This window comes from Malaclemys terrapin, chromosome 4, assembly GCF_027887155.1.
Source record: "Malaclemys terrapin pileata isolate rMalTer1 chromosome 4, rMalTer1.hap1, whole genome shotgun sequence".
Classification (NCBI taxonomy): Eukaryota; Metazoa; Chordata; order Testudines; family Emydidae; genus Malaclemys; species Malaclemys terrapin.
The window spans coordinates 20,844,567-20,914,871 of record NC_071508.1 but is presented as its reverse complement, the minus strand read 5'-3'; the positions used below and the strand labels follow the sequence as shown (position 1 = coordinate 20,914,871).

The 70,305-nt window shown below is 54.6% G+C and overlaps 1 protein-coding gene, 1 long non-coding RNA gene and 1 pseudogene across 2 annotated transcripts; 2 read left to right on the top strand and 1 right to left on the bottom strand.

The window, feature by feature from the left end:
* The first annotated feature begins 29,452 nt into the window (after positions 1 to 29,452).
* On the top strand, positions 29,453 to 30,094 carry LOC128835624 (transmembrane protein 217-like). The gene has a single exon (XM_054025196.1). The coding sequence runs from the start codon at positions 29,453 to 29,455 to the stop codon at positions 30,092 to 30,094; it is 642 nt and encodes a 213-aa protein (XP_053881171.1).
* Positions 30,095 to 34,758: 4,664 nt separating this feature from the next.
* LOC128835421 (serine/threonine-protein kinase pim-1-like) lies at positions 34,759 to 57,129 on the bottom strand (annotated as a pseudogene).
* LOC128835422 (uncharacterized) lies at positions 52,994 to 55,007 on the top strand. Its single transcript, XR_008444650.1, has 3 exons — positions 52,994 to 53,354; positions 54,015 to 54,071; positions 54,921 to 55,007. It is a non-coding gene; the product is annotated as an uncharacterized LOC128835422 (long non-coding RNA).
* Positions 57,130 to 70,305: the final 13,176 nt, after the last annotated feature.

The following is a 70,305-nucleotide window of genomic DNA, read 5'->3' as shown; positions in this document are numbered from 1 at the left end:
GACAGGGTAAGGGCCAGCCAGCAGGTGCCAGGGATGGGTGATGATGCCCGAGATCATAGTCATATTGTCATGGCCGCTTGGTGCCAAACGCTTGGGCAGGACCCAGCTCTGTGTGAGCACGTGAGTTGGCTGGGGGGCACAAAGCCACTAGCACGGGAGATGCCACTGTCTGTGGAGATGGACCTGATCACAGAGGAGAGTGTCAGTCACAGGAAACCTCGTCACCGACTGGCTAAGTGGGTCCTGGGTCACCGTCTCCTCTGTTCCCAGGCGTTAGGGTGGGCAAAGTTTTTGGCCCGAGGGCCACATCTGGGTATAGAATTGTATGGCAGGCCCTGAATGCTCACGAAATTGGGGTTGGGGTGCGGGACGAGGTGAGGGCTCTGGCTGGGGGTGCAGGCTCTGGGGTGGGGCCAGAAATGAGGAGTTCAGGGTGTGGGAAGGGGTCTGGGCTAGGTTGGGGGGGGTGCACGGGGCGTTGAGAGCTCCGGCTGGGGGTGTGGGCTCTGGGGTGGGGCTGGGAATGAGGGGTTTGGGATGTAGGAGGGTGCTCTGGGCTGGGACCGAGGGGTTCGGAGCGTGGAAGGGGTATCAGGGCTGGGGCAGGGGGTTGGGGCATGGAGGGGGGGCTTAGGGGTGCAGGCTCCAGGTGGCACTTACCTCAAGCGTCTCCCAGAAGCAGCGGCATGTCCCCACTCTGGCTCCTATGTCGAGGCACGACCAGCCCCATCCGCAGGCGCTGCCCCTGCAGCTCCCATTGGCCATGGTTCCCGACCAATGGGAGCTGCGGGGGCAGTGCTTGGGGCAGAAGCAGTGTGCAGAGCGGAGTCCCCTGGCTGCCCCTATGCATAGGAGCGGGGACATGCTGCTGCTTCCAGGAGCCGCGTGGAGCGGCCCCTGACCCTGCTCCCTGGCTGGAGCGGGGCAAGCCCCAGATCCCACTCCCCAGCGGGAACTTGAGGGCCGGATTAAAGTGGCTGGTGGGCCAGATCCGGCCTGCAGGCCATAGTTTGCCCACCCCTGTGTTAGGTGGAGCTGTGGGCTGGTGACCTGAGCTCAGGGATCTCTGGGTTCTAATCCCAGCACTGGTGTTATCTCCCTGGCTGTCCCTTCCCCTCCCCTGTACAATGGGGATAATGGTACTGACCCCCCCGGACTGCAGAGCGGGATATTAACCAGTTAACGTGATGGAAGAGTGCTCATTCCGGGGATGGACTGGCTAGTGTGTATTGGCACCTCTGTCAGGTGCACAACTATGTGTCACAGACCCAACACTGCTGACAGATTCCCTCTGCACTCGCTATGCTGGGAGCTTCCAATTGGCTGTGGTGTAATGATAACCATGGCAACCCAGGTTGCCAGCAGTCTGTGACAGTGTCCTGCCCAGTCTCACTCCTCAGGGAATCCCTCGCGTTCAGAGCTGCCTGTGAGTATGGGAGGGTTTAGCTGGTAGGAGAGGCAGTACTGCCTAGTGGATGGGCTGGGAGTGGGCTGCAACTCAGGAGACCTGGGTTCTATTCCCAGCTCTGCCATGGACCTACTGGGTAACCTAAGGCAAGTCACTTCCCTGCTCTGTGCCTCAGTTTCCCCCACTGTGAAGTGAGGAGCTGACCCCCCTATTTATAAAGTGCTTTGAGAACAGCTCTGTAAGAACTGGGACTGTTATTACTGCTCCCCTGCTGTGCATGATCTTAAATTCAGCCACCATGACTGGCCTTTGCTGGCTCACCATGGGTCCAAACCCATCCGGACCGTCGGGCAGCATGTGCCACAGGCAGGGAAGCCTCGAGAAGCGCCACTGTCAAGGCCCACTCTGACCTCTCCCCTCTTGGTTCCAGAGGACGGGTGGCTTGTTCGGTCATGTTGACTCCTTCATGGAGCGGAACAGGCCCCTGCAGCCCCACGTGACCAACCAGAGACCCCTGCAGTTCACCGAAGTGGGGAGTGAAGACTTGGACTCCCCTGTCTTCCTCGATGACTTCCCCCCAGACAGGAACACCAACACCAACAACAGCAACACAGCCACACGGTAATGCTTGGCGGTCGGAGACAGCCCCCCAGGGCACGTGGCGGCGGGGGGCCACAAGGCAATGTGCTGTCTGTATAAACGGCGCAGTCTCCATAAGAGAGGAACCCGACTGCGTGGCTGCTGTGACTTGGGGAGCAGGGGGAAGCTCGGCGCTCGGGGACTGTGAGCCCGGGTGCAGCCCTGGGTGCTTGTGCGTGCGTGCACATGTGAGTGTGCACCTGTGCATATGTTTACTCTTGTGTGGGTCAGGCCAGACACTGGCCACCTTACTCCCCTTTAACCATGGGAGGGTGCAGTTTCTGCCTTCAGGTCTCAGGCAAAAACAGATGCTTGCATTGCCCAGGTCTCATTTACACGCCTCCCCATGGCCAGGCAGCTTCACCCCTTCACCAGTGGTTCTCAACCTATTTATCATTGTGGCCCACAAAGTGTTACCTGGGTCACAGGCTAAGAACCCCATCTAACCCCCTCACAAACCCCTATGCTCAGTGCCCTCCACCCACAGACCCCTCCACAGAGTGGGGGCAGAAGTGGAGAATTGGATGTGGGGTGTGGGGCAGGGACCCCAACCGGGACGCTGCTGTGCAGGGACCCCTAACCCCGACCCCCACTGTGTGGGGCTGCGGGGCAGCCAGGACCCCACTGTACAGGGCCCAGCAGCAGCCGTCTGCCTGGACCCTGCCACGCGGTAGCTAGTTGCCTGGTCCCAGGGCCCGCCTTGAGGCCTCTATCACACAGCTGAGCGGGCCGCAGCTGTGTACTAATTGGGCCGCATGCGGCCCGCAGGCGTAGGGTGACCAGACAGCAAGTGTGAAAAATTGGGACGGGGGGTGAGGGGTAATAGGAGCCTATATAAGAAAGAGACCCAAAAATCGGGACTGTCCCTATAAAATCGGGACATCTGGTCACCCTACGCGGGCCATGGGTTCAGAACCGCTGTTCTACACTGTGCTTCCCATAGGGCACACGCGGGGTTAAGGACAATACAGCGCCTCTTAAAAAAAGTGGGAGCACAGTCAGGGCCGGCTCCAGGGTTTTGGCCGCCCCAAGCAGCCAAACAAAACAAAACAAAACAAAACAAAAAAAGCCGTGATTGCGATCGCGATCTGCGGTGGCAATTCGGCGGGAGGTCCTTCGCTCCGAGCAGGAGTGAGGGACTGTCCGCCGAATTGCCACCGAACAGCTGGACGTGCCACCCCTCTCCGAAGTGGCCCCCCCAAGCACCTGCTTGGTAAACTGGTGCCTGGAGCCGGCCCTGAGCACAGTGACTTTGAAAGCGACTATCCCAGTACAGCCGGCGCAGTTCCTGTTTACACCAGCAGATGTCAGACTAATCCCAGCAACAGGCACGGTGCGGCTGCCAGGCTGATTTACCCCAGAGGAAGATCTGGCCCCAGATTATTGGTGGGGCACTTTAGAGTCTCGAACAGAGCAGAGACCGATTTAGAGCAGCAGCGAGCAGAGCCGCTCTGACACCGGGGGCAGCTCAGCCCCCCTGCGAATCGGGCCGTGTGATTTCAGGCGCCCAGGCTAAAGCTCTGCTCACTGAGACTAGTTCTGTGCGCAGATGTGCAGCTTTTGTGAAGCCCCGGACAGCTGTAGGTGCAATGAATGGTGCCTGCTGGCAGACTGCCCCTCCAAGGCTGCCCCTGTGACTGTTATCCATATGGACGCTGCAAGGACCTTGGGCTGGCCCCAGGGCTGGCATAAGCAGCGTGACTCCTTTGGCCTGAGCCCAGTTGTGCCCATCTGCATGTGGCTTTCGGTTTCCCAAACACTTCTTGGCTCTCTCTGGCCCTGGCGGTGATGTTATGTAGTTAGACAGCTCCAGGGAGTGCAGAAAAGACACAGCCACCGCCCAGAGCGCTTGTAATTGAAGCATGACATGCCCCTGGCAGGGTCATCAGCAGGGGTTGGTTGAGGAGGCGAACCTCGGATCTGAACGCATCAGCTGCTACCGCTTTAAGGCCTGTAGCTCAGCAGCAGCAGAACCAGGAATATCTTTGCATGGTCCTGCCAGCAGGGGGCGATAGACTGCAGCATTGTGCTAGCCCGGGCCGGACACCTGAACAAAACAACACAGGAGGGACTGAAACAGGAGGGCGGCGAAATGGGGGGACAAGGGTTACCCCACAAACATAACTAGGTTGCCCTCATGAGCCCTTCCGCTATCGGTCCCGGTGGGTGCTCCACCCTAGGATGTGTGCACCCTGGACTGGAGCCTGCGACGTCGTGCTGGTGGGCCTGCGCCAGCTCCGAGCGACGGGATACAGGGAAGCGAGAGCCCGCCGCCACTCAGTTCCTTCTCAGCCGCCTGTGGCTCGAGACCGAGTTTTCGGCGGGTAGCTGTGTTCTGCTTCCCGCCTTTCTCTCACCTCAGGAAAGACTTTTCTCGCGTATTTTCGTTTCTCATTTGTTTTCTTGCCCTATATTTTATTTTCATTTGTATTTCATCTGGCACGTTTCTGTGCTCTGGGAGAGGGGGTTCCCCATCTACTCCTGCACCTTTCTTTGTGCCGATCAATCTGTTGTGCCTAACACCCCAGGGGCTAAGCCCTGCCAGACTTGCCACAGGTCTTTTCCCCGCAGTGACGGACATTGGCGTTGCCTACGGTGTTTGGGGAACTCCCCCATCCCCTCAAAGTGTGTGATCTGTCTGGGGTTTGAGGGCAGGCCCCAAAATGACAGGGAGACGAGACTAGTAGGGGTATGTCTACACTACAAAATTAGTTCGAATTTATAGAAGCCGGTTTTATTGAAATCGGTTGTATACAGCCGATTGTGTATGTCCACACAATAAAATGCTCTAGGTGCTCTAGTCGGCAGACCGCGTCCACAGTACGAGGCTAGCGTCGACTTCCGGAGCATTGCACTATGGGTAGCTATCCCACAGCTATCCCACAGTTCCCGCAGTCTCCGCCGCCCCTTGGAATTCTGGGTTGAGATCCCAATGCCCGGATGATGCAAAACAGTGTCGCGGGCGGTTCTGGGTACATGTCGTCAGGCTCCTCCCTCCCCCGTCACAGCAACGGCAGACAATAGATTCGCGCCTTTTTATCTGGGTTACCTGAGTTACCTGTGCAGACAACATGGAGCCCGCTCAGCACAGCTGAGCTCACCGTCACCATATGTCCTCTTGGTGCCGGCAGACGTGGGACTGCATTGCTACACAGCAGCAGCTGCTAACTGCCTTTTGGCGGTAGACGGTGCAGTAGACTGGTAGCCTTCATCGGCGATCTGGGTGCTGGCAGCCGTGGGGCTTGCCTTTTGGCAGTAAATGGTGTATTATGACTGTTAGCTGGCCTATTACAAGTCGGGTCATCGCACATTAGCAGAGTCTTCCCTGAGCAGCAGCTCGTGCAATAGGCCTGAAGACCATCGTCATACACCGCCCCGTATTTGCTGCCAAGCACCCAGAAAGATGCCGAGGGCTATCAGTCACGCTGCACCGTCGTCTTAAGATGTAAAAAAATAGATTTTCTCTGTATTCATTTGCTTCCCCCTCCCTCCGTCAAATCAACGGCCTGCTAAACCCAGGGTTTTCAGTTTAATCTTTGGGGGGGACCAGTCTGTGACAGTTGTTTGTGTCTCTCCCTGATGCACAGCCACCGTTCTTTATTTTAATTCCCTGTGCCTGTACGCCATGTCGTCACTCGGCCCCCCTCCCTCCTTCCCCTAGGCCGTCAGATACTACGTTTGCGCCACAGCTCGAGCCGAGAAGCGGTTCGCGCCTTTTCTTTGAATTCTGGGTTGAGATCCCAATGCCCGGATGATGCAAAACAGTGTCGCGGGCGGTTCTGGGTACATGTCGTCAGGCCCCTCCCCCCTCGTCACAGCAACGGCAGACAATAGATTCGCGCCTTTTTACCTGGGTTACCTGTGCAGACAACATACCACGGCAAGCATGGAGCCCGCTCAGCTCAGCTGAGCTCACCGTCACCATATGTCCTCTGGGTGCCGGCAGACATGGGACTGCATTGCTACACAGCAGCAGCTGCTAACTGCCTTTTGGCGGTAGACGGTGTAGCATGAGTGATAGCCGTGGGGCTGGCAGCCGTAGTGCTGCATTGCACCAGCCCCTTCCAGGCGATGGTATATTATGACTGGTACCCGTCGTCGTCATACTGGTATGGCTGTCAATCATGGCCACCTGGGCAGACATGCTACTGTTTTGATGATGACGGTTACCAGTCATAATATACTATTTTCTGCCAATTGCCCAATATTGTCTGCTAAGCACCCAGAAGAGGCCGAGGGTGATGCTGGGTGCTGGCGGACGTGGGGCTGGCAGACGTGGGGCTGCATTGCTACACAGCAGCAGCCCCTTGCCTTTTGGCAGATGATGGTATATTATGATTGGTACCCATCATCATCGTACTGGTATGGCTGTCACTCATGCTGCAGCGTCGGCTGCCACCTTAAGATGTAAAAAACAGATTTGTTCTGTGTTCATTTGCTTCCCCTTCCTCCGTGAAATCAACGGCCTGCTAAGCCCAGGGTTTCCAGTTTAATCTTTGGGGGGACCATTCTGTGTGACAGTTGTTTGTGTTTCTCCCTGTTCCTGTACCTGTACGCCATGTCGTCACTCGGCCCTCCCTCCCTCCCTCCCTCCCTCCCGCCCTCCTTCTCCTGGTCCATCAGATACTACTTTCGCGCCTTTTTTCTGACCAGGCGCCATAGCTAGCACTGGGATCATGGAGCCCGCTCAGATCACCGCGGCAATTATGAGCACTATGAACACCATGCGCATTGTCCTGGAGTATATGCAGAGCCAGAACATGCCAAGGCGAAACCCGGACCAGGCGAGGAGGCGATTGCAGCACGGCGACGAGAGTGATGAGGAAATTGACATGGCCATAGACCTCTCACAAGGCACAGGCCCCAGCAATGTGGAAATCATGGTGTCACTGGGGCAGGTTGATACCGTGGAACGCCGATTCTGGGCCCGGGAAACAAGCACAGACTGGTGGGACCGCATCGTGCTGCAGGTATGGGACGATTCCCAGTGGCTGCGAAACTTTCGCATGCGTAAGGGCACTTTCATGGAACTTTGTGACTTGCTTTCCCCTGCCCTGAAACGCCAGGATACCAAGATGAGAGCAGCCCTCACAGTTGAGAAGCGAGTGGCGATAGCCCTGTGGAAGCTTGCAACGCCAGACAGCTACCGGTCAGTCGGGAATCAATTTGGAGTGGGCAAATCTACTGTGGGGGCTGCTGTGATCCAATTTGCCAGGGCAATGAAAGACCTGGTGATAGCAAGGGTAGTGACTCTGGGCAACGTGCAGTCAATAGTGGATGGTTTTGCTGAAATGGGATTCCCAAACTGTGGCGGGGCCATAGACGGAACCCATATCCCTATCTTGTCACCGGAGCACCAAGCCACCGACTACATAAACCGCAAGGGGTACTTTTCAATGCTGCTGCAAGCCCTGGTGGATCACAAGGGACGTTTCACCAACATCAACGTGGGATGGCCGGGAAAGGTACATGATGCTCGCGTCTTCAGGAACTCTGCTCTGTTTTGAAAGCTGGAGGAAGGGACTTTCTTCCCGGACCAGAAAGTGACCATTGGGGATGTTGAAATGCCTATCGTGATCCTTGGGGACCCAGCCTACCCCTTAATGCCATGGCTCATGAAGCCGTACACAGGCAGCCTGGACAGGAGTCAGGACCTGTTCAACTACAGGCTGAGCAAGTGCCGAATGGTGGTGGAATGTGCATTTGGACGTTTAAAAGCGCGCTGGCGCAGCTTACTGACTCGCTCAGACCTCAGCGAAAAGAATATCCCCATTGTTATTGCTGCTTGCTGTGCGCTCCACAATATCTGTGAGAGTAAGGGGGAGACCTTTATGGCGGGGTGGGAGGTTGAGGCAACTCGCCTGGCCGCTGATTACGCGCAGCCAGACACCAGGGCGGTTAGAGGAGCACAGCAGGGCGCGGTGCGCATCAGAGAAGCTTTGAAAACGAGTTTTGTGACTGGCCAGGCTACTGTGTGAAACTTCTGTTTGTTTCTCCTTGATGAACCCTCCAAACCCCCCCCCCGACCCGGTTCACTCTACTTCCCTGTAAACCAACCACCCCACCCCACCCTCCCCTCCCCTCCCGCTTGCAGAGGCAATAAAGTCATTGTTTTTTCACATTCATGCATTCTTTATTAGTTCCTTACAGAGGTAGGGGGATAATTGCCAAGGTAGCTGGGATGGGTGGGGGAGGAGGGATGGAAAAGGACACACTGCATTTTAAAACTTTAACTCTTATTGAAGGCCAGCCTTCTGATGCTTGGGCGATCATCTGGGGTGGAGTGACTGGGTGGACGGAGGCCCCCCCACCGTGTTCTTGGGCGTCTGGGTGAGGAGGCTATGGAACTTGGGGAGGAGGGCTGTTGGTTACACAGGGGCTGTAGCGGCGGTCTCTGCTCCTGCTGCCTTTCCTGCAACTCAACCATACGCTCGAGCATATCACTTTGATGCTCCAGCAGACGGAGAATTGCCTCTTGCCGTCTGTCTGCAAGCTGACGCCACCTATCGTCTTCAGCCCGCCACCTCTCCTCTCGTTCATGTTGGGCTTTTCTCATCTCCGACATTGACTGCCTCCACGCATTCTGCTGTGCTCTATCAGCCTGGGCGGACATCTGCAGCTCCGTGAACATCTCGTCCCTCGTCTTACGTTTTCTCTTTCTAATGTTCACGAGCCTCTGCGAAGGAGAAACATTTGCAGCTGGTGGAGGAGAAGGGAGAGGTGGTTAAAAAAGACACATTTTAGGGAACAATGGGTACACTCTTTCATTACAAGGTCGCATATTTCGGCTTGCAGGCAGCCATCGTAGGCCACAGTGTTTTGGCTTTTTTAACCTTCTTAACATGCGGGAAAGGTTGCAAACAGCAGCGCATTTCCCATATCAAGGATGAATTGGGTTGTCCATTTAAAATGGGGTTTCAATGTAAAAGGAGGGGGCTGCGGTTTCCCGGTTAACATGCGGCACAAACACAAGTAAACCACCCCCCCCACACACACACACACACGATTCTCTGGGATGATCACTTCACCCCTCCCCCCCACCGCGTGGTTAACAGCGGGGAACATTTCTGGTCAGAATAGCAGGAACGGGCGCCTCTGAATGTCCCCCTTAATAAAATCACCCCATTTCAACCAGGAGAGCTTTCTGGAGATGTCCCTGGAGGATTTCCGCTCCATCCCCATACACGTTAACAGACTTGCTTGCTTTTTTTTTGTAATGTTTACAAATATTTACAAAGTTACACTCACCAGAGGTCTCCTGTGTGCCCTGAGGGTCTTGGGTGAGTTCGGGGGTTACTGGTTCCAGGTCCAGTGTCACAAACATATCCTGGCTGTTGGGGAAACCGGTTTCTCCGCTTCCTTGCTGCTGTGAGCTACCTACAGTACCTCCATCGTCATCTTCCTCGTTCCCCGAACCGTCTTCCCTGTGTGTTTCTCCAGTGAGAGAGTCATAGCACACGGTTGGGGTAGTGGTGGCTGCACCCCCTAGGATCGCATGCAGCTCCGCGTAGTAGCGGCAAGTTTGCGGCTCTGCCCCGGACCTTCCGTTTGCTTCTCTGGCTTTGTGGTAGGCTTGCCGTAGCTCCTTAATTTTCACGCGGCACTGCTGTGTGTCCCTGTTATGGCCTCGGTCCTTCATGGCCTTGGAGATCTTTTCTAATACTTTTCCATTTCTTTTACTGCTACGGAGTTCAGCTATCACTGCTTCATCTCCCCATATGGCGAGCAGATCTCGTACCTCCCGTTCGGTCCATGCTGGAGCTCTTTTGCGATCCTGGGAGGACTCCATGACGGTTACCTGTGCTGATGAGCTCTGCGTGGTCACCTGTGCTCTCCACGCTGGGCAAACAGGAAATGCAATTCAAACCTTCGCGGGTCTTTTCCTGTCTACCTGGTCAGTGCATCTGAGTTGAGAGCGCTGTCCAGAGCGGTCACAATGAAGCACTGTGGGATAGCTCCCGGAGGCCAATAACATCGAATTCCGTCCACACTACCCCAATTCCGACCCGCAAAGGCCGGTTTTATCGCTAATCCTCTCGTCGGAGGTGGTGTAAAGAAACCGGTTTAAAGGGCCCTTTAAGTCGAAAGAAAGGGCCTCATTGTGTGGACGTGTCCAGGCTTAATTCGGTTTAATGCTGCTAAAGTCGACCTAAACCCGTAGTGTAGACCAGGCCTAGCAGTCCTGTTAATGGGACATGCTCTAGCTCTGGAGAGGTCCGCTTCCCCCCAGGCATTAGCACTGGCTCCTTCAGGCATCAGCCCAGCCTCAGCTGGGACCACGGAGACAAAGCCTTTGAAGAGGAGAAAGCACTCCTTCCCATCCAGAGACAGGGAGAAAAGGGGTAGGTCACCTCATAAGACCCACTCTCAGGAGCCCTCGTGTCCATTAAGGGTTACCGTAGAGGCTCCGACTGAGTCCGGTATCGAGGTGTCGGTACCATGTACCTGATCCTCCGTGGCACCATGGTCCGCATGGGGCTACCACACATCCCTTGACATCGGCTTCTGACCCCAGCTCTGAAGTGATACAGGACCCTGCATCCGCCTCAGTACTGCAGCAGTCTCCATCTCAAGGTCCACATTTTCACCTCTGGCTGTCAGCGGCTGTCAGTGCCCTCCAGCTCCTTCCAGGTTTCAGTTATCTGAAGATCTCATCATTTCAGATGAGCCTGACGCCATTACTATGGGATCCGTCAGAGCCTCCTCACCGGTACAGCCCAGGCACCTGCAGGCCAAAACCCACCCAAGCCTCCAGCAGTCAGCATCCGCCACATTACCTGAGCCATCACGTAGCCTCTCAGGTCTCGGTACAGGAATCCTTCCTGGTGCCATACCATCCGGCTGCCAAGGGTCCCTGTACCAAGGAGGACCCTAGAGAACCTGCCAGGCCTCACAGACCCAGAGATAACTGTCATTGGAGACACTCTCCCTGTTCCTCCCCCCCATCAATGGGAGTCCTGGGGGCCATTTTGGTGACCAGTTCCACAGGATGCCAAGAAGAGATTACAGGCACCCACTGGTCCCATGCCATCCATGGCAAGCAGCTGTCCCTCTACCGGTACCAAACACGTCTTTGGTACCGGACAATACACAGCAGGAGTCAGAGCCTCCAACTGAGGAGGTCTCACCTCCTTCAGCTGAGTCCTCTTCATCTGTGGCCGAGGCGGTAACGCCACCCCAGCCCTCCTCTGCCGATGAGTTCGAAACATTCCAGGAGCTCATGAAGAGGCTGGCGGACTCTCTCCAAATCCCGCTAGAGGAAGTCCAGGAGTCATAACATTCTTTGGTGAATATCAATCCCCAAGGAAAGATTGCTCCGACCGTTAATGAGGCATTGCTATCCCCAGCACAATTCCACCCACCTGAGAGATCTGATAAAAAGTACTACATCCCACCAAAGGGGAGGGAGCACTTCTTTTCCCACCCTCACACTAATTCCTTAGCAGCCAATGAAAGGAGCCGTCAGACTCGATGTAGACCCTCTCCAATAGACAATGAATCCAAGAGACTGGACGTATGGGGCAGAAAGAGCAACTCACCAGCTGCTCTTCAATTCCGTAGTGGCAATTTCGGGCCTGGGTGGTGAAATGGGACTTTACCACATACTCAGAACGTACCCACTTCATTGAACATCTGCCACAAGACCAAAGAGACAGGTTTCAGTCCAGTGTTGTGGAGGTCCCATCCTTCCTCTTCCTGGGGCCAATCAAGCTGGTTCCAACAGCGTCCATCAGGAAAGGATTCTATTCCAACTACTTCCTAGTTCCCGCGAGAGACGGAGGCAGGAGGTCGATTCTTGACCTCAGAAACTTGAGCAACTAAGTTCTAGCACAACAGTTCAGCATGGTGACACTCGCTCCCATTCTCCCATTGTTGGATCCAGGACACGGGCTCGTCGCCCACGACCTACAGGACGCCCATCACCACAAGTGTTTACTTTGCTTTGTAATTGGACCACGATCAACACCAAGTTCTCCCCTCCGGACTCTCCACGGTGCCGAGGGTGTTTACGAAGTTCCTCTTGGCAGTAGTAGCTGGTCTCTGTCAATGGGGGATCTTGGTATTCCCATATTTGGACACCTGGTTGATCAGGGGTTGATCACTCCAAGAGGTCCAACCAGCCATGGCCAAGGCGTTAACTAGGACTTCGCATCAATCACAAAAAATTGATACTAACTCCAGTGTAAAGGATAAACTGCATAGGAGCCACTCGAGCCCACAACAGCAAGAGCCTATCTATTCTGGGAGACATCTTCCACCCTATCTGGCCTAATCTCGGTGCTACAGTTCAGCCCATAAACAATCATGAGGGCTCATCTTCCACTCTTGGGATATACATCCTCCTGCACGTTCATGACTTCCTATGTGAGACTCCATCTCCGATGTCTCCAGGATGTGGTTTAGAACAGTAAATATCCCAGATAGACACCACCTGTCCAAAGGGGTCACAGTGCCTCAGAAGGTGTTGGATTCCCTTACGTGACAGAAAGACCCACAGAGGGTCGGTGTGGGAACCCCATTCTTGCATCGCACACCATCAAAGATCCTCATGACAGATACGTCCTCTCTGAACCCCAGGGCCTGGCTCCCGAATGGCTCTCTCGACCATGGAGTTAACTCATTTGGCTGCAGTTCAGTCAGTTCGTTTGGCAGATAGCCCAGTACCGGCAAGACTTATCTCCGGAATGGAAACACTTTCACTCTTGATGCTCTCTTTCTTCTTCCCAAGCCCTAGAAGTTTCCCTTTCCAAAATACTTGACCGCCAGCTGGAATTAAAGATACAGGGTCTCTCCGTGAGCTTTGGTAGAGTGCAGGTGACTGCTCTCACAGTTTTCCAGTTACCCATCCAGGGCTTCTCGGTTTTTGCCCACCCTGTCACAGCCAGATTCCTCCAGGCTCTATACAACTGGTTTCCTCCTGTTTGGGACCCAGTGAGACCTCAACCTGCTTCTTAATGCTCCAAGGAAAGTCTCCTTTGAAACAACGACCACCTGCTCTCTCCTCCATATCGCCTTCAAAATTTCATTCCTGGGTGCCATTACTTCAGCAAGACGAATTGGAGAGTGGAGGGCACTCCTGGCTGACACACCATATCCCACCCTTTCATAGGGACAAGGTTCTACTGTGTCCCCAGCCCTATTTTCTTCCTAAGGTCTCCTTGGAAGATCACATTAACCAGGAGATTCGCCTGCCAGTGTTCTACCCACATCCTCAGGCCTCCAGAGAGGTCTCAAGCCTTCATTCGCTGGATGTTCGACGGGCCCTTGCCTTCTCTGTGGACAGGACTAGGTCCTTGAGGGCCTCTCCCAGGCTACTTGTGTTGCTAACAAAATGAATAAAGGGCCAGCCTGTTCCTAGTCCATACAGGGGTTGTCTGTGTGTTGCAGGTTGTATTTTAACCTGTTAAGACAGAACGGGGATGCGTCCCCCCCGCCCCCCACGGTGATAGCAAATTCCACTGGAGCCCAGTCCACATCCAGTACGTTCCCATAGCAGAAATCTGCAGGACTGCGACTGGTCTTCAGCCAGCCCTGTGCCAAGCATGTGCCATGTCCCCTGCTTCCAGAGAGGACGCTGCCTTTGGTGATATCGTTCTCCGAAGAGTCCTTGACTCACTTCTGTGGCATGCCCCTCCTCTCTGAGTTACTGCTCTGGAGTGCCCTGCAGCGGGGCGCCACAGGGACATACGCTCGACGAAGAAGGGACGGTGACTTACCTTACATAACTTGAGTTCTTCGAGATGCTTTGTTCCTATGGGTGCTCCACCTTCCCGGCCTCCTTCCCCTCCGCTGCGGATACGTCGCCCGTTTCACTCCTTCAGAGAACAAGGTGTGACTCTGTGCAGGCCTGCCAGCATGACTGCAGTCTCCGCATGCACATCCTGTGGTGGAGCACCCATTGGGCCAGAACATCTCAAAGAACCCAGGTTTCAGAGGGGTAGTCGTGTTAGTCTGTGTTCATCCCTGTTGATATTCACCCCTTCTTGTCCTCTGTTGGGAATGGGCCACATCCACCCTAATTGAATTGGCCTCTTTAGCACTGACCCCCCCACACACTTGGTAAGGCAACTCCCATCTTTTCATGTGCTGTATATTTATACCTGCCTACTTTCTAGCCCACGAAAGCTTATGCCCAAATAAATGTGTTAGTCTCTAAGGTGCCAAAAGAACCCAGGGTAAGTCACCTCTCCTTCTTCACACTTAGTGATGCTGTCCTGTCTGTGTCTGTCCCCATTCACCTCATCTATCTATCTATCTATCTATCTATCTATCTATCTATCTATCTATCTATCTATCCCGAGACAGATCCTTCTATCATGTATGAATCCATCTGTCCATCTTACACATCCATCCATCCAGTACCTAGAGTGTCTGACTGTCCAGTCATTGGTTCTCTCTCTAATACAAGTGGTGTTTGTGCTGTTTTTATTAATATGATTTGGTGGGAGTGATTATGGCAGGGAGGAGATGAGCCCAGAGGTGCTGAAGAAGAGGAGGGAGGGTAGAAGAGGAAGGAGAGGAGACCAGAGGTGCTGAAGAAGGGGATGGAGGGTAGGGGAGGGAGGAGACCAGAGGTGCTGAAGAAGAGGATGGAGGGTAGAGGAGGGAGGGGACGAGACCAGAGGTGCTGAAGAAGGGGATGGAGGGTAGAGGAGGGAGGGGACGAGACCAGAGGTGCTGAAGAAGAGGATGGAGGGTAGAGGAGGGAGGGGACGAGACCAGAGGTGCTGAAGAAGGGGATGGAGGGAGAGGAGGGAGTGGATGAGGCCAGAGGTGCTGAAGAAGGGTATGGAGGGGAGGGGAGGGAGGAGACCAGAGGTGCTGAAGAAGAGGATGGAGGCTAGAGGAGGGAGGGGACGAAACCAGAGGTGCTGAAGAAGGGGATGGAGGGTAGAGGAGGGAGGGGACGAGACCAGAGGTGCTGAAGAAGGGGATGGAGGGTAGAGGAGGGAGCGGATGAGGCCAGAGGTGCTGAAGAAGGGGATGGAGGGTAGGGGAGGGAGGAGACCAGAGGTGCTGAAGAAGAGGATGGAGGGTAGAGGAGGGAGGGGACGAGACCAGAGGTGCTGAAGAGGAGGGAGGGGAGGAGACCAGAGGTGCTGAAGAAGGGGATGGAGGGTAGAGGAGGGAGTGGATGAGGCCAGAGGTGCTGAAGAAGGGGATGGAGGGTAGGGGAGGGAGGAGACCAGAGGTGCTGAAGAAGAGGATGGAGGGTAGAGGAGGGAGGGGACGAGACCAGAGGTGCTGAAGAAGGGGATGAAGGGTAGAGGAGGGAGGGGATGAGGCCAGAGGTGCTGAAGAAGGGGATGGAGGGTAGAGGAGGGAGGGAATCAGGCCAGAGGTGCTGAAGAAGGGGATGGGAGGGTAGAGGAGGGAGGGGAGGAGACCAGAGGTGCTGAAGAAGGGGATGGGAGGGTAGAGGAGGGAGGGGAGGAGACCAGAGGTGCTGAAGAAGGGGCTGGAGGGTAGAGGAGGGAGGGGAGGAGGCCAGAGGTGCTGAAGAAGGGGATGAAGGGTAGAGGAGGGAGGGGAGGAGACCAGAGGTGCTGAAGAAGGGGATGGAGGGTAGAGGAGGGAGGGGACAAGACCAGAGGTGCTGAAGAAGGGGATGGAGGGTAGAGGAGGGAGCGGATGAGGCCAGAGGTGCTGAAGAAGGGGATGGAGGGTAGGGGAGGGAGGAGACCAGAGGTGCTGAAGAAGAGGATGGAGGGTAGAGGAGGGAGGGGACGAGACCAGAGGTGCTGAAGAAGGGGATGGAGGGTAGAGGAGGGAGTGGATGAGGCCAGAGGTGCTGAAGAAGGGGATGGAGGGTAGGGGAGGGAGGAGACCAGAGGTGCTGAAGAAGAGGATGGAGGGTAGAGGAGGGAGGGGACGAGACCAGAGGTGCTGAAGAAGGGGATGAAGGGTAGAGGAGGGAGGGGATGAGGCCAGAGGTGCTGAAGAAGGGGATGGAGGGTAGAGGAGGGAGGGAATCAGGCCAGAGGTGCTGAAGAAGGGGATGGGAGGGTAGAGGAGGGAGGGGAGGAGACCAGAGGTGCTGAAGAAGGGGCTGGAGGGTAGAGGAGGGAGGGGAGGAGGCCAGAGGTGCTGAAGAAGGGGATGGAGGGTAGAGGAGGGAGGGGAGGAGACCAGAGGTGCTGAAGAAGGGGCTGGAGGGTAGAGGAGGGAGGGGAGGAGGCCAGAGGTGCTGAAGAAGGGGATGAAGGGTAGAGGAGGGAGGGGAGGAGACCAGAGGTGCTGAAGAAGGGGATGAAGGGTAGAGGAGGGAGGGGAGGAGGCCAGAGGTGCTGAAGAAGGGGATGGAGGGTAGAGGAGGGAGGGGAGGAGGCCAGAGGTGCTGAAGAAGGGGATGGAGGGTAGAGGAGGGAGGGGAGGAGACCAGAGGTGCTGAAGAAGGGGATGGAGGGTAAAGGAGGGAGCGGATGAGGCCAGAGGTGCTGAAGAAGGGGAGGGAGGGTAGAGGAGGAAGGGGAGGAGACCAGAGGTGCTGAAGAAGGGGATGAAGGGTAGAGGAGGGAGGGGAGGAGGCCAGAGGTGCTGAAGAAGGGGATGGAGGGTAGAGGAGGGAGGGGAGGAGGCCAGAGGTGCTGAAGAAGGGGATTGAGGGTAGAGGAGGGAGGGGAGGAGGCCAGAGGTGCTGAAGAAGGGGATGGAGGGTAGAGGAGGGAGGGGAGGGGAGGAGGTCAGAGGTTCTAAAGAAGAGGATGGAGGGTAGAAGAGGGAGGGGAGAAGGCCAGACGTACTGAAGAAGGGAAGGGAGGGTAGAGGAGGGAGGAGACAAGACCAGAGGTGCTAAAGAAGGGGATGGAGGGTAGAGGAGAGAGGGGAGGAGACCAGAGGTGCTGAAGAAGGGGCTGGAGGGTAGAGGAGGGAGGGGAGGAGACCAGAGGTGCTGAAGAAGGGGCTGGAGGGTAAAGGAGGGAGGGAGGGGAGGATCCCAGAGGTGCTGAAGAAGAGGATGGGGGGTAGAGGGGGGTGGGAGGGGAGGATCCCAGAGATGCTGAAGAACAGGATCGGGGGTAGAGGAGGGTGGGAGGGGAGGATCCCAGAGATGCTGAAGAACAGGATCGGGGGTAGAGGAGGGAGCTGTGGTGGACAGAGGGCAGGAGGCAGTTAGGGTCTCGAATGGTGACTGACGCTTGTGAATGGAAGCCCTTGGAGGGGTGGCTGGGTGGTGGTCCCTGCGCCAGCCTGACGCTCTTTCCTGTTCCTGACAGGGTGCAGTACGAGGGCGAGCTGCGGGGGGAGAGGATGCTGCCGGCATCCTGCCAGCCACAGCCACACTCTGCCCTGGGTCAGTACCTGCAGCATCGTCGCACCGGGCACTTCCTGGCCTTACTGAGAGGGGTGTCCTGGGGGAGCAGTGTCATGGCCTGGGGAAACTCCCAGCTTGCCAGATGGGCATAGGGTGGGACCCCATGTTTCACCAAGTGGCCTGGAGGATGGACCCTCTTTTGTCAGAGTGTGGGGAGGGAGGCTCCCTTTTATTGGGGGGACCCCATAAGGTGTGGAAGGGAGGGGCCCCATTTTATGTGGGGGTGGGACTCCATTTTTCACCAAGGCAGCCGGTGAGCCCCCTTTTATCGGGGAGCAGGAGCTGTCTCTTCATGGCCCTAAGGATGAACTAAGCAATAGAAAGAGAAGCCAACACTGGAATTCCCTGCAGCAGTGAATGCAGATAACCTCCTTCCCTGGGGGTGCCAGTTCTGGGGCAGGGTCCTTTTCCCAGGGCGCCATGACCCTCAAGGGGAGGGGAAGCAGGAGGCTGAATTTCCTTGGGTGCTGCAGGCCGAGTTCCCCCTCAGCCAGCAGAGACAGGAGGTCGTGGTTCCCAGGAGGGGTCATCCAGGTCTCTGTTTTCCCATCCCCATGTGCAGGCCTCGCCGGGGGCAGGTGCGGCCTGGGTATAAGGCCAAGGGAAGGCCCGTGCTCCACTCTTTCCCTGTGAGCGAGGGGCGCATCCAGTTCCCTCTGCCTCTCTCGGGGGGTCGCCGGGGAGGGGGCTGGCCCAGGGCTGGCTGGGGCATGTGCACAGGATCTCCAAGTGCACCAGAGCTCTGCTTCCCCCGCCCCCGCACTAGTCAGCCCCTTCCCAGCTGGTACCCCCTATGCCTCAGGGCCACAGCAGTGTCCTTCCCGTGGGCTCCCCAAGTGACGCACCCGTTCCCTTCCCCTCAGGCCACAACCGCTCCTTCCGCCTGGAGAAGCGGCAGCGGTGGCTGGACAGGAGGCGGGCAGCCAGTGTCGGCGGATGCCCGGGATTGGAGCTGCAGGTAAATGGCGCTGGGATATCATGTGGCTCATCTGGGGGAGGGGGGGAGGTTAGTCCCCCTCCCACTTTGGGCTGGCCAAGACAACTGTGCACTGGAGGCACCGGGTCCCCCGGGGCCAGCTAGCAGGAGATCCCAGCTTGGCATCTGCCTCGTGCGCTGCGTCCGCCCCAGCCTGGTTGGCCTCTGGGAAGCAGGACGGAGCCTACGCTCATGGCCTATCTGCAGCAGAGACGCGGCCATGGGGCTGGGGGAAGCTGGGGGTGTCCCAGTGTCCAGCCACAAGCCCCCCGAATGGCTCAGGGTCAAGACCCCATCTCCGGCACCCCTGCCCTCTTCCCAATGGCAACTGGAACGGCCCACGGGGCTGGAGCCTCTGCCGGGGCCACTGGTGGCTAGGAGTGGCGATGGGCGTACCAGGGAATGGAGCACTGGGGGGCGGGGGGCGTGCCTTGTTATATCCAGGTAATCACAGCTCCGCTATGTAAGGAGATGAGGCTCTGTAGCCATGCCCCTTCTCTGCCCATTCCCCTGTCCTCTTCCGCCCTGTGCTCCAGAGCAAAGAAGGCCCCTGGGGCTATGGACGGGGGCTGTTGCTAGCCTGGGGGAGTTGGCCATTGACTCTACAGGAGCCAAGTTCAAGTGACTGGGCAGTATCCTGGAGCTCAGAGCTTGGTCCCTGCTCTAGTGCCCAGCCAGGCAGGACTGGCCCTCGGGTTCTGTACCATCGCCAACGATCGCCACCTCTCCTTAAACTAACCGGGGCGCCCGGCTGTTCCCGGAGCCCAGCGGGGAGCAGGGCAGGCGCAGGTAGTGCTGTCCAAGTGCTGAGTCATCGCCCCGGAAGAGGCTGCGCTCTTCCTCCAAAGGGGTGCCACCGGGCGGCTAGCGGACGCCACGGCGGGCGAGAGGGATCTGAGCTGCTCTGCAAGCCTGGGGGATGGCCCCTGGGCGATTCCACGGACCAGCCCCCACCTCGCCCACCTGTCGAGGCTGTTGCAGCACGTTCAGTATTGCTCACCCCCGAGGATGTGACTCTTGGCTCCTTCTCCGCCCAGCTGCGCAGAGAGGAGGCCGCTGCCCAGGAGCGGGGAGCGGACCTGAGCTCCGAGTGCCAGCTGGATGGTGGCAGTGACATGAACGGGGAGGGAGATGCTGCTGCCTCCACCCCAGCCACCACCTTACTCATCCAGGAGGTAGCAGTGGGGCAGCACCCAGCAGGGGGACTGGCTGGGGTGGGACTGGAGAGACTGTTCCTGGGGGAGCGGTGAAAGGAGGAGAGAGGCCACAGCTCCTGGAGTGGGATGGGGTGAGGCCAGGGGGCGGGGGCAGAGGCAGGATGGGACGGGGGGAGTTGCCAGCCCTGAGCCTACGGATCGGAATGGGGTGAAAGCAGAGATCAGTAATGGTGCTGGCACAGCGGTAAGGCAGGCAGAAAGCCAGCTGTGGGATAGACGCAGGAAGGGGGCTGTGGGTTGGGAGTGAGGAGCACCAGCGGAGCTGTGTGTGTGAGGAGCCCAAGGCTGTGATAGCAGGGGCTGTGGGTCGGGATTGAGGGGCACCGGCGGAGCTGGGGGGAGCCCAGGGCTGTGATAGCAGGGGCTGTGGGTCAGGATTGAGGGGCACTGGCGGAGCTGGGGGGAGCCCAGGGCTGGGATAGCAGGGCCTGCGGGTCGGGATTGAGGGGCACCGGTGGAGCTGGGGGGAGCCCAGGGCTGTGATAGCAGGGGCTGTGGGTCAGGATTGAGGGGCACTGGCGGAGCTGGGGGGAGCCCAGGGCTGGGATAGCAGGGCCTGCGGGTCGGGATTGAGGGGCACCAGTGGAGCTGGGGGGAGCCCAGGACTGGGATAGCAGGGGCTGTGTGTCGGGATTGCGGGGCACTGGTGGAGCTGCGGGGAACCCAGGGCTGGGATAGCAGGGGCTGTGGGTCGGGATTGCGGGGCACCGGTGGAGCTGCGGGGATAGCAGGGGCTGTGTGTCGGGATTGAGGCGCACCAGCGAAGCTGCATACAGGGAATTTGCTGAGCGTCTGCTCACACTTTGCTCTAGGCCCGGTTCGCTCCGGAGTGTGAACGTTCCCAGCTCCACGGGTTTGTGCTAAGCTCGGAAGCGCAGGCATCAGCTGCACAGAGCCCAGAGGTCGTTTCTCCACAGCCCGAGCAGCCAGGTTGTGCTGATCCCTTTCTTCTGCTTCAGGCTCTGCTCTCCAGGGGCCTGGGCGCTCTGGCCCACGACCCATCCTTTGTGACGGCCATGCCATGAGAGTCGAGGTGGCTGCCACCTGCCAGCTGGAGATGGTGCTGATGGAAGAGGCTGTGGCCGAGCTGCTGAGGGGAAGGGAAAGCCCAGAGGGAGCAGAGGCCGGTTCCACCCACTGACACACCTTGGCCACATCCCTGCATAGCTCCCCTGGGCCCGGCATGCCTGGCTCCCAGAGGCCATCTCCAACCCCTGCCTGTGAGACGCTGCCGGGGATCCCCCTCGCCAACGGTGCCAGCCGGGAGGTGCTGCCTGTTTGTGGGCTTTGAGAGGGTTACCGTGGAAACACAGCGCCATCTCCTCCCACGCCCAGCCTTGACTGGTTGCTCTCTGCCCCGGGCCAGGCAGATGGGAGCCAGAGAAGGACTCGCCGGGCTGTTTGGGAAGGAGCGGTGAGGGCCTGCACTCCGGGGGCATTTCCTACAGGGGTGTCTGGTGCTGTGTGGGCAAGGTGCACCCCCTGCCCTCTCAAGAGCTGTAACGTGTGTGCCGGACGGGTCATTAAATCCCTGGCACTGCGATCACGCTGCTCCGCTCTGTCCTTCAGTGCTCTGGTCTTCGATCAGAGGGGGGCCAGCGGAGACCCTTGGGGGCCTGCTTTCCAGCAGTGCTGAGCACCCGCAGCTCCAGCCAACGCCAGCGGGACTCGTGGGTGCCCGTCCCTCTGAACACCAGCCCCCCAGGTGTCTCCAGTCAGGCCTGCCGAATGAGCGGCCACTTTTCAACTGTGGGGCTGAACATACATAGCCAGAGCCAGCCCTTGTCATCTAGACAAGGCACCTGCTACAGATGGGTGATGGGGCCCAGCGAGGGGAAGGGGAGATTCTCACTATTTATCTCGCTCCCTGTGACTGCCAGGAGGCCTCGCCTCTCATTGTCACATGAGCCTTTGCAAACCAAGCCGGGGTGACTGGCCAAAGGTCACAGGGGGAGTCTGTGGCCAACGTGGGAACTGACCCCACATCTGAGTCCCGGCCAGAGCCTTAACCACAAGCCCACCCTTCCTCTGACACGGCATCCCTTCCTGTGTCCCAGGAGCCACGGCCTGGGCCTGCCCTTGGCTTGGACCCTGAGCTGGGAGGGGCAGCTTGCCCCGTGGTGATTTATTATTGCTATTACCCTAGTGCCTAGGAGCCCCCGGCGTGATGCTCGGGGCTGTGCCAGCACAGGACAGAAAGAAGGTCCGTGCCCTAAGGGGCCGGCTCACCACGTAAGCCCTGGGTCAATCTCCCGTGTCGCATTGTCTTTGCCCAGGACAGGTGGCATTTCCGGACACTGAGTAAAATCACACGTGTGTTTTGTTCTAATCAGCCCAATAAAGAGGAGATTTGGTGCCTTTTGTGGTAAATTTCCCAGGCTGGGTTCAAAAGTGGGGCTGCCTCGCTCTGTTTCAAAGCAGGAATAAGTGCTCTGGGTGAAATCTAGCTCAGATACAGCGCCCGTTCTTACTGTGTGGGGGTGGAAATTAACAATCAGAACAACTTTCTGAGTGGGGTGGATTCTGCTGCATCTGGATGGCTCCTTCCAAAAACTACAAGGCAGGGGCTTGAGGCAGGAACAACGGGTTGAAATTCTCCAGCCTGGGTTAAACAGAAGGTCAGACGAGCGGAGTGCAGGGGTCCCTGCTGGTGTAAATCAGCATCGTGCCATTGCTGTCAATGGAGCTGGGCCAGCTGAGGATGTGGCTTCTCTGTGATTAGCTGATAATCCAGCCCCGTTCCTTCTCCGGCGACGAACCGGAGCCAAATTCATTCGTACCAGGAAAGGAACCCGATAGGGCTTGAAAGTCGTGGAGGGAGCAGATGTGCTGGGGTCGGGATTTGTAGCGAACGGCTAATCTGCTGAATTCGTCCTCTCCCTCGCTGTGCAAACTTGCCCAAGGAGCCCGATGCTGGGGACTGGGCTCTTGGGAGAATCTGGCCTGCCGTGGCTTCCAGGGGTCCGTGCTGTCCTGCCAGCGTGGCGTGATCTGGGACAAGGCCAGAGACACCCCACCCCAGCCAAGACAGCATTGCCCAGCCAGTGCTGCCAGGACGGCACTTCTGTCATGGTGAGTGGTGGGGGTGGCTGCACGGCACCCCCTGCTGGACAGTGCTTCTCCTCCCCTCTGCCCCCCGGGCTGCATGCTCTGGTTTGAAGCAGTGTGAGCCCATTGCTAGCCCAGTCCCTGGCTCCTCCCCGGCTAATCTAGATTAAAATGCAGAGAAATTATGGGTCCCGTGGGACGCGCTGAATCAATAGAGCCCGTCTGCTCTCAGCCGTGGTGTTTATTTGTTAACTTAATAAACGGGAAGTGGCTGTCGCAGGGACCATCTGCGGCCAAGCCCTGGCGAGTGACAGCAGGGGGTCCCCCTGGGGGGGGGCGGGGGAGGGGAAAGGAGCCAGGCAGTCAGCGGCTCTCTGGGGGTGAAGAGCCGGGGAGTTGGCAGGGAAATTAAGCCTGTGCTCAGACGGAACTCAGGGCTCTTCCCCCAGAAGTCAGGGGGCATCCCTGGGGGTTTAAGGAGTGGCTGCCCCCCCCCCCCCGTGAAGTGTTTAATCAGACACACGCTGTAGGAACTGAGCACACGCTGTAGGAACTAGAGGTTGGAACAGGGGACCGTGGGTCAGGCCTCCTGGAGTCTGTTCCCAGCTCTGGCACACTGTGTGCCCATGGGCAAATCACTCGCCCTGCTCCATGCCTCAGTTTCCCTCTCTGTAATGTGGGGATAATGGTACCCATCTGCCTCGCGGGGGAGTTGTGAAACTTCATTAATCATGATTCAGCCAGAGATCTTAAGGGTGTGTGGCTGAGGTGGGGGGAAACTGAGGCACACCAAAAGGAAGTGACTTGCCCCGGGTCACACAAGGGAGTCAGTGTCAGAGCTGGGGACAGAATCCATGCCTCCTGGTCCCCAGTTCTGTGCCTGAGCCACACTGCTACTGTCAATAAGGAATGAGATCTATAATAATCCAGTGTATCATTATGCTTATCCTTCCTCTCTCCTCTCTGTAGCTCTGAAGTCCTGGGCAGTGGCGGATTAGCTACTGGGCCAATGGGTCCCATGCCCATGGGCCTTGGCAATTGGGGGGGCCCTGGAAAAATGGGCACCCCCATGACCTGCTCTGCCCACCCAGCATTCCTGCCTGGGGGTGGGGAAAGCCCCCACGCCCTGACCCCATTTCCCTGGCAGGAGCACCAGGAGTGCAGGGGGGATGGGACTAGAGGCAGAAGAGGTGCTCTGACCCAGGGCCCCACAAAATCTTAATCTGCCTCTGGTCCTGGCTGCAGGCTACTGAGAACAGCTTGCATGGGGATGAGGCTCCAGTGGCTTTTTCACTCCTTAGTTTTGGGATGAGCCATTTGGATCAAGGCCACTTGGCTGGATAATTATGACCTCCTGGAGAGAGGCCTTCAGGCCTAGGAATGATTAGCTGGGGGCGCTGGCTCCTGTCTTCATACAAGACGGCCTGGGGACACAGAACAGGGAAGCTAGAGCCCATGTTTTGACCAGTAGGGCAGAGTCCCCCACCGGCAAACACTCCTTGGGGGCTCAGCTGCTCTTTAAATCAGTGAGCGCTTGTCCCTGTGAGCCTCTTTCTTAGAGAAAGAGGAGGGGAGGGAATATCTTTAGTTGGCCCAACTCCTGCGAGTGAGAGAGAGGAGCATTCGAGCTACACAGAGCTCTTCTACAGGTCCTGGTGTCTCTCACCAACTGAAGTTGGTCCAATCAAAGATATTCCCTCCCGCACCTTGTCTGTCTCATCACCCGGGACCAACACAGCTAGAACAACACTGCAGATTCTTTCCCAGGTGTCCGGCTGCTGGGTCTTGCCCACATGTTCAGGGTCTAACTGGTCACTATATTTGGAGGTCAGGAAGGAATTTCCCCCCAGGTCAGATTGGCAGAGACCCTGGGGGGTTTTTGCCTTCTTCTGCAGCATGGGGCATGGGTCACTTGCAGGTTTAAACTAGTGTCAGTGGTGGATTCTCTGTAACATGGAGTCGTTAAACCCTGATTTGAGGACGTCGGTAACTCAGCCGGAGGTGGTCAGACTAGCTGAATGATGATGGTCCCTTCTGGCCTTAAAGTCCGTGAGTCTGTGTGCTGACCCACGCCCAGGCCAGGGGACCTAGGGAGGCTGGGGCCATTGGAGCGGGGTAGAAAGAGTAACATGAAGGTGGAACAGAGCGAATGGGATTCCTGGGGACCTGAGCAAAATAGGCTTCATCAAACAATGGGGGCCCCTTAATCCGCTTGCGCTGTATGTTTAATGGGGGCGGGGGGGAGGCGCTGGGTTGCCAGCAAACGTGGGAGCTCTGTGCCACAAGAGCCGGCCAGGACTATGACGCTCCCGGCTGGCCAAACTGGGGCCCTCTCCCTGCCGTAAGAGCCCAAACGCTGCAGCTCATCTGGGGCTGGAGCATCGCCTGGTGCCAAGGAAACAAGTGGTTAACCTCAGCCCCGCTTCCCCTCCCCTTGAGCTGGGGCTGGGCTAGGGGGAGGCTGGGATCTGTGGTCGCAGGGCTGGGGAATTGGGGGGTATCTTTGGAGTGTCCTAGCTTAGCTTGCTTTAAACACGCCCTCTGTGGCAAAGGTCTTGCTTTCTGCCCTTGTGCGTTCCCTGTGGCCGGGACGTCCCAGCAGCACAAGGGATAAGGACTCGGGGTACACCTGTTGCAAGTGCTGGGACAGGCAGGTCGACCGCCCTCTGCCAAGGGGAAGCACCAAAAGACTCAGGCCACAGCTGAATTCGGGAAACAACAAAGGCAAAACCCAGCTCCGGGAGCGTGGCTAAAAGGTTGAAGCTCAGGGCTGCGGGTGGGGTGCCCGAGCAGAGAACCCCAGACAGCACCCACTGCCTGCAGAGAGTCGGTGGACACTGCGTGGAGGTGTGACACAACGAGGGATCGGAAACAGTCGCAGAGCAGCCTCCGCCCAGTGTCCTCCTCCTGCTGTGACGGCTGGTTGTCCTGCCCAGCGCCCACAGGAGGTTGACCAGGAGGTCTCACGATTTCCTGGGGCTCCGAATGGGCATGCAAGACTGAGCTAGTGAGGGGCAAAGTGCAGTGAGAGGCCCTGGAGGAGCCGCTGAGAGGCTGCAGCCTGGTGCACTCTACAGTGGTCTCAAGTTGCAGTGGGGAAGGTCTAGGTTGGATATTAGGAAACACTATTTCACTAGGAGGGTGGTGAAGCACTGGAATGGGTTACCTACAGAGCCGGCTCCAGGTTTTCTGCCGCCCCAAGTGGCAAAAAAAAAAAAAAAAAGCCATGGCAGCGCGATCGCGCCACTCCACTCTTCGGCGGCAATTTGGCGGCAGGTCCTTCGGTCCGAGAGGGACTGAGGAACCTGCCGCCGAATTGCCGCTGAAGACCCGGACATGCCGCCCCAATAGCGGACGGAGTGCCGCCCCTTAGTATTGGCCGCCCCAAGCACCTGTTTCTTTAGCTGGTGTCTGGAGCCGGCCGTGGTTACCTAGGGAGGTGGTGGAATCTCCATCCTTAGAGGTTTTTAAGGCCTGGCTTGGCAAAGCCCTGTCTGGGATGATTTAGTTGGTGCTGGTCCTGCTTTGAGCAGGCGGTGGGACTAGATGATCTCCTGAGGTCTCTTCCAACCCTAATCTTCTATGATTCTCTGAGTCTATGATACACAGGTGGTGCCAGGGTTTCCCTCGTGCCGCAGAAGCGGGAGTTGGGTCTATTGGACTGAGCCAGGACGCCTGGGTTCCACTTCAGCCTCATTGCGTGACCTCAGGCCAGCCACTCTCGGCTGACTGCCAGAGCCTTTGTTCTGGGGAGCCCCAGTTGGAGACACTTGAGGCCTGATAGGAAGTGCCAAATGCCCTCTGCTCAAGCTGCAATCAATGGGCATTGCAGGGGCTCAGCACCCCTGGAACGTCCCGCCTGAGGTGCCTCAGGCTGGGCTCCCAAACCGAGGGTGGTCTCATCGAGGCGGGCTGTTAGCTCGTCCAGGCAGGACCTGTGTGACCAGCGTCCAGCCCGGCAGGGCCCCGCTCTCGGCTGGGGTCTCCAGGGGTACGTCAGCAGCGCAATGAAAACCACACGCCACAAATCTCAGAGCCCGGGTCAACTGGCTCAGGCTGGGCCTAATAGCAGGGCAGACGTTCCCGCTTGGGCGGGAGCCCAGGATCTGAGACCCGGCGAGAGGGGAGGGCTCCAGCCCGAGTGGGAACGTCCACACTGCTGTTGTTAACCCCAGAGCATGACCCCACAAGCCTGAGCCCATTGTCCCAGGCTCTGAGACTTACTGTCATGGGGGGAGGGGGGTTCAGTGTAGATGTACCCCTAGGTGAAATACAAATACTAATGGCCTCAATCGCTTTGTGCCTCGGTTTCCTCACCTGACCTACCCATGGGGAGTGAGGTAAACTAGCCCATGTTTGTGGATGGGGCATCTGGGATGTAATTCAGACGTATCCTCATTAAAGGGGGCCGGTTGTCCAACTCCAAGTCTTACCCCTCCCTTTTGCTCAGGAGTTAACTCAGAAATTGGGGAGAGGCAGGTCCCGCGGGGCAGGAAACCGGTTCCGAGAGCTTCAGGCCAGAAGGGACCGCGGTGACCAGCCTGCCTGGCCTCCTGCATCGCCCCGGATGGAGACTGCCCCCCAGTGATTCCTGCATCCAGTCCATGACTCCTGGCAGAGTTGGGGCCTGCTTCTGAGCCTGTCCCAGCTGATCCCCGTGCAAGATTCCAAGTGATGGTGAACGCACCCCGCCCTGGTGCGTTGTTCCACTGGCTAAGGGCCTTTTACCGGTGAAAAAGGGCCTCGTATGTTTAGCCTGAATGTCTCCAGCTTCAGCTTTCAGCCACCGAGTCTCCCCTTGGCTCGCCCCGTAGCACGAGCTTTGCAGGACACCCGCGACCTGCTGATCTCATTCCAGCTGACTCCCAGGAACAGCTCTCTCTGTGCAGCCAGACCCCCTCCTCCCCCCGCCCGACAGGCTGTTCCCACTTCCTGCCCCACAATGGGGCTTTGTCGGGGCCTCCCAGCTCCTCACTGGGCTCATGTGACCAAGGGGATCAACCTCCACCCAGGGGCATCAAAGCGCTGGCTCTGCGCCTAGGTGTCCCGTGCCCTGGGGACTGGCTGCGGTTCAGTGGGGGAGGTGGGCGATGGGTGGCTCAGGGGGTCGCTGGCCTCCAGCCCGGTCTAGTGCGTTCCCCACTGTGCTGGTCAGCAGGGAGGAAAAAGCTTCCCACTCTCTACGTGCCTGGGATCACCTCTTGGTTCAGGCCCAGCTCAAGTCTAAGCCGACACTCACCTATCAGTGCCAACCACCCAGCACTGCTGTGTCCCTCGGGGCAGGGGAGAGACCGAGCTGGACTGTCATGGATACACAGGAGACCCTCCACTGAGGCTGCTGGACACAGCCAGACCCAGTGGTTCTCTCTGGTGTCTCCCTGCGTCCTGGCCTGGATGCCGCAGGGACGGCAGGGAGCTGCTGGCTAAACGACTCCAGCCCTGTCAGGGAGGCAAAGGGGGAGAGCTCTGAGGGGGTCCCAGGAGATTGGGTCATTGTGAGGGGCCTGGGCTGGAAATGGGCCCAGAAATCAAACCCACCCCAAGCCCAGCAGGAGGCGACGGCTGGGGCCGTGTGAAACGTGCTACACAAGCGCAGGTTGGATTCCCCTCCCAGAGACGTGATGGAGAAACTGACTCCCAGCTAACGTTTTCCAGGCAAGGGATCCTGCAAATGAGGCCAAACCATGTCTGCACTGCAGGGGCATTAAAAGCTCTGCTGCATGGGCCCTTGTGCTTTGTAGCATGGCCCCAGCTGGCATGGCAGGAGCTCTCTTGTGCTAACAGAGACACTGCAGACGCTCTGCCCTTGGTTGGCGAGCCTCGATCATCCGGACATCCGCAGCAGCCCGCCAGTGAGGACACCGGCCCGTCGCCGCTGGACAGCGAAGACCATACCTAATTCAGTGAGAACCTGCTCGGCTTTCCCCTTCCCCGTGTGTTCCTTTCTACCCCCCACCGTCTTCCTCCTGCCCTCTCTCTCTCTCTCTCGGCTTTTCGCCTGATGTGAGACCATCAGCACGGCCCAACACCAGCATGACAGGAGAAGACAGTCCCCCCCGGCTCTGCCCTGCCAGCGAAGGAGAGGGACCAGACCAGCCAGATGACACCCCAGCCTGGGGAAGTGAGCTGGGGGGAGGCCGACCAGCCAGCCCAGGTATCAGCCAGTGACTTGTATCCTGAGAAGGTGGTGGAAAGCCGTACTGCCCCACCTTTACTACCCTGTCTCTTCTCCTCCTTCTGCATCGGTCTCTTGGGTCAAAAGCCAGGAAAGTGACCCCCATTCACAGCAATCCGGCTACAGAACGAACCCTTTCCTGTCTGCTAAGAGGGACAGAATAAGCGACTCTAGCCAATGCCCTGTGATACATTGGATCGTTTCTCCTGCAGAACCACTCCACGTCAATCGCAGAAGGCTTTCGGGTTTGGGTTTGAACCTGTTTCTCTTGTGTCCCCTGATCAATAATTCCCAGCCTTTGGTGTGAACTTTCGAGCGCATTTGCCATGGGACTAAGCAGGCCGAGGTCTCTGGACCTCAGACCTGGGGTGGTGACAGGCTCATGTTCACACCTGTGACTGTCTGGGGCCATTCATCCTTTGACATTAACACAACAGCTCCCTGGAAACCCCCACAAACCCGCTCCTTGTCCTGCAAATCCCTCCTTTGCTGTGATGCTGATAACACACTTGACAATGATTCCGACTCTGAGCTCAGCCAGGGTGACCAGATGCACTGCACTTAATCCCTAACACAAGCCCCACCAATGTCTCTCCTAGCTTGCCTTTCTGCCTTTCTACTCTGCGACGCTCCTTCGGTTTCCTTGGCCAGCAACGTTGCCTGTGGAGAAAACATGATGATCATCTTGTGCCCAGTGGGGTTCTGTGGCATGACCCCCAAGGCCGGGGCCACTGTAGCTGCTGTCTACATGATCCTAGTGACCAACATCTACCTGATCTTTGAGGTTGGCCACTTGGAACGAACAATGACGGACATGGCACAAATCAAGCCCTTCAACTTAACCAAAGTGGGGAAGATGCTAACGTATTGCTACTATACAGCCATCACGCTGGCTGTCATGACCTACCCGGTGTGCGTCTTCCTCATCTACTCAGTCCAGAAGCGGCTCTACATGGGCATGTTCGCCTATGTCGCATGGATCACCTTCTATGACCCGGCTAACTGCCTCATCGTGGCCCTGGCTTACCCGGTCTCCAAAGAAGCCTGGTTTTCCCTCAGCCCCCTGGAGTGGTTTGGGCTGGCCACCAGGAGCCCCATGGATTGTTTCTGGCTCTCCTTTGTTGTCACGTATGCCCTGATGGTAATTGAAAGCAAAGGGCAAGAATGGCTGTCGCTCAGGATGAGGCGGAGCTCTAGGATCGTGTCAGAACCGCCCAGGTTTAGGTTGGGCTCCACTGCTAGGAAAGGCGTGAGGGGAGGTATTGGAGCAGTACGTTGGGCCCCATTTTCACGTGTTTTCTACCGATGGAGATGAGAGACCATTACCTGTGTAATCTCCTTCCTCTGTTGTGTAATTCAATGTTTCTCTTGCTGTTGCTGCATTTTCCAGGCTCTGAGTTCAAGTCCTGAATAAATACCCCAAAAGCCAATCATTTATATTTGTGTTTTAGGTTTTTCCCTGGCTTTTATTTTGCATCAGGAAGCCACAGGGCATGGGAGTCAGCAGAACTGGGTCTATTCACCGTTCTGCTACCGAGTCACCAAATGACCTTGAGGAGTCATGTCATCTCCCCCTACCTCAGTTTTCCCATCCGTAAAATGGAGAGAAAGATATTGCTGTATAGTATATATGTAAGGCACTGGAAGCTCGAGGGATGAAAAGCCTGACATAAGGCCAGATTTTGAAAGATATTTAGGCATTGCGGTAATCAGCCTTGAAACACCTAACTGATTTAGGAGCCTAGCTCTCATTTTCAAAAGGGATTTAGGTGCTTGGGACAGCTGTAAGTTATGATCAGGGTATCGTAAGAGCCCTGTAGCAGATGCTGCTGAGAGGATGCATTCAAGTAGACCATGCTGCATATCTTTGGCATCCAGCCTAACTAAATCATTGCATGGTTGGCATGGAAGAGTAAACAAATACAGCACCACGCTACTGACGTAACTACAGCAGCTCCTCTATATAGGACGTAGGCTGCCACAAAGCTATTTACATCACTTCCCAGGAAGCACTCGCTTTTGAGCAGCACCTCCTGTGGGACAGTGTAGGAACTGGAGCTTAGCAGCGCAATTGCACATCATGGGCAATAGCCAGGCAGAGTGAGGTTAGCAAACACAGGTGCAAGCCCAGACTGTGGGTGCACCTTGCTTTGCGGAGTAACCTATCTAATAAAGCACAGGAACCTCCGGTGCTGCCGAAGTGGAGAATAGTGCCAATAGGTTTTGTTGCATCTCTGTTGCCCATCAGGGCTCTTGACACTGTGTTGGGGACGTTCCCCACCTAGATGCCAAGATTTTGGGACAACTGAAGAAGAGACCGGCTTCCAGAAAATCCAGTCCAGTGCATGCTGGGGCAGGACTTTGGAATTTTTACCTGGTGCTGGCAGAGGCTCCAGCTAGCCACCTAAGCGCAAGCCCATTCTACCCCCGGGGTCTAAGATCGTGTGGCTAACGCTAGCCTCCACCGGTACCAAGACATCCACACTGCTATTTTCTAGGGTGCTCCCAGCTGCCGTGTAAACATACCCCTTTAGGTGCCATTGACTTCCCAGGGCTTCAGCACATGTTTAAATGTTTTTCTGAACCAGGATCTTAGATGGATTTAACTCCCAACCTCAGTGAGAGTTATGCCTACCTGACAAATGGCCGTATTAGGCTGTGTGCTCTCCTTGGTACTTTGTGCCATTTGGATGTCATGTCTCCCTGACAGCATTTCCCTCCTACTGAGCTGGCCTGGCCGGGAAATAGACATAAGCTGCAGCAGGAAGCATAGTGACTATCACTGCATCGGTCCCTGTGGGGCTTGACACTCTGATCTTACTTGGCCTTTCTGGGGTGAGGTTTCTAAGACGTGGAGTAGCAGTTGAGCAGTGTTTACGGGAAGGAGGGAGAGCCTGCACTCAGTGGGGAGCAGTTTGCTGTGATACCGTAACTGTGCCCGGCTAAATTTCACTCGCTGCGAGACTCATTTGCTGCTATAAACGTGTGAGATGGACTTTCTCGAAATAAGGAGCTATAAAGTTTGTTTTGGTCTAGCACAAGAGCCTGCGGTTGAACGAAAACCACAGAGCGGAGTAGCCCCCAGCCTTTGAAGACGTGGAGCTGAGCTTTCTTGTTCAGCCCACCTACAAAGGAAAATTAACTCACTAACGCCTTTCCTCAAAGGGACCTGCAAGGGCTGTATAGAGGGGCTCTTTATGGATGGGGAAACTGAGGCATAGAGCAGCAAATGACTTGGCCCAGGGCACACAGCAAGGAAGTTGCAGTGCAGGAATAGAACTCCTATATCCTGCTGCTCATGCTAGTACTCCAGACCCATACCTAGAAGTCTCTAGGCAACTCTAGCGCTCACTTGGTGGCAGGCACCTTGCTGGAGATTAGCGGCAGCAAATAGGTATTGCACCGAGAGGGTAAAATATTTCCCTGGGAGGCTACAACCAACAGGGTTTTAAAAAGAAATGCACTGTGCAAACAATGCTTGCAGTCACTGCTCCATCTCTTAACATTACACAGCCCCACACTTGAACCAACAGCCTAAGTTTTAGACAACGCCATGAATATTACAGCCAGGTGGAGCACGCTGTTCCATTCAACTCGCAGGCAGACACCCTGAAACGTAACAGTTAAAGAATAGATCCTGGCTCCACCAGGGTAAAGCAGAGTTTTAAAGTTTGCCTCTCAGTATGAACAGTAACTTGTGCAGCACTGAATCTAACAGCAGTCGCGTGCAACATGTGGGCGCTTTAGTTTAATGAGGAGAAGCCCAGCATGTTTGTGCTGAAGAGTGTGAAAACGACCGAGTTCTCCTAACCTGGACGCCAACAGCCCCCGTGGCTCTGGGCCAGTCACAGCCTGGCTGCCGATGGTGATAGTACTTAACGAATCAGACATCCCTAATAGGCAACTTTTAACAATCCCTTCACGGATGTGAAGCATTACTGCCTCCAGAGCCCGCCACACAGGATCTGTGTTACTGAAACACACTGTGCCCTGACATTGATGGTCAACATTCAATGTACTACGTGCATGGGTAACATACTGCATCATCAATATAGCGCTGATGTTTACCTGCTTTATTCACACACCACTAGGCATGAATGGAAACAGTATGGAGATACTTCGTGCCTCGGCCATACACCTTTGATCTCACAGTTCAGCGAAGAGGGCTGCCAGAGATGGCCAGAACCAGGACACTGGACATGGACAATGCACAAGTTCAGCTCCAACACTAACAGCTGACGCCTTTAACTGGCTGAACCCAAACGCTGTATGTGAGTGACACGGCTTTGAGGACATGTGAATGCAAGCTTTGTGGTTTGGGCTGCTATCTCTAGCTGTAGTGCAGGCTGTAGCTTACTCACCTCCTGCTCTGAGAATGGCGCGCTTTAGTGGTGCTCTGGGCGTTTGGGTCACGTTGTGAAGGGTCCCGAGTTTCAACAGCACCGCTTCTCTGCCCTGCGAAACTGGCAGTTTTACTCCACCCGAAAGAGAAGAGGTCTCAGGTTAAGTCAAGTGATTCATTTTTATTTAAAACCGCATGTATAAAAAATAGGATTTCTGAATTCCCCTGTACAATATTAATTATTAACAAAAGCAGCAGACTACACACTGATTACATATACAGGCTTGACAGTGATGGAGTCCAGGGTACCTTCCCCGACAGCTCAGAAAAACCAGTGCTATATACACATGCGCACATGACGTTCCCCCAAGCCCGGACAAATACCCGTGGAAATGCCTTTAAAACAACTGAACACGCGTGTGGAAGAGGAACACCGGCAGCTGGAACTATTTACAGACAGCTGGGAAGCGGTCGGCCACTCCACACAGCGGTGAGACATTAACAGAGCATTCTAAGAAGGGAGTGCAGTCGGTGGGGGGGGGACCCCAACTGGAAACCAGATCAGCAGCTATGGAAGCCAGGCACGGGCCCTGAACCCACATGATTCATAAATAAATAAATAAGTTATCCTACAGGTTAGGACATTTTCCTTAAAAAACAAACAAACAAAAAATAACCCAAACCCCTGAAAATAAGTTAAAAACAAAAAAGTGAAAACGTTACCATTATAAACTACAATCCTCTGTACACCAAGCTTCGCTCCTGTATAATTCTGTACACATTTACAGCTCTATTGGGTTGCATTGTTTGTGCATCTGTGAGGACGCTCTGGCTTCTGAGGCTCAAAGCAAAGAGCTGAGGAAGGAAAGTTCCCACTAACAGCATACCTCGGAAACAACTAGCCAGGGTGCATTGGTTTCACCCGTGGCTGCTTCTGACCTGTTCCTTAAAAAGGGGACTATAAAATAAACCCAGGTAAATCTTGGAGAAGCAGAGGTGTAGGAAGATTCAAGTATTTCCCCCAGCACAGCCCAGATCGCAACTGAAGGCACTCAGAACACGGTGACACAGTGAATAAGACAGCTATTCAAATCAGTACCTTCCCTCCCCCTCCACAGCCAGTTTCCCCAAGCAAACCATTCTTGCTAATTCTCTGGTCCTCGCTCAGTTCATATTCCAGGACTCAGCAGGTCAGGGACACTCATGGATGTGCCCATAAGCAGGGCCGGCTCTAGGCACCAGCAAAACAAGCTGGTGCTTGGGGCGGCACATTTTTAGGGGCGGCATAGCCGGCGCCAGAATGCCGCCCCTAAAAATGTGCCCAGGCCGCCCTAGCTCACCTCCTCTGCTGCTGCCACGGCGCACGAAACAGCTGATTCGCGCACCGCTACTCGCCCTCCCTCCCAGGCTCTCAAGCCTGGGAGGGAGGGGGAGCAGCGGCGCGCAAATCAGCTGTTTCGTGTGCCGCGGTGGCTCGGGGTCTCCCCCTCCCTCCCAGGCTCTCAAACCTGGGAGGGAGTGGGAGATCCCAAGTGGCCGTGGTGCGGGGCGCCGCTTCTTCCCCTCCCTCCCTCCCTCCTAGGCTTGAGAGCCTGGGGAGAGGAGGCAGGGCTGGGGATTTGGGGAAGGGGCGGAGTTGAGGCAGGGCCGGGGGTGGGGTAATTAAAGAACCCAGCCGGGGAGGGCGGCCAAAATTGTTTTTGCTTTGGGCGGCAAAAATCCTAGAGCCGGCCCTGCCCAGAAGACATCAAAAAAGTCTACTGGCAAGACATCAAGTAAGGCAGGACCTAATGAGTTCAAGACCAGTCCACCTGGGATGGATGGTAACCTCCAGCCTCTCAGAAGATTCTCCAGTTAGCTGAGCTCTGGAATGAGAGATGAATGTTCCCATGTCACAGGCAGACAGTCACTGGTGAGAGTTTTCTCTTTTACACCCAACGGATGAGAGGAGCTGCTATTTGCCAGACTCCTGAATTAGACTGTGCAGGTGGATCTCTGCTGTTTTCTGTGGCAAGAGGACATCTTGCATCCAAGAATGATTTAGAAGATCTTCAAAGGATGGTCTGTCGGAGGGCCTCAAGGCCAGACACCATTTAATGAGGTGCTGGCACTCTGGGGAGAGAAAACAAGCAATTAATGAGACTGCACTGCTGAGTAATGTCTGTGAAGCCTACAAGCCTCCCTATTTTAGCATCTGCAAGTCTGCTTTGGGATCTGCCTTTCTTGCTTCACAGAACAGATTACCATGGCTGTGGCTAGGTGTGGTTTCCGAGTTACTCCCCTCACCCTAGTACGTGGGTGAACCAGCTCCCATCTTTGGAAGGAGACTCCGAAAATACACAAGGGAGCAAATTTGCAATGCAAGTCCATGAGGAGCCCATCCTCCCCTGCTACTCACACCCAGGCTAATAGCAAAAATCAACTTTCCCTTCCCAGTGAGATGATTAAACCTGAGAGCTACTCGGTTGGTTCAATATATTTTGTCATTTCCACTTTCTGTAAGACTGCTTCAGCAGCCAGCTGCAGTAGCCACATTAAAGACCCCAGCAAGTGGCAGGAGAGTGAAGTGCTGAAGTGAACTACCACAGTGAGCTCTGAAGCAGCTGTCTAAGGCAGAGAAGACAGCGGGGTCCCCAGCACTTTGCTGGGATTCAATAGCATTAAACATCTCATTGAGTTTAAGACAAGAAGGGACCACTGGATCACAGAATCATGCCTTGCACGTCTCACTGGTTGCATGAAATGATGGTAATGCACTTCTATGGCATCATATTATCGCTTTGTCAGTGTGGCATTCAGGCTAAGCAGTTGTTTGCCCAACTCTAACACAACAAAGTAGAGTGGCTCACCTGGAGAGACCCTCTGTCGGAAGTAGACCTGGCCCCTAACAATCTCCTCATCATGTTCAAAGGGGATATCCCCGCAGACCATGTCATACAGCAGGACCCCCAGAGACCAGACTGCTGCTGACCTGCCGTGATACCGGTGATAGCGGATCCATTCCGGGGGGCTGTACACTCTGGTCTCTGTAGAGAAGATTAGAGGATCCTGGTTAGCAGAAATATTTCATATTTTCTTCTAAGCAGAGGAAATCAGAGCAACCAGTTATTCATTATTTTTTTCAGGTGTTATCAAGGTGCTTTTTAAGAGACCGAGTTAGGAACTTCAGCCCAAAATTTAGGTTGCAATATCTTAATATTGTTTAAACTTTCAGCCCAGTTTGATTGGGATTTAATCCCCCAGTGGTTTTACCAATTGCAGTGTTGCGCTAGGGCATAGACTACAAGTGAAACAGAACCAAATGGAGTGCAAATAAACATGGTTTGCAGCTGCAATACAAGCCACAATAAGTAACAGGTTTCTTAAGGCCACTGTTATCCTGACTTTATCGCTGTCAATATTAGGGTTACCATATTTCAGCAAGAAAAAAAGAGGACGGGAGGAGCCCCGCCCTAGCCCCGCCCCTGCCCCTCCCACTTCCCGCCCCCCCAAAACCCCCAACCCTCCCCCCATTCCTTGTCCCCTGACTGCCCCCTCCTGGGACCCCTGCCCCTAACTGCCCCCCAGGACTCCACTCCCTATCTAAGCCTCCCTGCCTCTTGTCCCCTGACTGCCCCAACCCTTATCCACACCCCCACCCCCAGACAGACCCCTGGGACTCCCACGCCCCATCCAACCACTCCCCACCCCCTGACAGCCCCCTCCCCAGAACTCCCAACCCATCTAAACCCCTCTGCTCCCTGTCCCCTGACTGCTCCGATCCATCTCCCCACCCCTGCCACCTGACAGCCCCCCCCAGAACTCCCAAACACTCCCCCCCTGCTCCTTGTCCCCTGACTGCCCCCTCCTGGGACCCCTGCTCCTAACTGCCCTCCAGAACCCCACCCCCTACCTAAGACTCCCTGTTCCTTGTCCCCTAACTGCCCCCTCCTAAGACCCCCCCCAACTGCCCCCCAGGACCCTACCCCCTACCTGCACCCTGAGTGCCCAAAACCTTCTCCACCCCCCCAAAAAGCCCCCCCCGTTTCTTGACTGCCACCTCCAGAACCTTCCTGCCCCCTGACCTCCTTACCCTGCTGCTCAGAACAGAGTGTTGAGCTCTGTGCAGCCGAGCCCCACACGTGGCTGAGCTCCCCAGCACAACAAAACCCGGTCCCTGGCCCTGCACAACAAAACCCGGTCTGGCCCTGCACAGTGCTGCCGGACTGGGCTGCAAGGGAGCTGCCGGCTCAGAATGCAGGGCGGATCCGGCTCCTCTACAGCTGCTCCTAAGTCCAGCCCGGGACTTCCCTGCAGCCCTCCCAGCTGCTCGCTCTGCTAATCCCGGACATTGTGAGTGCTTTACAAATTCCCCCCGGACGCTATTTTTAGCACAAAAAGGAGGACATGTCCGGGTAAATCCGGACGAATGGTAACCCTAGCAATATAACCATTTCTCACTGAGGTAAAGAGAGAGGCAGCTTGCAGATGCTTCAGTCCATGGTGACCCAGTGCAGACGGAGCATTTGGGGAGGGGCTGAGGCCTTGTCTATTGCACTACAAGGAACCCTGACAACCTTTAGTCCTTTCTACATAAAAGGGTTTCCTTGCTTAACCCAAAGAAGGACAGATACCTTGAAGAGTTTATTCCTTTTTTGGCACTGACGACTGTTGAGTCAGCCAGGTATAAAGCCAGCCTACTCCAAAACTGTGGACAAAGGTTTGTTGTGCAACATCAAGGGAGTTAGTACAATTGGGCGTGTGATAATTATGCTTGGAACTCAGATTCCACCCTGCTTCTGGCCTCCGCAGATGCTTACGCCCTTTGCCTTTGTTGTATTTGATCTCTTCCCTTCTGGCAGGAAGAGGAGACTGAGGTCAGAGCTCAGTCTGGTTCCTAGCCACGTGACTATTGTTTACAAACTTTGGGTTGTAAAAAATAACCTGATGTGCCACCAGGGGGCACCAGTAGCTTGGGAAGTTCCGCAGAAGAGAAGGTGCAAACCTGTCCCTTGTCATCAACTGTTAAATTAAAAACAAAAAATGCAGCCCGGCAGAAGCAAAACAAACCCTCAACAACAAACTGTGATTTTTTTTTTTTGAAACTCAACGGCCCTACCCTGAATATGCCTTCCCGGTCAGAAAGAATGTCTGCCGCCAGCAGCACAAGGCAGCTCTGGTTATTTGTCCCCCACACAGATCCCTGCACCCCTGCTCCAAGGTCAAACACTCCTCCCTGGGTCTGCAGCTCCCCCCTCCCCAAAGATTTGACTCAGGTGCCTTTGGGCAGCAGAGGAAAGGGAGCCAGCTGTAAGCAGATCTCCTGCAGATCCTATTTCACAACATTCATCCCGTGACAAAACACAACTTTCCAATGAAATGAATAATTTAGCGAGATGGCGGAGACAGCAGCTTCTCCTCTTGATCCACTCCCCACACTGGATGTCCATCCAGCCTCACAGAAAGAAACTGTACAAGAGCCCTCTTCTTTATCCTTGGGGCGGCGGGGGCAAAACATCCCCTCCCCCTGCATTCTAGCTGCTAGATTAGGTTAGGATCCAGCATCTAAGCAGCCATGGCTTCAGACAGGTTTAACTCAATCTTTCCCCATCTATGAGGTGAGGCAGATCCTGTTTGCACCACCCCAGGAGGATGGAATACCAGCCAGATCCCTCCTGAAATGCTACAAATACGATGGACCTAGAGAAAACCAAACCATTGGAACCAGAGTCCAACTCTCTCCTCTCATTGCTAACAGGGACTCCAAAGATTGATGCTGGTGAGTTCACACCCAATTTCTGCCCTGTGCCTCCCCCGCCCCCTGCGTGACATGGGCAGCTACCACCAGTGCCTGCGGTTAACACCCAACAAAAGGGCAAACACATTTGTGAAATGCTTTTTGGATACAAGGCAGGGAGGAAAACCCCAACGGTATCAAAGCTGCAGATCATACAACAGTATATTTAGCAAATGACAATGGCAGGGGGAGGAGGGAACAAAACATTCCCTGGCTGGGAAGTTACTGAACGCTTACAGGCAGGAACAACCCATTTCAGAGAGGAATTTCCCTGGCTTCCCTCCCTACGCAGATAAAATAGAAGGGGATGGAAATAGACACTCACCATCAAAATCAGTGTACACTGTGTCCTTGAGTAATGCCCCAGACCCAAAATCTATCAGTTCCCTGCTGTTCAGATCAATCAGGATGTTCTCGTCCTTGATATCCCAGTGCAATACCCCACAGCTATGACAGTGCCGAACCGCCTCCAGGACCTGGCGGAAAAAGCTGCAGGCCAGCTCCTCAGGGAGAGCACCCCACTCCGTGATGATGTCAAACAGGTCCTGCACAGGATCCGGTCACTCCAAAACCAAGACAAAGCTGTCCGGTCTCTCAAACCAGTCCAAGAGCCGAATGACCCCACGGAAGCCTGAGCCCACTTTCTTCAGGAGCAGGATTTCCATGGGCACTCTGCTCCCGCCAGGCTGCACAGAGAGAGAAAGGAGATCTCCATCAGAGGCAGGCAAATCGACCCACAAAGTCAAGAGCTACCTACGACACCGGCTGCAACCTTAACTACAGAGCCATGACCATGCAATGCAGAGCCACAGCAGATATTCCTGCCCTAGACACTTACCAGCTCTCCCCAGTCAGAAATCCAGTCCCGGGCTACGTGCTTGATGGCTACCTAGAACACAAACAGAACCAGACAGACAATCAGAATCAGGTCAGGCAACCCCAGAAAGAGGGGAGGCAAACAAGGGACCAATGGAAGGGATGCAAGATGGTGGTTATGCCAGGGCAAAGCAAAGGAGATGTAACTGGGTAAGGGACGCAAAGGTGGAGATCAATAGAGCAGCGTGCATGGGGAGCGGGCTGCAGGGGTGGGGGTGGGGGTCACTGTCCAGGCTCTACTCACCGGGGCGCCGTCCGACAGGCGGGTGCCTGAGTAGACAGCCACCACTGCCCAGCAGTGGGCCCACCTGGTACAGCTTCTCCAGGGGCTCCTTGTCCTTCCCTGCAGGCAGAGAGGCACAGACACCGGGATCAGAACCAGCTGTGTCCTCAAAAGACCCGGCCAACCCTCCAAACCACAGCAACTCCACATCCCTCCTCAGAACGACCTCCCTCCCCGAACTGAACCAGCCTCACATCCCTCCCCAGACCAAACTGGATCAGACCCCCCAGCCCTCCTCAGACCGAACCCCCCAAACCGGACCAGACCCACATCCCTCCCCCGAACCGGACTCCTCTCTGAACCTACCCCTCTCGAACCAAACCCAATGCCCAGCAGGACGGGGCTCCTCCTGAACCGAACCCGGACCGCTCTGGGGCACCCCACTCCGGAGCCACCCCCTGCTGTCGATCCGAACCCAACCGGGCCTCACCTGGCTGTAGCTTGGCCGGGTGCAGCTCCCCGCCGGACCCAGAGCACAGGTGGGCCAGCGAGCTGATCTTGGAGAGCAGCATCCCCGCCCCATCCCCTTGCTCCAAGGCCGGGGCCGGGACCGGAACCGGCACTGCCCGAACCGAGCTGGGCGCCAGTGGCTCGGCTCTCAGCCCCGCCGGGTCGGAACCAAGGGGGTGGGGTCTGGGCTAGTGCGGGAGGGGCAGAGGCCGGGGGGAAGGGAGGGGACGCGAATGGGAGCAAGAGGGGGGAGGGGAGGGGGAAGGGGAGACTATGGCGCGGGGCGGGGGGATGGGGCCGAGACTGAGGGGGATGAAAGGGGGGGGAAGAGGGAGTCGAGAGGATTCCTTCAATACTCTCAAAAGTGCTGTGAAGACCTGAGAAGGAAGGTGTTCTAGGTGGGCAAAATACTATTATTTGTGTAAAAATTCAAGAAGAGAATGGGTCTGAGTCTAGATTTCCCTGCATCATGCGTGGTCACTTACACCAGGGCTAAGTGAGCAGAAAGTCAGTATAAACTGCTGGCAGGCTGCTTTGCTTGCATCGTTTGCCCACTGTGCGTGAGTCTGAATGATTTACACAAGGTGTAAGGTGAAGGAGAACGGCCCCCAGTCTTTCTCGTTAACATTCAAGTGAGGTGAGGAAGTGTCTTTTTTAAAGTTAGACAGAGATTCCTAGGACCAGATTTTCTAGGGCTCAGCAGACACGACTGGGTCAGATTTTCAGAAGAGCCAAGTACTGAGCACATGAAAATCTGGCTCTTACTTTCGGTGCCTAAACGGGACATGCTAACACCAGAGGGCAGTACAATTCTACAGCTGATAAGAAGCCAGGCCACCTACACCACCCTGCGTTATACACCTTACAGAGCCTCTCTTTTCTCCTGAACCAGCCACCCCCTAGGTGCCAGCAGGAGCCTCCCAGCTGGAAGTGGGCCAAAGACAAAGGCCAACTTTCGATTCTGAACAAGACTGAAAGTGAAGGGACAAGACTCAGTTCTCCCTCCTGTGCCCAGCCAAGCAGGGGAAGGAACTTAAAGCCAAGTGAAAGTTGAAAGTTAATTTTGTAGCTCCCAGCTGCAGCGAGATCAGCCCCTCCAAGGCAGGGGCAAAGTGGGGGGCACGTGTGCTGTCTCTTGAGTCCTATTAGAACAGAAAGGTTCAGAGTTTCATACTTCCATAGCCTTTAAAGTCAGAGGGGACCATTAGATTACTCAGTCCAGTGGTTCTCAAACTTTTGGACCGGTGACCCCTTTCAGATAGCAAGTCTCTGAATGTGACCCCCCTTATAAATTAAAAACACATTTTATATATATTTAACACCATTCTAAATGCTGGAGGCGAAGCAGGGTTTGGGATGGAGGCTGACAGCTCGCGACCCCCCATGTAATAACCTCGCGACCTCCTGAGGGGTCCCGACCCCCAGTTGAGAACTCCTGACCTAGTCTGACCTCCTCTATATCATGAGTTCACAACTTTTTTCTTTCTGAGGCCCCCACAACATGCTATAAAAACTCCTTGGCCCACCTGTGCCACAGAGGTACAAAAATAAAAAAACAGATTTTTTTTTTCTTTTTTTTTTTTTACTTACTTGGTGTGAAACGCGTTGCTGGTGCTGACCCACAGGCTGGGTGGCCCGCTGAGGTGAGTAAAAGGGCGGAGGTAGCGCTCCCTCCCCCGAGTCCCGCCGCCTGGGGCAGATCCCCTTGAAACCTGCTCACAGCTACCCAGGGGGCTGCAGATCCCTAGTTGGGAATCACTGCCCAGAGAATTGCAGTTACTCTTGTACTGAGTCCAATAACTTGTGTTTGGCTAAAGCATGTCTTCCAGAAGGCACCCAGGCCTGATTGGACAACATCAAGAGATGGAAAATCCACCCCGTCCCTTGGCCGTTGGTGCCAATTGTTACCAGATGTGCCCATGACTTTGGGGTATGCTCATTTATTCGGGTTACTCCTCTGGGGAAGGGGGTTCTGTAATCCTGTCAATGTACTGCTTGTGTCACTTGTGTTTACATATGGAGCTCTACTTCTCCCTTCTGCAAGTCCCCTCCCAATGGAGCTATCTGGCAGGACCTAGGGTCCCTAGGGCTGGGTTACTTCCACTAGGGTTACCATACGTCCGGATTTTCCCGGACATGTCCGGCTTTTGGGGGTTCAAATCCCCGTCCGGGGGGAAATCCCCCAAAGCCGGGCATGTCCGGGAAAATCGGGAGGGAGGGAGGGCTCGGCCGGGGCCTCTTTGGCCGGGGCCGGTGCGGGGCCGGGGTCGCGGGGCCGGGGGCATGGTGCTGGGCCGGGCGCGGTGCCGGTCTGGGGTAGCGGGGGGGGGTGGGCCGGTCCGGGGTAGCGGGGGGGGGGGTGCGCCGGGCCGCGGGCCGGTCCGGGGTAGCGGGGGGGGAGGTGCGCCGGGCCGCGGGCCGGTCTGGGGTAGCAGGGGGGGGTGCGCCGGGCCGCGGAGCCGCGGGCCGGTCCGGGGTAGCGGGGGGGGGGGGGGGGGTGCGCCGGGCCGCGGGCCGGTCCGGGGTAGCGGGGGGGGGTGCGCTGGGCCGCGGGGTCGCAAAGCTGGGAGCCGGTCCGGGATAGCTGGGGAGTGCGCTGGGCCGCCGGGGGCCGGCAGTGCTGGGCGGGCCGGGGGTGGTCGGCCGGGGCCGGCACCCCAGGGCCCGAGCCGACCCAGGCTGGAGCCGCCGGGGGGCCAGCCTGGGCCGCGCCTCCTCCCCCCACACTCCCCCTTACCTGCTTCAGGCTTCCCGCGAATTAAATGTTCGCGGGAAGCAGGGGAGGGGGCGGAGACTTTGGGGAGGGGGCGGAGTTGGGGTGGGGCGTGGACGGGGCTGGGGGCGGGGGCGGGCCCCCGTGGAGTGTCCTCCATTTGGAGGCACAAAATATGGTAACCCTACTTCCACCCCAGAACTGGATGAACACCCACACACCCACACTTACATTAACAGAGCAAGTCTGAGTGGACCGGGTCAATCAGCACTGTCAAGCTGACCCCTTATATGTCTCTGGACTCACTGGGCTGGAGGAAGCAGCACTTTCAAGCTCTCTCTCCTTATATGCCCCTGGGCTCCATGGGCTGGGTCAAGCAGCACTTTCAAGCTGTTACCCTTATGCGGCCCAAATTCAGTACGTCCCTATCCCCACTCCCCCAACACAATTGTACTGGCAGTAACCTACTCGATGAGCAAACCCTACAGTATTTTGGGTGCTGCAGGGATCTTTAGAGTAGGTAAAAGAAGCGTTGCTGTAGAGTGAATGGGGGAAGCTAAAAACACAAACGAGTAAAGTTCAGCAAGAGAGAGAGAAGCAACCACCTTAACCATAGAAGTTATTTATTGAATAATAGTGATAACTACACAAGGAGAGCTAAACCAACATAACATACAGGATTAAAGGCTAATACCTAAGGTAGACAGGAAAACAGAGAGAGAGAGAGAGAGAAAGAAGGGGGTCTCACCGCTCCCTGAAGCTTGAACTGGTCGGGGTTCCCAGATGATGGTGGTAGCTGAGGGTCCTGAGGGCAAGAGGCAGGCAGAGTCCCCAGTACCATCAGTGAGGAGATGGAGTTCCAGTGGAACTGATGCATAGTTTGGATCTAAGCATCAGAACCCTGACTAGAGGGTGAGTAGTGATTTTTCTAGAGAAAATACAATGGTTTAAGGGAGAACACTAGATTTGTTTATAGGTAAGCTGATGACTCAAGGGGTTTCTTTAGACTAGACAATAGGAGCTGATCACTCTTCGCTATGGGTGGTGTTTTCTTCCAGGGAGTTCACAATACAACATTCTTAACAGTCACCAGGTTTGGAATTTCTTCCCCTTTGTTCCCAGACAAACGTTTGGAGATTGGGGTAGCTCCCTCCATGGGCAAGTCATTACCCCCAACAGACACAGTCCTAAGAACACTTCCTTCCTGGGTTTTAGCTGGGTCCAGAACCACATCTGGCACAACTGACAAATCCTCAGTCAGCATAAACTCAGAGGTACTTTCTGCCTGCTCCACAGACAGAACACTAAAGCCATTTTCTTCCCCAGCAGTTAAACTGCTTTTCTGACTAGACAAACAGTTTGAACTTCCCTCCCCATTGTCACAGACCACATGGCTTTTTACAGACAAACACTGGGAGATTGGGGTGGCTTTCTTAACAGGCAAATTGCCACTCCCAAGAGACAAACCATGGGAGACAGTTTCTCCCTCATACCCGTTGAGCTGAACCTGCTTAGTGGTGGGTCTCCCTTCGGAGATCCTATTCGCTAGCAATTTGGCTAACATCCCTGGGTTCCCCACTGTAGCCCTCACAGTGGGTCTCCTCAATACGTCGCACTGTCTTTCATGAGTCAGGCTGGATACTGCACCCTGGTTCCCCAAGAACACAGAAGTGTCTGGTATCACAATGGTTAATCACCCGCATTGTAACAAATGCGTGCCTTATTTCTAACGTCCCTCGTTCCTAATGGGACAGGTCCTGATTCCTGACGGGGCTCACAGGCACTAGCAGCAATCATCATCGTGATGTCTTACATAGAGGTCAGCCTGAGTCACTGCCCCCCGCCTCCAAAACCCCAACATCTGGCAGTCGGCATCTCACTTTCATAAATGGCCCCTCTCTTTATAATGGGCTGGAAAAGACTTAAGATCAAAACTAGGGTTACCATTCGTCCGGATTTACCCGGACATGTCCTCCTTTTTGTGTTAAAAATAGCGTCCGGGGGGGGAATTTGTAAATCACTCAAAATGTCTGGGATTTCCCCCCAGGCAGAGCGAGGCGCGGCTGGGAGGGCTGCAGGAAAGTCAGCCTCTCGCATGGGGCTCTGGCAGCCAGAGCCCTTCCTCCGCAGCTTGCCGGGCTGGACTCCGGAGCAGCTGTAGAGCTCCACCTCCCCGCCCCCCGCCCATTCTGAGCCGGCCGGCCTGCCGGGCCGTTTGCATCGGGCCTCGGCAGCTCCTCCTCCCCGGCAGCCCAGCGCCCCGCTCCGGCAGCACTGTGCAGGGGCAGGGACCGGGTTGTGTGTTGCGCTGGGGAGCGCAGCCACGTGTCCGGCTCCGCACAGAGCCCAACACCCTGTTCTGAGCGGCGGGGTAAGGGGGCCAGGGGGCAGGAGAAGGGGCAGGGAGGTTCTGGAGGGGACAGTCAAGAGACGGGGGAGGGGTCGGGAATTCGGGGGGGGGCTTTTTGGGGGGGTGGAGAAGGTTTTGGGCACTCAGGGTGCAGGTAGGGGGTAGGGTCCTGGGGGGCAGTTGGGGGGGGTCTTAGGAGGGGGCAGTTAGGGGACAAGGAACAGGGAGGCTTAGGTAGGGGGTGGGGTTCTGGAGGGCAGTTAGGAGCAGGGGTCCCAGGAGGGGGCAGTCAGGGGACAAGGAGCGGAGGGGTGGGGGCTTGGGAGTTCTGGGGGGGAGCTGTCAGGGTGCAGGGGTGGGGAGAGGGATCGGAGCAGAGGGGTTTAGATGGGTCGGGAGTTCTGGGGCGCGGCTGTCAGGGGGTGGAGAGTGGTTGGATGGGGCGTGGGAGTTCCAGGGGTCTGTCTGGGGGTGGGGGTGTGGATAAGGGTTGGGGCAGTCAGGGGACAAGAGGCAGGGAGGCTTAGGTAGGGGGTGGAGTCCTGGGGGGCAGTTAGGGGCAGGGGTCCCAGGAGGGGGCAGTCAGGGGACAAGGAACGGGGGGAGGGTTGGGGGTTCTGAGGGGGGCGGGAAGTGGGAGGGGCAGGGGCGGGGCTAGGGCGGGGCTCCTCCCGTCCTCTTTTTTGCTTGCTGAAATATGGTAACCCAAACGCATCCCCCCCTCCAAAGATTAGGTTGATCAAAATCTGCAACCAGCTTTTGCAGCTGGAGCTCAGCTTTCTCTTCCATCTGGTTAGCAAACTCCCAATGCACCGTAACACAAATCATGTCACCGAGAGACAACACAGCTTTGCTCCGGTAGCAGAGGCGCTCATAGCCCTTGGCAAACCACGAATGCACTAAACCTCACAACTTCACAATCAGCAGGAGGTCAGATCAATATCACTAGTCCTGGTTTGCAGAGGGGGAAACTCTGGCACAGCGAGTCCAAAGGTCAATGTTTTCTAAAGCGGCGAACGATTTGGGGCACCTCCAGTTATGGGACACCTTGGTGCCTGATTTTCAGAAGCATGAAGTGCCTATAAGTGCAGCAGAAGCCAATGGGGGCTGTGAATGCTCAGCATTTCTGCAAATCAGGCCTACTTACTGTGGCCCGGGGAACTGAGCCACCCTGAATCTGTGGACATGCTTGAAAATCTGGTCTAAGTGCTCAGGGTCTGCCCCAACTCCCACTGAAGTCTGTGGAAAGATTCCTTTCCATGTCAGCGGTCACTGGATTGGGTCCTTCGCAATCCATCTGTTCCATCCAGGCCTCAGGATAAGGAGATAGAGAAAATTCCCTCTCCCTGGGAATTTTACCTCTGGCTTCTTCACAGATTGGCCCCACAGGCTTTGTTCCTTGGGGAAGCTGTTTGGGAATAAGCAACAGAGGGTCCTGTGGCAGAAGTACTGGTAGCATAAGCTTTCGTGGGTAAGAACCTCACTTCTTCAGATGCAAGTGAGGTTCTTACCCACGAAAGCTTATGCTCCCAGTACTTCTGTTAGTCTCAAAGGTGCCACAGGACCCTCTGTTGCTTTTTACAGATTCAGACTAACACGGCTACCCCTCTGATGTTTGGGAATGACTCAGATGAAATCAGCCCTAGTTACAAGACATTCCCCTCCTCCCTGATGGGCTAAGCCAGCATCCCAATTACTGCTCCCCAAAGGAAGGTGGTGCCCAGGTTTTAACCCCCTACTTGCCATCTCGCAGTGGGGGGGGAGAGGAAAAGTTTGACTTTAAGGTTTTATTCTGCCCAAATCCTGGTTTTCCCATGAAAGGTGAAACGCACCCCAGGGCAGAGGGCCCACATAGGGCTAGACCAGCAAATGAACGCAGGGACAGATAGTCAAGGACTCAGCACCTGCAACTGGGACATGGTTTTCCAAAAAGCTCATTCAGGCACCCAAGTAAGGGTCAGATTTCAGCAGTGCCCAGTCCCCAGTCCCGAGTGAGCAAACATGTCGGAAAGTCCTGCCCTTAAGGCCTGTTTTGAGGACTTAAGTAGTGCCAAGGCCTCGGGCGAATGGCACTCTAAAATGATAGCTATGGAGTCCCGCTAGCATGTGCCAATGACGCACATAGAGAAAGGCATGAGCCTAGCAGGACAAATATAGGGCAATACACAGACTGAGGGAGGGGATGAACTTGCTGCCTGAGGGGACTGAGTATTCACTCAATAAATAGTCAGCAAGCTGAGGAAAGGCACCAATCAGCAAAGGGAGCCAGGATCCAGCTGTCGGAGGCCAGCTCCCTGTTCCTGTGTGACATGAGTTTGGTGGGACTCAGCCCAACTCCCAGAAGCCAGGTATTCACCTCACACAAGCATCACAATCAGCAGCGACTCAAGCTGCCTGATCAGCAGCCTCAGCGGAGAAGGCAAGGCCCTATTGAGACTAAATCCCCCCATCAGGCCCTCCACAGCTGAGTCTCATTGACAGAGTAGGATGGGAGGAAGCTGGCCACAGGCCGAAGCAGAGCAGGAGGGACGGGAGGAAGCCCCCATTAAAAGAACCAGAAGTCCTAGAGATGACTCCAGCTCTCAGCTCGAAAGCCTCACAGAACCCTGAGGGCGTTCGTCTCCAGCCCAGGTCTGTCACTAGTAAGCACAGAGCAGGGAGGGAATACTACAAAGTTTATGGTAATACTGGTTCTGGGGGTAACCATGGTAGGGAGTGATGGGATGGAATAAAAAGCGTGCGAGCGGTTAGGGAGCTCCCACTGGGGTCAGGTATTTACGGCTGGGGGTGGGGTTTGTAAGGGCCAACGGAGCAGTATTTAGGGGAACTGGTGCTGCTCACCCAGTGTGGCAGGGACGGGGTATGCTAGGCCCGATTGTGCTTTCAGTGCCGCCGGTATAAACCTACAGGTGAAGAGGGGCTCTGGCCTACATGCTATGTAAGGAGAGAAGGCTCCGGCACAGCGCGACGCCAGCGAAGTCAAGAGTTACTCCGGGTTCACGCTGGCCCAGGGTTTGCATTGAGAAGGATTCTGAGACGAAGCTGACGAGACATGGTCCGGGAGCTAAAGGAGCGCAGGTGCGAGTGAGCGCACGTCCGCTCATGATTATTAGTTATTATTGGTACTGTGGGCGGGGGCGCACCCAGGGAGCAGGGCCCCCCTGTGCTAGGCGCTGTACAAACACAGTTCCAAAGACTGTTTACTGCTGAGGGCTCCAGCATAAAATGAGAGAGAGCCAAGACCGTGTAACACTGAGGCTTTATTCACCCCTCTACCCCGACATGTACTGGCCTCTCTCATCAAGCACTTCCTGCCAGTAGAGTTCCCAGATATGAACCTCTCCACACTGTCATGCTCTGATGCCTCCGACTGGGAAGCTGTCTAGCGCAACACTCTCAGATGCACTGGTACTTATGTGCCCATGAACGCCTCAGGAAGCCGTTGACTGGGCTGGAACAAAGCGTTATCAGGCCGTCTTATGTTGGATCAGTGCCGGAGTGGTGTGGGTGCTTCAAGGAGCTCATCTCTCCTGTGATAGTAGGGTTACCACCCGCCCGGGTTTCCCCGGACATGTCCGTCTTTCTTAGCTTTACATGGCCGTCCGGGGGGATTTCTAATAAGGTAGAAATGTCCGGAATTTCCCCCTTCCCCTCATGCAGAGTGCGGCGCGGCTGATTGGACAGCTGTGCCTGATTGAAAGCCGCTCGCAGCCACTGGGGCCTCTAGCAGCCAGAGTCCCTCCCTCTCCCCCGCTCCCTCCCCCCCGCACAGCAGCGCCTTATCTGTTTGTCTGCACATGGAGCCCGCGGCTCCCCCTCGGCCTGGTGCGGGGGCAGGCAGGGGACAGGGAACGGGGGGGTTAGATCGGTCGGGGGTTCTGGGGGGGCTGTCAGGAGAAGGGGGTGTAGAGAGCGGTTGGGGCAGGCAGGGGACAGGGAACGGGGGGGTTAGATCGGTCGGGGGTTCTGGGGGGGCTGTCAGGAGAAGGGGGTGTAGAGAGCGGTTGGGGCAGGCAGGGGACAGGGAACGGGGGGGTTAGATCGGTCGGGGGTTCTGGGGGGCTGTCAGGAGAAGGGGTGTAGAGAGCGGTTGGGGCAGGCAGGAGACAGGGAACGGGGGGGTTAGATCGGTCGGGGGTTCTGGGGGGGCTGTCAGGAGAAGGGGGTGTAGAGAGCGGTTGGGGCAGGCAGGGGACAGGGAACGGGGGGGTTAGATCGGTCGGGGGTTCTGGGGGGGCTGTCAGGAGAAGGGGGTGTAGAGAGCGGTTGGGGCAGGCAGGGGACAGGGAACGGGGGGGTTAGATCGGTCGGGGGTTCTGGGGGGGCTGTCAGGAGAAGGGGTGTAGAGAGCGGTTGGGGCAGGCAGGGGACAGGGAACGGGGGGGTTAGATCGGTCGGGGGTTCTGGGGGGGCTGTCAGGAGAAGGGGTGTAGAGAGCGGTTGGGGCAGGCAGGGGACAGGGAACGGGGGGGTTAGATCGGTCGGGGGTTCTGGGGGGGCTGTCAGGACAAGGGGGTGTAGAGAGCGGTTGGGGCAGGCAGGGGACAGGGAACAGGGGGGTTAGATCGGTCGGGGGTTCTGGGGGGGCTGTCAGGAGAAGGGGGTGTAGAGAGCGGTTGGGGCAGGCAGGGGACAGGGAACGGGGGGGTTAGATCGGTCGGGGGTTCTGGGGGGGCTGTCAGGACAAGGGGGTGTAGAGAGCGGTTGGGGCAGGCAGGGGACAGGGAATGGGGGGGTTAGATTGGTCGGGGGTTCTGGGGGGGCTGTCAGGAGAAGGGGTGTAGAGAGCGGTTGGGGCAGGCAGGTGACAGGGAACGGGGGGGTTAGATCGGTCGGGGGTTCTGGGGGGCTGTCAGGAGAAGGGGGTGTAGAGAGTGGTTGGGGCAGGCAGGGGACAGGGAACGGGGGGGGTTAGATCGGTCGGGGGTTCTGGGGGGGCTGTCAGGAGAAGGGGGTGTAGAGAGCGGTTGGGGCAGGCAGGGGACAGGGAACGGGGGGGTTAGATCGGACGGGGGTTCTGGGGGGGCTGTCAGGAGAAGGGGGTGTAGAGAGCGGTTGGGGCAGGCAGGGGACAGGGAACGGGGGGGGTTAGATCGGTCGGGGGTTCTGGGGGGGCTGTCAGGAGAAGGGGGTGTAGAGAGCGGTTGGGGCAGGCAGGGGACAGGGAACGGGGGGGGTTAGATCGGTCGGGGGTTCTGGGGGGGCTGTCAGGAGAAGGGGGTGTAGAGAGCGGTTGGGGCAGGCAGGGGACAGGGAACGGGGGGGTTAGATCGGTCGGGGGTTCTGGGGGGGCTGTCAGGAGAAGGGGTGTAGAGAGCGGTTGGGGCAGGCAGGGGACAGGGAACGGGGGGGGTTAGATCGGTCGGGGGTTCTGGGGGGGCTGTCAGGAGAAGGGTGTGTAGAGAGCGGTTGGGGCAGGCTGGGGACAGGGAACGGGGGGGGTTAGATCGGTCGGGGGTTCTGGGGGGGCTGTCAGGAGAAGGGGTGTAGAGAGCGGTTGGGGCAGGCAGGGGACAGGGAACGGGGGGGGTTAGATCGGTCGGGGGTTCTGGGGGGGCTGTCAGGAGAAGGGGTGTAGAGAGCGGTTGGGGCAGGCAGGGGACAGGGAACGGGGGGGTTAGATCGGTCGGGGGTTCTGGGGGGGCTGTCAGGAGAAGGGGTGTAGAGAGCGGTTGGGGCAGGCAGGGGACAGGGAACGGGGGGGTTAGATCGGTCGGGGGTTCTGGGGGGGCTGTCAGGAGAAGGGGTGTAGAGAGCGGTTGGGGCAGGCAGGGGACAGGGAACGGGGGGGTTAGATCGGTCGGGGGTTCTGGGGGGGCTGTCAGGACAAGGGGGTGTAGAGAGCGGTTGGGGCAGGCAGGGGACAGGGAACGGGGGGGTTAGATCGGTCGGGGGTTCTGGGGGGGCTGTCAGGAGAAGGGTGTGTAGAGAGCGGTTGGGGCAGGCAGGGGACAGGGAACGGGGGGGTTAGATCGGACGGGGGTTCTGGGGGGGCTGTCAGGAGAAGGGGGTGTAGAGAGCGGTTGGGGCAGGCAAGGGACAGGGAACGGGGGGGGTTAGATCGGTCGGGGGTTCTGGGGGGGCTGTCAGGAGAAGGGGGTGTAGAGAGCGGTTGGGGCAGGCAGGGGACGGGGAACGGGGGGGTTAGATCGGTCGGGGGTTCTGGGGGGGCTGTCAGGAGAAGGGGGTGTAGAGAGCGGTTGGGGCAGGCAGGGGACGGGGAACGGGGGGGTTAGATCGGTCGGGGGTTCTGGGGGGGCTGTCAGGAGAAGGGGTGTAGAGAGCGGTTGGGGCAGGCAGTGGACAGGGAACGGGGGGGTTAGATCGGTCGGGGGTTCGGGGGGGCTGTCAGGAGAAGGGGTGTAGAGAGCGGTTGGGGCAGGCAGGGGACAGGGAACGGGGGGGTTAGATCGGTCGGGGGTTCTGGGTGGGCTGTCAGGAGAAGGGGTGTAGAGAGCGGTTGGGGCAGGCAGGGAACGGGGGGGTTAGATTGTTCGGGGGTCCTGGGGGGACTATCAGGAGAAGGGTGTGTAGAGAGCGGTTGGGGCAGGCAGGGGACAGGGAACGGGGGGGTTAGATTGGTCGAGGGTCCTGTGGGGGCTGTCAGGAGAAGGGGGTGTAGAGAGCGTTTGGGGCAGGCAAGGGACAGGGAACGGGGGGGTTAGATTGGTCGGGAGTTCTGGGTGGGCTGTCAGGAGAAGGGGGTGTAGAGAGCAGTTGGGGCAGGCAGGGGACAGGGAACGGGGGGGTTAGATTGGTCGGGAGTTCTGGGTGGGCTGTCAGGAGAAGGGGGTGTAGAGAGCGGTTGGGGCAGGCAGGGAACAGGGGGGTTAGATTGGTCGGGGGTCCTGTGGGGGCTGTCAGGACAACGGGGTGTAGAGAGCGGTTGGGGCAGGCAAGGGACAGGGAACGGGGGGGTTAGATTGGTCGGGAGTCCTGGCGGGGCTGTCAGGAGAAGGGGGTGTAGAGAGCGGTTGGGGCAGGCAAGGGACAGGGAACGGGGGGTTTAGATTGGTCTGGGGTCCTGGAGGGGCTGTCAGGACAAGGGGGTGTAGAGAGCGGTTGGGGCAGGCAAGGGACAGGGAACGGGGGGGTTAGATTGGTCGGGGGTTCTGGGGGGTGCATAACTTGAGCAGGTGCATAACTTTTGGATTCTTTTAAGGGAGGAAGCCAAACAGAGTCACGCCCCATCCTAAAGTGTAGGATCTAGGGCTGGCAGTAATGCGTCCCTGCCCGATGTGGGGTCGGAAATCTCTTTATTGCCCGAACAGGCCAAGGAAGCACTACTGATTTCTTGGCCATGGAAACAAGTCCTCTCCCAGGCCCTTGTCCTAGGTGCTGGTCTCCAGCATGGGGAAGCAGTCACCTTTTGCTTGCTCTAGGCAGGTGGATAGTTTGGTTTCTGCCAATATCGGGGCCAGGTGCCTTCTGTTTGGCCATAGTTTCTAACTGTTAGATTAGCCCACTGCTACCTTCTGGTTTTTGTTTGTTTGTTTGCATCTTCCTCTGAAGCATCTGGCACTGGCCGCTGTTGGAGAAAGGCTCCTGGACTAGATGGAGCTTGGTTTTGATTGCATCTGGCAATTCCTATGTTCCCTTTGTTTATAGGTTCCTGGTGAGCTGAGGAGTTATTCCTTTAGCAAAGCAGGGTCCCAAGGGGAAGAGCACACGGTCTCTCAGCCATTAGGTCAGTGGCATTGTAGCTAGGCATTACTTCCAGACGGTGCAAAGATATCGCAGCCGATCCATCCACCAGGTCTCCTCCCTTTTCTCTCTCGGAAGGAGGTAAGTTAGCCCTGACCTGCTCACTGAGTCTAACCTTTGAGAGGCTGGAAATGCCTCCTGTTGGTGGACATGAAAGATGGAGATGAAATATAAAGGGCTACTTCCAGATGTCCCCATTCAAACAAACTTCTCTTGACACTGATGGGAGTTTGCTTGACTAAAACTCCAGGCTTTGGCCCTTTGAGTTCAGAGGAATTGCTGGCATTCATAGCCTAGAAATCTGGCCAGAGCACCACAATGGGAGCTGCTGAGCATTAAGCTAACTTGGTCAACCTGGTCCAGATTGCAGGCCCTGTTGGGCTCTTGTGAATCTGGCCCTGAGCTCTTTGGAAAACGTGGTCTGTGGATTTCCAGGAGAGCTGTGGGCGCTCAGCCCCCCTGAGGAGTCAGCCTGCAGGCTTGGCATTGCACCTTTTCTTCTAATTTATTTTATTTTGCAATGTTTTTTTTAAAAACAAAGTTCTGTGTCAGTACAGAGCTGGCTCAAGGGGCCTGCAATCTAGAGCTGAGTGGTTACATTGCAGCAAATAATTGATTCAACATATATTTGGTGATTTTAATGAAATAATAATAATAAAGACCTCACTCTAATCTAGCACTTTTCATCTGTAGTTCTCCAAGTGCTTGACAAAGCACAGTATCATTATCCCCATTTTACAGGTGGGGAAACTGAGGCACTGAGAGGGACGACGTGACTTGCCCAAGATCACCCAGCAGGTCAGTGGTAGAGGTGGGAATAGAACCCAAATCTCCTAAGTGCTCTATCCACCAGGTCGCACTGAGGACGCCAACAGCTGTGAGACTGCTAGACTCTGTGTTATTGAGATTAAAATAATAAGGAGGCTGATCCAAGGGTTTAGGCACCCTAATGTCATTAATTATTCGGTAAACACAATTAAATTTAATCTCACCACCATTAAAATCAGTTCCACGGGAACTCGAGCAATCAACCACCTGTCCCCTTCACTGTTTCTAAAAGGGGACTAGGGTGGCCCCCCCTTTAAAGCTGGCAGGTCTCTCAATTCAGGAGCTCTGGAGCATGGCCTGTCATTGATTAAGGGGGCTGGGAGCCCTTCTCTGCACTCGAGTGTTGGGGGAGGTGGACCGTGGTGAAGAGCACATAGGATCATGGGGGACAGAACCAAGTTTTGGTTTAGCAGGAATCTTGGTGAGATAGGGTTACAGAGTGTGTGTGTGTGAGAGAGAGAGAAAGCGAAAGGGTACAGTGTGTGTGTGTGTGTGTGTGTGTGTGTGTGTGTGTGTGTGTGTGTGTGAGATGGGGTTACTGTGGGTGTGCACGTGTGTGCGTGAGTGCGAGATGGGGTTAGTGTGTGTGTGCCTGTGTGAGAGAGAGAGAGATGGGGTTACAGTGTGTGCGCATGTGTGTGTGAGTGTGAGATGGGGGTTACAGTGTGTGTATCTGTGTGTGTGTCTGAGAGAGAGATGGGGTTACAGAGTGTGTGTGTGTGCACACTGATCAACTCTCCTCTTTAGACGTTCCACATGATGACCCTCCCCTCCCACCCCCGCCCCACGATGTTTTAACCTGATCCTTTTCTTTTCCAGCACAGGCTTGAGTTCACTGCACTTAATCCCTAACACAAGCCCCGCCAACGTCTCTCCTAGCTTGCCTTTCTGCCTTTCTACTCTGCGACGCTCCTTCGGTTTCCTTGGCCAGCGACGTTGCCTGTGGAGAAAACACGATGACCCGGTGGGGTTCTGTGGCATGACCCTCAAGGCCGGGGCCACTGTAGCTGCTGTCTACATGATCCTAGTGACCAACATCTACCTGATCTTTGAGGTTGGCCACTTGGAACGAGCAATGACGGACATGGCACAAATCAAGCCCTTCAACTTAACCAAAGTGGGGAAGATGCTAACGTATTGCTACTATACAGCCATCACGCTGGCTGTCATGACCTACCCGGTGTGTGTCTTCCTCATCTACTCAGCCCAGAAGCGGCTCTACATGGGCATGTTCGCCTATGTCGCATGGATCATCTTCTATGACCTGGCTAACTGCCTAATCGTGGCCCTGGCTTACCAGGTCTCCAAAGAAGCCTGGTTTTCCCTCAGCCCCCTGGAGTGGTTTGGGCTGGCCATCAGGATCCCCATGGATTGTTTCTGGCTCTCCTTCATTGTCAAATATGCCCTACTGGTTATTGAAAGCAAAGGGCAAGGAGGGCTGAACGCGTCAGAACTGCCCAGGTTTAGGTTGGGCTCCACTGCTAGGAAAGGCGTGTGAGGGGAGGTATTGGAGCAGTACGTTGGGCCCCATTTTCACGTGTTTCCTACTGATGGAGATGAGAGACCATTACCTGTGTAATCTCCTTCCTCTGTTGTGTAATTCAGTGTTTCTCTTGCTGTTGCTGCATTTTCCAGGCTCTAAGTTCAAGTCCTGAATAAATACCCCAAAAGCCAATCATTTATATTTGTGTTTTAGGTTTTTCCCCTGGCTTTTATTATGCATCAGGAAGCCACAGGGCATGGGAGTCAGCAGAACTGGGTCTATCTACAGTTCTGCTACCGAGTCACCAAATGACCTTGAGCGAGTCATGTCATCTCCCCCTACCTCAGTTTTCTCATCCGTAAAATGGAGAGAAAGATCTTGTTGTATAGTATATATGTAAGGCACTGGAAGCTCGAGGGATGAAAAGCCTGACATAAGGCCAGATTTTGAAAGACATTTAGGCATTGCGATGCTCAGTGTTGAAACACCTAACTGATTTAGGAGCCTAGCACTCATTTTCAAAAGGGATTTAGGTGCTTGGGACAGCTGTAAGTTATGATCAGGGTATCGTAAGAACCCTGTAGCAGATGCTGCTGAGAGGATGCATTCAAGTAGACCATGCTGCATATCTTTGGCATCCAGCCTAACTAAATCATTGCATGGTTGCCATGTAAGAGTAAACAAATACCTGCCCTAGACACTTACCAGCTCTCCCCAGTCGGAAATCCGGTCCCGGGCCACGTGCTTGATGGCTACCTAGAACATAAACAGAACCAGACAGACAATCAGAATCAGGTCAGGCAACCCCAGAAAGAGGGGAGGCAAACAAGGGACCAATGGAAGGGATGCAAGATGGTGGTTATGCCAGGGCACAGCAAAGGAGATGTAACTGAGTAAGGGACGCAAAGGTGGAGATCAATAGAGCAGCATGCATGGGGAGCGGGCTGCAGGGGTAAGGGTGGGGGTCACTGTCCAGGCTCTACTCACCGGGGCACCGTCCGACAGGCGGGTGCCCGAGTAGACACAACCAAAGCCACCACTGCCCAACAGTGGGCACACCTGGTACAGCTTCTCCAGGGGCTCCTTGTCCTTCCCTGCAGGCAGAGAGGCACAGACACTGGGATCAGAACCAGCCGTGTCCTCAAAAGACCCGTCCAACCCACCAAACCACAGCAACCCCACATCCCTCCTCAGAACGACCTCCCTCCCCGAACTGAACCAGCCTCACATCCCTCTCAGACCAAACTGGATCAGACCCCCCAGCCCTCCTCAGACCGAACCCCCCAAACCAGACCAGACCCACATCCCTCCCCCGAACCGGACTCCTCTCTGAACCTACCCCTCTCGAACCAAACCCAATGCCCAGCAGGACGGGGCTCCTCCTGAACCGAACCCGGACCGCTCTGGGGCACCCCACTCCGGAGCCACCCCCTGCTGTCGATCCGAACCCAACCGGGCCTCACCTGGCTGTAGCTTGGCCGGGTGCAGCTCCCCGCCGGACCCAGAGCACAGGTGGGCCAGCGAGTTGATCTTGGAGAGCAGCATCCCCGCCCCATCCCCTTGCTCCATGGCCGGGACCGGAACCGGAACCGGCACCGCCCGAACCGAACCGGGCGCCAGTGGCTCGGCTCGCAGCCCCGCCGGGTCGGAACCAAGGGGGTGGGGTCCGGGCTAGTACAGGGGGGTGGAGGCCGGGGGGAAGGGAGGGGACGCGAATGGGAGCAAGAGGGGGAAGGGGTCGGGGGAAGGGGAGAATAAAGGCGCGGGCCAGGGGGATGGGGCAGAGACTGAGGGGGATGAAAAGGGGGGGAAGAGGGAGTCGAGAGGATTCCTTCAATACTCTCAAAAGTGCTGTGAAGACCTGAGAAGGAAGGTGTTCTAGGTGAGCAAAATACTATTATTTGTGTAAAAATTCAAGAAGAGAATGGGTCTGAGTCTAGATTTCCCTGCATCATGCGTGGTCACTTACACCAGGGCTAAGTGAGCAGAAAGTCAGTATAAACTGCTGGCAGGCTGCTTTGCTTGCATCGTTTGCCCACTGTGCGTGAGTCTGAATGATTTACACAAGGTGTAAGGTGAAGGAGAATGGCCTCCAGTCTTTCTCGTTAACATTCAAGTGAGGTGAGGAAGTGTCTTTTTTAAAGTTAGACAGAGATTCCTAGGACCAGATTTTCTAGGGCTCAGCAGACACGACTGGGTCAGATTTTCAGAAGAGCCAAGCACTGAGCACATGAAAATCTGGCTCTTACTTTCGGTGCCTAAACGGGACATGCTAACACCAGAGGGCAGTACAATTCTACAGCTGATAAGAAGCCAGGCCACCTACACCACCCTGCGTTATACACCTTACAGAGCCTCTCTTTTCTCAATGTGTGACTGCCCAGCCATGGGCTGCCCCAGCCCAGACTAGTTCTGGCCTGGCCGGGGCTTTAGAGCCTCTCCTTCCCCACCGGGGTCATGGGAGGGACCTTCCGCTCCCCACAGTCACAGACTTTAGGCCGGAAGGGACCGCTCGGGTCATCTAGTCCCAGCTACTGCAGACCCCAGGCCAGAGCCCCTCCCCGCGTCCATACAACTGGAGTCGGGGGCGGGGGGGGGGGGGTCTCCAGATCCCCGAGTGGGAGAATCAGTTCCATCCCGGTTCCTCCTCCTTGTGACAGCGCAGAACAGGGGTTCCCGAACGCTCCCCTCCCCCAGCTCCCAGCCCACGCGGGCGGCTCTTTGTCCTTGAGGCAAATTCAGCAGAAAACTGCAGTGTCATCCTTCAAAGCACAGCTCAGTATAAGATGGAGCTAAGGAACAGTTTTTTTTTCCCTTTACCTATTATTAATGTAAGTACTTCTTCCAAAAGTGTGTTGTTCTCTGATTAGTTGAGATACTAGCACTCACTATAAGAGTATCACAGGAAAGATATCATGGGATATGTGTGTGTATTGTGTAATTGACTGAAAACATACAGGTAACAAGATGCTATGTCTCAGCAATAGGAAGATGCTGCAATGCAAGGCCCAGTTACCAAGTGTACAAAAAAGTGCAATTGTTCTTGATGACGGTTGCTTAGGAAAAGACTCGGGGAATTGACTGTCATTGAAGACTTGGAGACAACACTGATTGTCATAAGTGAAGGTTTAAGAATTTGGTGTTTACAGATCTGTTGCACGGTAGTTCTTGTATTGCTATAAAAGACAATCATTATTTGATTTTTTTACAGCACAGTGAATACCAGCACCACTGATCAAATATAAAGAAGCAACCAATCCTAACCCAAACAGAAATACAAACAAGGCATGCAGTTTTACAGGCAATCAAAATGATGTCAAGCAGCATATGATTACAAGAGCACCATCTGCCTGTTATTAATTCTGACAAATGTTTGTCTTGGAATATTTGCCCTAGAATTTCTCCCATTGTTAAGCACCTGTATTTTAAGATGGAAGTTTTAAAAATTAGGTGTGGACTGAACATGCCCAGTCAAAACCCCACACTGTGTTAAACCAGCACATTTTTCACTTAAAAAACCCACAAACAGACCTGTCACAGAAACCCTGAGCGCTGCAAGTTTCAGCACTGTGTAGACAGTGCATCAGCGCTGGTAGCTGCGCCCCTCATGGAGGTGGTTTTTTTAAGAGTGCTGGGAGAGCTCTCTCCCGGCGCTCTGCCGTGACAGCCACGGCAGAGCTTTAGCATTGCCAGTGTACACTAGCCCTAAAGAACTCACTCTCTTTAGTTTATCCTAGAGACAGGGCCGGCTCTAGGATTTTTGCTGCCCCAAGCAAAAACAATTTTGACCCCCCCCCCGTTTTTTTCTTACCCCACCCCCGGCCCCGCCTCAACTCCGCCCCTTCCCCAAATCCCCAGCCCTGCCTCCTCCCCCCAGGCTCTCAAGCCTAGGAGGGAGGGAGGGAGAGGGAGAAGCAGCGCGTGCGCCGCGGCCACTCGTAGTCTCCCCCTCCCTCCCAGGCTCTCAAACCCGGGAGGGTTTCGCGTGCTGCGGCCGCTCGGGATCTCCCCTTCCCTCCTGGGTTTGAGAGCCTGGGAGGGAGGGCGCGCAGTGGTGCGGGAGCGGCAGCAGCGGCAGCGGAGGTGAGTTAGAGCGGCCGGGGCACATTTTTAAGGGCGGCATGGCCCGCGCCAGAATGCCGCCCCTAAAAATGTGCCGCCCCAAACACCAGCTTGTTTTGCTGGTGCCTAGAGCCGGCCCTGCCTAGAGAAAATTAAGGCCTTGTCTACACTACGAGAGTAGTTCGATTTTACTTGCATCGAATTTTTGGAATCGATATTGCAAAGTCGAACGTGTGTGTCCACACTAAGGACAGTAATTCGACTTTGTGAGTCCACACTAACGTTGAAAGTGTCGACATTCGAAGCGGTGCACTGTGGTCAGCTATCCCACAGTTCCCGCAGTCCCCTCTGCCAATTGGAATTCTGGGTGTAGCCGCAAAAGCCTTTTGGTTAACAAAATGTGTCCAGGGTGCTTTTGGGTAACTGTCGTCATCCGTCCATCACTCCTGCCCTCCCTCCCTGAAAGCGCCAGCGGGAAATCAGTTCGCGCACTTTTCCAGTCATTGACAACGCGGACGCCACAGCACTGCAAGCATGGAGCACGCTGCGACCATCGCTGCAGTTGTGGCCGCTCTCAATGCCTCGCAGCTTATCATACAGCTTTCCCTGAGGCAGATGCAGAAAAGTCAGGCGAGGAGGCTACGGCACCGCGGTGATGGCCTGAAGTCTGAGAGTAGCACAGACCTCTCAGAAAGCACGGGACCCAGCGCCGAGGACATCACGGTGGCAATGGGTCATGTTGATGCCGTGGAACGGCGATTCTGGGCACGGGAAACAAGCACTGAGTGGTGGGACCGCATAGTGCTGCAGGTCTGGGATGAATCCCAGTGGCTGCAAAACTTTCGCATGCGGAAGGGAACTTTCCTGGAACTTTGTGAGTTGCTGTCCCCTGCCCTGAAGTGCAATGACACCCGGTTGCGAGCTGCACTGACTGTCCAGAAGCGAGTGGTCATAGCCCTCTGGAAGCTTGCAACGCCAGACAGCTACCAGTCAGTCTCGAACCAGTTTGGGGTGGGCAAATCTACCGTGGGGGTTGTTGTGATGCAAGTAGCGAAGGCAATCGTTGATGTACTGCTGCCAAAGGTAGTGACCCTGGGAAACGTGGAGGTGATCATAGATGGCTTCGCAGCGATGGGATTCCCAAACTGCAGTGGGGCCATAGATGGAACTCACATCCCTATCCTGGCACTGGACCACCAGGCCACCCAGTACATTAACCGAAAGGGCTACTTTTCCATGGTGCTGCAAGCACTGGTGGACCACAGGGGACGTTTTACCAACATCTACGTGGGATGGCCGGGCAAGGTTCATGACGCTCGTGTTTTCAGGAACTCTGGTCTGTTTAGACGGCTGCAGCAAGGTATTTACTTCCCGGACCACAAAATAACTGTTGGGGATGTGGAGATGCCTATAGTCATCCTCGGGGACCCAGCCTACCCGCTAATGCCCTGGCTCACAAAGCCCTATACTGGCGCCCTGGACACTGAAAAAGAACTCTTCAACTACCGGCTGAGCAAGTGCAGAATGGTGGTGGAGTGTGCTTTTGGCCGTCTCAAGGGGAGATGGAGAAGCTTACTGACTCGCTGTGATCTCAGCGAAACCAATATCCCCATTGTTATAGCAGCTTGCTGTGTGCTCCACAATCTCTGTGAGAGCAAGGGGGAGACCTTTCTGGCGGGGTGGGAGGTTGAGGAAAATAGCCTGGCTGCTGATTACGCACAGCCAGACAGCCGGGCGATTAGAAGAGACCAGCGGGAAGCGCTGTGCATCCGGGAGGCTTTGAAAGCAAAGTTCCTGAGTGAGCAGGGTAACCTGTGACTTTAAAGTTTGTGTACAGAGAAGCTGAACCTGCCCCCGTTTCTTTACGCAGTTAATGTTGACTATCCTATCCAGTTACATACCCCCTTCACCCCCTTCCAACACACGTTTTGAAATAAAAATAGTTCTACTTTGTTAATGCACACCGTTTTCTTTAATACTGTTTTCGCGGGAATTTTTTAAAACTGGGACGCAGACTGTGGTGCGGAGCGGGTGTAGTGTAGTGACGCGAATGCAGCTTCTAAACTCAAGGATTGACAGGCTCCGCTGCGGTGGCATGGTTGTTTCAACGGAGCCTGTCACCCCTCCTGATCGGGACTGTGTGTATGGGGGGTCTATGTGACTTTGTGGTAGGGGGAGGACGGTTACAGATCCCCTGCTGAGTGGCTCTGTGATCCTGCATAAGGACCGCCGCTTAAGATCTGTAACTGCCCTCCCCCGCCACAAAGTCACAGAGCAACCCACCCCCCACCACATAACATAAAAACCACCTCCCAGACTAACCAGGGTAACTAGTCACTGCATCACTGCACTGTGTATGTGCCCTGCTGCTGTACCTGCCCCCGCCTATGTACCCTGCCAAAGGTGACTGTCCTGTCCAATTACCAACCCCCTTTCCCCTCCTCCTCCAAAAGAACATGATTGAAACAGTAGTTAACAGAAACATATTTTTTATTATCAACTACACATGGAACTGGGAGGTGAAACTTGGACGGGGGCTTGTGTCAGGTGGGAAGGAAAGAACTTTTCAAATTTTGGGGAATGAGAGCCTTCTGTTACTAGAGCTCTCTGCAGGGGTGGAGTGAGAGTTAGCACGGACTCTGCCGTCTCTCCTTCTTTGCACTTTGGGTGAGGTGGGTATGGGACTTGGTGGCGGGGGAGGGCGGTTAGAGATGGACTGCAGCGGGGCTCTGTCCTCCTGCCTCCGTTCCTGCAGAACATCCACAAGGCGCCGGAGCGTGTCTGTTTGCTCGCTCAGTAGTCCAAGCAGCGTTTGAGTCGCCTGCTGGTCTTCCTGCCGCCACCTCTCCTCCGGATCCATGTTTGCTTGGTGCATTTGGGTCAAGTTCTCCCGCCACTGGGTCTGCTGTGCTGCCTGGGCTTGGGAACAGGCCATAAGCTCCGAGAACATGTCCTCCCGTGTCCTCTTCTTCCTACGCCTAATCTGCGCTAGCCTCTGGGAGTGTGATGCCAGGCTAGGTTGTGAGACAGTCGCAGATGGGGCTGTGGAAATGGGAAAAAGGGAGTGAATTCCTCAGAAAGATAAATGTAGTTGTGAACAAAGAACATAGTCTTTCTCTGTGAACAAGACCATGCACAGCACCTATCACATGCGCACTCAGCACAAGGTCGAATTCTCGGCCTTCGCATTTGGTGCCTGGGGTCTTGCACAGCACATTTGAGAAGCGGGGCAGCACAACGGAATTTCTGTTGCAGGCAGACATGGTAAGCCGTAGACTTGTGGCAGTTTAAAACTTTTAAATTACCACTGGCCTCATTTCACATTTAAAGCAATGTCAGTCCCTGCTGCCAGCAATCCGGCAAGCGGGAACTCTGCTCCTGTCCCACCCCCTCGCGGCTGTCCCCGGGAACGATCCCTTTCGGCTGCCCCTCTCCCGCCTCCACCGCGTGGCTGCAAACCAGCGGTTATAGTTCTGTAACGGGCAAGCAGTCCCAACACTAACATTCCCCTACGTAATTCAAAGCAGGTCACCATGAGCGACATCACCCTGATGAGGATCTCTGAGAGCGAGAGAGAGAGAATGCTCCGGGAAAGCCTCCAAAGACCAGGGCCGTATGCCGCCCTGCTGTGCAGAGCAATGATTCCCGAGTACTTGATAGTCTCGTGGCGCGGCAACGTGTCGTACTTCGGAGGACCCAATAAGGCCGCTCTCCCCAGGAACCTCATGCAACGGCTTTCCAATTACCTCCAGGAGAGCTTCATCGAGATGTCCCAGGAGGATTACTGCTCTATCCCCGGACATATAGACCGCATTTTACTGTAGCTGCAGTAGCAGGGACTAAACAGTAGAGCGGCTTGGGCAGGACAATCACGGAAAACCGGACATTGCTAGATTTTTTTTCAAAACTTGCACTGCCCATGACTAAACCGTTAAGCGCCTAGGGCACAGTAATCATGAACAACCCATTCTTTTAATTGTTAATATTCCTGTTCTGTTAAAAATAAATGTTTAGATGTTTACAACACTTACTGGCTGATCCTTCCCCAGATTCTGTGTCCGGGGTAACGGCTGGGGACGCTTGGTAGGGGATCTCTGTAAGGGTGATGAAGAGATCCTGGCTGTCGGGGAAATCAGCGTTGTGAGCGCTGCCGACTGCCTCGCCCTCCTCATCTCCTTTCTCATCTTCCCCGTCCTCTAACATGTCCGAGGAACCGGCCGTGGACACTATCCCATCCTCAGAGTCCACGGTCAGTGGTGGGGTAGTGGTGGCGGCCGCACCGAGGATGGAATGCAGTGCCTCGTAGAAACGGGATGTCTGGGGATGGGATCCGGAGCGTCCGTTTGCCTCTTTGGTCTTCTGGTAGCCTTGTCTCAGCTCCTTGATTTTCACGCGGCACTGCGTTGCATCCCGGCTGTATCCTCTCTCTGACATGTCTTTAGAGATCTTCTCATAGATCTTTGCATTCCGTTTCTTGGAGCGCAGCTCAGAAAGCACGGACTCATCGCCCCACACAGCGATGAGATCCAAGAGTTCCCGATCAGTCCATGCTGGGGCCCTCTTTCTATTCACAGACTGCACGGCCATCACTGCTGGAGAGCTCTGCATCGTTGCCAGTGCTGCTGTGATCGCCACGATGTCCAGACAGGAAATGAGATTCAAACTGGCCAGACAGGAAAAGGAATTCAAATTCAAATTTTCCCGGGGTTTTTCCTGTGTGGCTGGTCAGAGCATCCGAGCTCGTACTGCTGTCCAGAGCGTCAACAGAGTGGTGCACTGTGGGATAGCTCCCGGAGCTATTAGCGTCAATTTCCATCCACACCTAGCCTAATTCGACATGGCCATGTCGAATTTAGCGCTACTCCCCTCGTCGGGGAGGAGTACAGAAGTCGAATTAAAGAGACCTCTATGTCGAACTAAATAGCATCGCAGTGTGGACGGGTGCAGGGTTAATTCGATGTAACGGCGCTAACTTCGACATAAACGCCTAGTGTAGACCAGGCCTAAGAGGTGATTTGATCATAGGCTAAGTACCTACACTGGAAGAAGATTTCCGATGGTAAAGAACTCTTTAATCTAGCAGACTAAAGCATAACAAGATCCAATGGCTTGAAAATGAAACAAACAAACAAACAAAATGTATGCCTAGTTTTTAACATGAATTCAACAGAGTACATAATTACAATTGTAACAACTTAACTAGAGATGTGATGGATTCTCGATCAATTGATATTTTAAAAATTAAAACTGAAAGTCTCTCTAAAAGGTACGCTCTTGCTCAACCAGAAGTTATTGGCTTGATTCAGAAATTGCTAAAATTCTATGGCTTGAGTTATTCTGGTCAGACAAGGCGATCATAGGGCAGAAAGGACTATTATAAATCCTAGCAGAGTGCCAGCGATCTCCCTGTGACATTGTGCAGTTTATATGGTTTTATAAAAACATGATAATAAGTTAATATAATGTAACTGGGATAGCTTTAGAAAAATATGATAAAAATATGGTAAAAAGTGAATATAATGTAACTGATATGCTTCATGCAAAAGGTCTCTTGTAAGGTATCATTACAAAGCTTATAATCTACTGAGTGTGATCATCCGATTTGTATAAATGTACCACTCTTGTATCTAAAACTAGAAATATAAAATATAACTCTGAGGGCCTATTGTAATGATGTAAAGTGTGGGCCATTAATGATGGTTTGGAATCTTGATGACTCCCATTGTCTGCAGATGGCTGTCTTTACCTGTGAGTCTTCCTGTATATGTGTGTGCTGGCAAGTGGGTCATGAAGTCTTGCAGTGACATGTGATCATGTCACCTGAACTGGAATCCATCTTTAACCTGGTGCTTTTCCAGTGAGGGGGGGTGGAAACCCAGAGGGACAAAGGGTTCCCACCTTATGCAAAAGATATATAAAGGGGTGGAAGAGAACACAAAGGAGAGAGGAGCCATCATGAAGAATCCCCTAGCTATCACCTGAGCTGCAACAAGAGCTGTACCAGGGGAAAGAATTGTGCCCAGGCCTGGAAGGTGTCCAGTCTGAGAAAAACTTACTGAAACATCTCTGAGGGTGAGATTATCTGTATTTAGTTTGATTAGACCTAGATTTGCGCATTTTATTTTATTTTGCTTGGTGACTTACTTTGTTCTGTCTGTTACTACTTGGAACCACTTAAATCCTATTTTCTGTATTTAATAAAATCACTTTTTATTTAGTAATTTACTCAGAGTATATATTAATACCTGGGGGAGCAAACAACTGGGCATATCTCTCTATCAGTGTTATAGAGGGCGAACAATTTCTGGGTTTGCTCTGCATAAGCTTTATGTAGGGTAAAACGGATTTATCTGGGTTTAGACCCCATTGGGAGTTGGGCATCTGAGTGCTAAGGACAAGCACACTCCTGTGAGCTGTTTTCAGGTAAACTTGCAGCTTTGGGACAAGTGATCCAGACCCTGGATCTGTGTCTGGAGCCAGACGGGAGTGTTTGGCTCAGCAAGACAGGGTGCTGGAGTCCTGAGCTGGCAGGGAAAACAGAAGCAGGGGTAGTCTTTGCACATCGGGTGGCAGCTCCCAAGGGGGTTTCTGTGATCCAATCCGTCGCACTCCCTATAAAAAATTCTTTCCCAAGTAATGCAGAAAGTGTCACTGGTGGTGAATGTGCATATGCAGATTGGTTTAAGTCTATTCAGGCTCCCTTTCCTCCCATTCTAACTAATGCCTTACCCCTATTAGTGGCATTTTACCTGTCAAAGGCCAGGACATTAACAGATCAGAGAAAAGCCATGTATATTAAAGAATCACTTCTCCACAAAATCTTCCCCCCTCCCTGCCATGGCTTCTTTCTGCATGAGCTCCCAAAGTGAGAAGAAGGAAACAGCCTCTTGGTGTTCTGGTGCAAATCACAGTGAGCTCCCTGAATTTCATAGCTCAGAATGATTGATGGGGAACATGTATCTACAGCATTCCCACTAAACTCTCATTAGGTGAGAGGTTTACCAACAAAACAAATCAAAACCAAACAAACCACATAAGAACAGCCATGTTAGGTCAGACAAATCGTTCATCTAGCCCAGTATTCGGTCTTCTGACAATGGGCAATGCCGGGTGCTTCAGAGGGAATGAACAGAACAGGTAATCATCAAGTGATCCATTCTGTGTGTCACCCATTCACAGTTTCTGACAAACAGAAGCTAAGGACACCATCCCTGCCCCTTCCTCTCCCTTTCTCCCCTCCCCCTCTCCCCCCCCCCGCCCCCGCCATTGATGGACCTACCCTCCATGAACTTATCTAGTTCCCTTTTGAAACTTGTTCGTGTCTTCGCCTTAACAACATCCTCTGGCAAGGAGTTCTGCAGGGTATGTATATATAAAAACAGGGTATGTATAATATAGGGAAGTGATGGTCAACTTTAAACAGGAGACACTACTTGCTTTGCCTGTAATAAATTTGACCCTTCCCCTTCATTTTATGCAAGACGATGTCAGACAATTTGAGATGAAACCTGAAACTGACCTGGTTTTTCAACTGTACATGGAATACCATGTTCACATCTGGAATAGAAGTCCAGAGACTGGGCAACGAAAGTGATTAATGGGAAGCCTTTCATGCAACAATAGACTGAAATGATCAGGACTGTGTAGATCTCTCATTCCTTCTCTAAAGTAAAGAATGGTATAGACAGAGGTGTTGGGGCACTTCTATTCACCCTCAATACAAGAACAAGGCGACATTCAATTAAACTCACAGCAACATATTTAAAACTGATCAAACCTGTACAACACGTTCAAAAGCCAAGCCTGGGAGCTTAAACTCGTAACTTTGCTAGACACTAAAAATCACAGTCATAATAAAGACACTGGATTTACTGAAAGCTTGTCTCTCACCAACTGAAGTTGGTCCAATAAAAGATATTACCTCACCCACCTTGTGTCTCATGCATAATGAAAACATTTTCAATTATATTACATGGGGCATAGCCCTTCTATATTTTTGTCCTAAGTATGAGAGCCTAGGGAGGAGTAGGAAGAAGCTGATCATATGAGCAGGTTAGTTAATTTTGGAGTATCTGGCATCTTCCTCTGAAGTATCAAGTTGCTGTCAAAGGATCCTAGACTTGTTTGATTTGCGATGTCAATTCTTGCATGTTTTAGCATCAGCAAGTGACCTGAACTAGACCTTTAAGGCCAGTCTATACTCAGAAATGGAAGTGTTATGGTTGGTTGTCAGCAAGGGGTGCTGAGAATTGTTTCACTACTGTTGTGTGCACACAGGAGAGAGTTTGGGGGGCAGATGGGGAGAGGGAATGACACTTTCAGCATCACTGAGAAATATTCTTGTCATTTGCCAAGTCTAAAGAACACCTTCCGCAATAATAATGAAAACAGCTGTCCCCTCCTCACTAGCAGGAAAGCCCTTTTCAGCACTGATGCAGGGGGATCTGTCACTGATAGCTGGTGTCCACTAGGGGTCCATTTGCAAACATAGAGGAGCATTTATACAGTTTAAATGAATGTGTTTGAGATCAATTAAAGCAACATGTGTGGGAAATGCAGAGATTAAGAAGAAAACTAAGGTCTCAACATGGAGCAGCCTTGTATTCCTCATTAAGCCACACTGAAAAAGTGTGGAGATTTTTTCCCTTAACTACATTAAAGTATGGCACGTCCATTTTAAAGGCCCATCCTAAGATAGAGGGAATTGATTTTACAGATCTATTTAGAGACTTTGTAGTACCAGGAAGTCAAGTTTCTAGTGACAAAATGTTACCTTACGTGAAGGACAATCAGATTCCTTTCCTCATGCTACACGCTGGTGTATGAGACTAGAGTCTTTCACAACCTGTTAGTCTTTAACATTTCATACACGATCTATAAATAGTTAGCATTTATTTGTTTCTCTGCACTTTACAATGGGGGGTATTTGAGACTACTATACAAACGGATCACAAGTTCACTCTTAGTGCATAAGATGCACAAGTTATCACCTTGGTTTTTGTAGCCACATATAGCTGCACATTCTTCCTATTATGTAAAGATATTCTCCCTTCAGATGAATGCTTAAATGAGGCCTTTCATAGGAAATAACTTGACTGTGTGCAATTCCAAAAGTGGTCTGTGCCAGCCAAAGCTTCAGCTAGTGCCTCCGAGTTTAATCATGGCACCATGGGGCGGGTTGGGCAAATATTCCTTGTAAATCTGATTTTTGGATTAGCTGAGTCACAAAGCAAGAAAGTTTTAAAATCCCAGCAGAATTGAGGTTGTTCAGTAACATTACTGACCTAAACCACGTCAGCTAAAGTGACAACATCTATGTTATGTCTAAGAGACAATCTGGCAGCAGAGGTGAAAGTCTTGCAACCAGCTGCCACCTGTGTGACTGTCAAATGAGAGAGAAGCACACTCCGTTGGCTGGTGGCATCAGATCCCAGGATAGATGTAAATTCATTGGAATGGAACACTGCCTCACAAGAAAGATCTCCTGCTTTGAAAATATCCAGCTGCTTCCCCTTGTGTATGAATAACTCCATTTACTCAGCAGCTAGATAGCCATATCCTATGAAAAGGCTGAGTTTTGCTATCATCCCCTAAACACTAGAACACAAGGAATATGGTAACATTCACAAGACTCTCCCTCACCCCATATATTCAGAGTTACGCCACATTAAGGACAAATTATTCAGTTTGAGGGTCTAGCACTTGGAAAAAAGCCTCATCTAAAAAGAAACCTGTCATCTAAAATTGTAAACTTTACTTCTCTTGCACTAATGATCTGTGATGGTTTTACACACTCAAGTTTTAAGCAACACACTTGTGAGTGAGCTTGTCATTTCACAAGGCAAGTTCAGGGGTGAAAATTTCACCATCCCCCTTCACTAGGAGCAAGCTTCCTCCCTCTCTCAATTGAGATGAGAGAAGTCTAGAATATAACGGTTGTCATAATGGCCATTGGTCCATTCAGTCCAGGAGCAGTCAATACCAGGTGAACCTCTCCCTTCCAAACTGATAATGGACAGGGCCAACTGAGAAAAGCTGTATGCAGAGCAAATTTCTTTCCTGACTCTGCCTTCCCATCCCATCAGCAAGCAGCAGTTGCCTATGTAGAGTGGCACATGCACCTGCACAAAAGCTATTTTCCTGCTGCCAGAAGAAATGGACTATGTTGCCTGATTTTGGATACCAGTCACATTCCTCACAAGTCTGGCTGTTAATGCTCATGAACTCTGGAGCACTCATTTTCTGCTCCAGCTGCTGGCGTTGGACTTAAGAGAAGCAGCACAGACAGGAGAGAAGAGAAACAGGAATGCTCCAAGTTATTTTTGGATAGTTTGTTATCCAAAGTTGTGCAGTAACTTGCAACACCATTAGAAATGGACTCCCAGACCTGTTTAGGGCCCCCACAAGACTGCATTTTACAATTCCGTTAAGCCAAGGGTGCAGTAAGAGGAATTTTGTTTTTAGCGATCTAACACAATTACACCAATATAATTTGTTGAAAAAGTTTGCATCTGAATTATGCAAACACAATTTTTAAAGTTTAGCCCAACGTGTTAAAATCCATGAAAATCTAAGTCGCAGACAACAGGGTTTATAATGAAAAAGCTAAGCAGGCCTGGATGTTTGCTGCTGGGTGCGGGAAAGCAATGAGGACACCAA

Coding starts and splice junctions, on each gene's coding strand:
- LOC128835624 (XM_054025196.1), top strand. CDS start 29,453: ATGATGATCATCTTGTGCCCAGTGGGGTTCTGTGGCATGACCCCCAAG.